The 62,749-nt window shown below is 46.2% G+C and overlaps 1 protein-coding gene and 1 pseudogene across 1 annotated transcript in view; both read left to right on the plus strand.

Annotated features, from left to right (window-relative positions):
* NKX2-3 (NK2 homeobox 3) overlaps positions 1–10,095 on the plus strand; it is an 11,810-nt gene extending 1,715 nt beyond the window's left edge. Inside the window, exons 1-2 of the mRNA XM_022569101.3 lie at positions 1–7,030; positions 8,535–10,095. The exon at positions 1–7,030 is cut by the window's left edge and continues 1,715 nt beyond it. Of these exons, the coding sequence (XP_022424809.1) occupies positions 6,670–7,030; positions 8,535–9,274 (1,101 nt within the window). The 5' untranslated portion in view covers positions 1–6,669 and the 3' untranslated portion in view covers positions 9,275–10,095. The remainder of the gene's footprint in view (positions 7,031–8,534) is intronic.
* Positions 10,096–36,233: 26,138 nt separating this feature from the next.
* On the plus strand, positions 36,234–59,687 carry LOC149747298 (small ribosomal subunit protein uS8 pseudogene; annotated as a pseudogene).
* The last annotated feature ends 3,062 nt before the right edge of the window (positions 59,688–62,749 follow it).

The raw sequence follows: 62,749 nt of genomic DNA on the forward strand, positions 1-62,749 counted from the left end.
TGCTGGGTATTGGAGGGCTGGGAGATGGGAAAGGTCCTACAGGCTGGAGGGTACAGAGGAGTGTCCCTATCACACACCCAAGGGTGCTTGGGCATTTTTATGAGCAGCTGCCGAGACAGAGTAAGCACAGGGGTGGAATGGAGGAGAGGGGTCTGGGGCTCAGGAGTGGGGACCTCTGGTGCACGGGGTGTGTGTGTGTGTGTGTGTGAGATTCCCTCCATACCAAACACCTGCAGGGTCCAGGGACAAAAAGCAGGAAAATACAAGAGTTGAAAGGAGGGGAAAAGGGAATGAAATAAGATGGGGGAAGGGAGGAGGCAGTGAAGAAATAAGGAAGAGTGAAACAGGTGGGGGAGGAGTGGAGACCGAGTAGCAAAGGAGGCTGGGGAGAGGAGGAGGGGGTAAGGGAGAAAGGCGGTGGGGGAAGGGTGGTCAGGAAAAGAGGGAAGTGAGGAAGGGAAGGAGCGGGGGAGTAAGAGATGAGCCCAGTGGAAGAGAAAGGGGCCGAAAGGGGAAACAGACTGGCTGCGAGGGGGAGGAGGAAGGCCACTGAAGTTCTGGGGTCCGGGTCTCGGTGGCTCTGCCAGGCCCCTGCGTGCCGCGAGCCGCGAGAAGTAAGGCGGTCCTTCTCTCGGGTTGGCGGGAGTGCAGAGAGGTCGAGCAGAGTTCGAGAACCTACTGGCAGGTTCAAGGACAGAGGCCCAGCAGGCGTCTCCCCGGGGCTCTTCGCTAGGGACCCCCCGGGCTCTTGGTCTGCAGTGGGAGAGAGACGTGCCGTGGAGAAGCTCTGGACTCCCGGCCCCAACCAGCGCGGACGAAGTGCACGGGCTTGGAGACGCGGCGCCCTTGGCTGATGGGCAGAGCGAGGCCTGGCAACCTGACAGTCCCCGCAGCCTCGAGGCCGCCGAATTCTTGACCTCCGACCTGACTCACCTGCGTCTCTGCAGGGCAAGGCTGCCAAGTCCGGAGGCCTCGAGTTGCGGGACGGGACCTGGCGTGTCACGCTTTCTGTCCCTGCGGCTGTGCGCCCTGGTGCGCCGCAGCCGCCTGGGTCCTCGGTCCTTTCCAGATCGGGTCCCCGGGTGTTCCGAGCCCACGCTTTCCCACTCCCAATATCCCCGCAGGGTCAGGCAAGATGGGACTATCCCAGGGCAGTGGTAACTGTTAGGTGCCCCCGGAGCTTCAGGGAACCAAGGGCAAGTGGGCAGCTAGGCCCGCAGATACGGTTGCCCACTGACGGAGCGAAGGTCCCGCTGCACCTTGGGAATCGCTCTCCCGGTGCTGACCGAAGACCGGGAACTCCAGGCTGGACACAGCAAGGGCGGGGATAAGGCGTTACTTAAGGCAACAAGACTTCGGCAAACGTTTCTTTCCAAGTGAGAAAGGTTTTTTGTTGTTGTTGTTTTCAAACGGTTTGAAGTTATTCGCTCCAACTTGACCCCCAGGGAGGTTTGGGGAAAGAGTTCTGCGTCCGAGAAGGCCGAGGTCCCCTCGGTTTGCGGTTGAGAGGAGACAGAGTTGAGAAGATCGCGCTAGGAAGAGTCACGAAAAATCTCTGCTTCTTGGACATAATAACCACATCCCTCCCTGAAACCCTTTGTGCTCAGAGCAGGCAGGCGCGCTGGTTTAAGTAAATTAATTCGCCAAAAACTGCAGCCGTCCTTCTAAAGTCAGATTATATTTTAAAAGGTCTAAAGACATTGACATTTCGATACAGGAAGTTAAACTCACACTTAAAAAAAAAAAAGAGTTAAGGAATGCATCCAGAATTCCAATTTAACCCCCAAGTTAAAACTGCTCACTGCACTCCCAAATAACACACGCAAATAGTAAAAATAAATGTCTGTGTATAGACATCTTTTATTTACGTGTTTTTGTTTGAAAAAATATTGACTTTCACTCGACAAAGTTAGCTTTTCCGACTTCTGTGTTTTATTGGCAAAACAACTTTTCGGTGACGAAAGCTGTATTTACACCGTTAACTTAAAATTTTTGGACTGGGGCAGATACACATAGATAGATGTGAAAGGTCCTCTCCCTGAGAAATCGAAACTCACTTCCTCAGCAAGGGCCTGTAATTTACAAAGAACTACAGGGATTGCTGAATTTGGACCAATTTTCTCCCAGGGAAGGGAAGTGGTGGGTTATTTAGAAAACTCAATTCCAAACACAATCTGAGAAAATATGGCATTTATACAAACACATGCAAAACAAGCTAAAATGCTCAAAAATGCCATTTTAAAATCTCTCTTACCAAATTACTGAAACGAGGGAAAAAAATCCTCTTGAGGAATTACATCAGTTTAATGCTTTCTGGGACTGACGTACCTAGCTGACATTTCTTGAAAAGTAGAAAATGTATTCACCCTTCTCACAAAGCACTAGCCTCTAGATTGCTCAAAAATTTGGATAGCTTTCTAATATCTCTCAACGAAAAACCAAACCAAAACACATACACACCACTGCCAGCAACTACAACAAAATAACAAAAATCTATTTAGTGCTCCTGCAAAAGAGGAAGTTTTTTTCTTTCAACTCTTTTTTTTTTGTAAGATGGCATTGACAATGAAATTTCTAGGAGAGCAGTAAAAAAAAAAAAAAGAAGAAGAAAGAAAGAAAAAGAAGGAAAGAAAATTTCAACGAAAAAAAAATCGCCTGAAAAGTTATCACATAATTTTAGCTAGCTGCGTTCATCACATGATGGTTTTTCATGCCTTAATAGAAAATCACTCCTGACTGTGGTACTACATGTAGATTAGAAGGCCACGATAACCTTCAGGTTTTGGGTTTTTTTTATAGCCATGGCTACATAATTAAATGGCTATTCAAACAGGTGAAGGATATCAGAATAAGGTGTGGCATATACAACTAAAATGATCAATTATCTGACTATATAAGTATATTAAGCAAGTTTTGGGTAGAGAATAATAACTTCTTGGAACACTTTACAGCTTTCAAAGAACCATCACATTTTTCTTGGATAATATGTTTGTTGTAGTGATTAGTATGTGGGTTTTCTCCCAAAAGGTATAATTTTATTTATCGCCTTTTTACGCATCTATATAGCACCTCCCCTCAGAGAATTTGCCGTCATTTTACTATGATCTGTAATCACATACGGGAGGAGGAAGACTTGTATAAATGTATAACGTGACAAAACGGAACGTAGGCAGATACACTCGATTAAAATAAGATCAAACGCTTCCATGGATGCAACAATATTTACTCTATCTGTCAGTAATTAGCTAAACTGTCTGGAACAAAAACCAATTATTAGCTACGGGATTTCAAAGATCCTCTTTTCCCACAAGAGAATGCAAATGTCCCAGAACGAGATTGTAACTGGATAGGCGCTGGAACCAGATTCTACATTCTGATAAGCGACTCCTGAGAACCGACCGCTGCTGTAACATAACTATCGCTCTGGCGGCGTTTTCGTTCCGGACAGTGGCGCGCAGCTGGCGGCGCACACGCTCGCGATCGTCGGGGCTGCGGGCGCAGGAAAGGCAGGCTGCCGAGATGTGATTGGCCCGGCGGGTATCCCTGCAGGGAAGCTCCGCTGCTGGGGAACCAGACCGACCAAAGGGGGCCTGAACAATCAGGAGAGGAACCGAGCCCCTGCTCAGGGCTTAAGGCCAAGATCTAAGCCTCCCGCCCGCTAGATCAGCCCTGCGCAGAGCTGGGGTTGGGAAGAGAAAAGGAGGACAGGGCACACCAACCGCCTGCTAGGCCCCTTCGCCTGTGTCCCCCACACTCTGCTCCTCACGAGCCTCCAGCCCCTCGGGCCTGAACTGCGTCCCGGGGCGGCCTGCCGAGGAGCAATCTGGTTAGGGACCTCTGGAGAGAACTATTCAGGCCTGGGCCAAGGATATCTGGCGGGGTAGTCGTGGCAGCAGGTTTGGAGGAGAGCGAACTGCGTGGGCCTGCGGCTGGGGAGGAGACAGCCTTCTGCGTGCTAAGGGAGAAGGAGACTCGGTGGACTCTGGGCGGCAGCAGCGGGTGTGTGGGCGTGTCTCCGCGTTCCCGGCACCCCGGGCCACGGGTTCTAAGATAGGGATTCTTGAGGATGAGCTTAGGGAAGGCCTAGGAACGAAACGCCGTGTAGAAGCAAGAGAATGTAGCAAGGAGAAATGCAGGTTTCGGCTGGAAACTGGGGAGAGAGATTTTCCGTAGCTTTTGTCTTTCTCTCTTTTTTTTTTTCCTGAATCTTGAAATCACTCAAGAAAATCGCCCACAGAGGCAAAAAAAATAATTTTTAAAAATTAGGAGACCAGCAGGGAGTAGAAATATTCTCAACGACAGTCTAGCCCTCGGGATGGGGATGGAAGAGTGGGATTGGAAGCAGCTTCCTTCTTTTATGCTCGCCTGCTACCGCGACGCACACACTGAAGGACTCCTACCCGGCAGTGCCCCGCACTCACCCCCATCTCTCTCTGGATCTTTGCGCTCAAGCGCTCGCGATCCGCAGCAAAAGCAGGCGCATTCTTCTCTCTGCAGCTGCCTGGCCTGGTCTGAAGATGCCGGCTCTGCCTGGGGCCTCAATAGTCTCAGAATTCAAAGCGGAAAGGCACCGGGCGCCCTTGTGGCTGAGGGATGGTCCTCCCGGCGCAAAGGCCGTCTCACAGAGGGTCTCCCCAACAGCCTGCGGGCTGCCGCCACCTAAGTACCCCCGGGCGCACGCGGCCCACGCAGAATCCCAGCTCTCCAGGCGACCCCGGGGGCTGACTCCCCGCACCATTTCCGCTCCCTCCGGAACAGCCCCGCCTCTCCCCCCTCCCGACTGGCTGTTCATTCTCTTCTCAGCTTTGGGCACCCACCGCTCCCGCTGTTGCGGGGTTCCTCCCACGACAGCTCTCCGCTCTCTCCCCCACTCCCATCCCGTGTCTGCTGCCGCCGGAGGTGTTGTCCACAGTCCCTGAACCTTCCACCTACCCCTTCTAGCTGAGGCTAGTGCACTCCGAGCGCCACTATCTTGACCACCAAAAAATGCTTGGGGTGTCTAGGGCCAGATGAGGGGCACCACGGTTGGGCCGAATCGGTCCCTATTATTTCAAGGCCAGCACTGCGCAAAAGTTTTTCTGCAGGTCTCACAGCAGCGCCTGCTGCTCCTCACTGGGCTAGATGTGGTGGCGAGCGAATGCCTATTTTGCGGGAAGATGATCTCCACCAGAGCGGTTTCCAGAATCACAGAGGACCCCATAGATTCGCCCACAAAAAAGAGCCTTAGGAGGGCGCCAGAAGGCGTGTGGGTTGGAGAAATTAGAAAGATGCCTCCGAGGGTCAAGGCCTAGACCAAGGCGCCTGATTTCAATAGGCGGAAAAGACGGCCTCCATGGCTGGGTCACCTCCCTTGTGAAGACAGACTCTGCTCTCAAGACGCTATGAAACCACCCAGCGTGTGAGGCACTCCAGCCATGTCATCACCAATGCAGTCAACAAATACTGCTTGACCGCTGATGCAGGATAGCAGTGATGACGTGTATTGAGCACTAACATGCGCCCCGCATGAAAATCCTGGCATGTTTTGCCTCATTTATCCCTGGCAACAACCCTGAAGAAGGTATTACTGTCTTTTTGTAGACAAAGAAACTGAGGCTTAGAAACGCCCAAGGCCATACACTGACTAGGCCAGGATTCAAACCAAGAGCTGTCAGTCCACAAAATTCAGTAATGGCTCCATCATCCTGTCTCTCACATACCTGCTTAGTGCGGCCGCTGGAAAAGCTACAAGAGCCAATGCTACCGGTGCCCTGCCCTCAGGGGCTTATAGTTTACCCAGGGAGACCAGGCAGACAGTATAGCTATAGTACTAGGTGGGAAGTGATAAGTGACACGAATGTCCTTTACTAGCACGAGCTGCAAGTTCAGATGCGAGAGAGATGACTTCCGGCTAGGCGACGAGGGAGCGCTTCCTTGGAGGAGGTGGCATTTGAGCAGAGCCTCGGAGAACAGGCTTGTCGTGGAGACAAGGGCGGAGAAGACATTCCGAGTGGAGGGAACAGCTTGAGCAAAGTCAACAAGGCGAGAACGCACACGTCGCCCATCCATAGATATATAAAACATTGCATCTCCTTGGGGATCCAGTGCCGGGTATTTACATGCCAGGAAGTTTTCCTGTCCCCGCAGCATCTGGAAAAACCACACTCCTGGGCTGTCCTTCCTGGTAGCTGGTTCTCAGACAGGAAACCTCCCAGAACTGGCTTTGCCCGGGAAGATGCGGCCAGTCTGGGTGGGAATCGGTAGTGCGCGTACCCCAGGCAGTGCAGCCTCGCCCACAGCGACTAGGACTTTGCGACTTTATATTAGTCCTTGTCTATTTCTGGTAGCTCCACGGCACCCACACTCACTGGCTGAGGAGGGGCGTGGTCCACAGGAGCTGGAACCAATAGAGAGTGAGGTCGAAGCGAGAGCCCCGCCCCAGACGTGACGTAAGACCCCCGGACTCAGGCTTCGCAGCCCCGGCCCCAGTCCCTTCAGTGGCTTTAACAAAACCCAGACCCCCACGTCCCGGCCAATGGAGGCGATTTAGACTGGAGCGGGACCGCGTCTGTCAAAAGCCCGACTCGGCAGCCGCGGCGGAGTCCAGAAGGAGAGCTGGAGCCGCCGCGCTGCCTCCCCGCCCCCGCCGGGATTTATTGAGTATTTGGACTGGACAATTAAGTAGCCCTGATGATGTTACCAAGCCCGGTCACCTCCACCCCTTTCTCAGTCAAAGACATTTTGAATCTGGAGCAGCAGCAGCAACAGCATTTCCACGGCGCGCACTTGCAGGCGGACTTGGAGCACCACTTCCACTCGGCGCCCTGCATGCTGGCCGCCGCTGAGGGGACGCAATTTTCTGACGGAGGGGAGGAGGACGAGGAAGAAGAGGGAGAGAAACTGTCCTATTTGAACTCACTAGCTACAGCCGATGGCCACGGGGATTCGGGGCTCTGCCCCCAGAGCTATGTCCACACGGTCCTGCGAGACTCGTGCAGCGGGCCTAAGGAACATGAAGAGGAGCCCGAGGTCCTGAGGGACCGGAGCCAAAGTGAGTAGAGGGGGAAAGGAAACGCACCCGCACATCTGGAGCAATGGCGGGATGCCCGCAAACAGCCCACAAATCTCGCCAGCACGGCTGCCCGCCCCGTTAGCCCCTGGCTGGGGTCATGCCCTGGCCCTGGTCAACGACAGCTCCGCAAAGCGCAGGTGCCTGCAAGGGAACCAGGGCGGAGGGAGAAAGACAAGGTGACTCCGTCAACTACTCCCCCCAGAGGGGGGAGGCGATGCAGCCCCGGAGGGAAGGGAAAATAGTTACTGCTGCCCTGATGGTGATAAGCAACATGGGCTCAGCTGCTGGGTGCTGACAACTCATAGTATTTTTGCTCTTCCCAAGAGCTAGAGGGGCACGAGCCTGAACTCTTCCCACTTTCTCTCTAGCGTGAGACGAGTTTTCTGAGGCCAGGGCAGCCGCTCCCTCTTCTTGGAAAAGACAGTCGAAGCAGCTTGTGTGCCTAGTGTCCACAGGGCGCAGGAACTTCGGTAGAGTTCAGCTGGGTGGTTTCCTCACTTCTCCGCCTGGAACTCAGCGTCCTCGCACCCACGGCACCCGGCAGAGAGGGAGGGGATGCTGGGAGAGTGCGTGGGAACACAGTCCATTCCGCACTCACACCCCTGAGGCACCAGACTTTTTTGAAAATTCTTAACGTTTTGCTTTGTGTCCCAGGCTGTGGGGCTTCGGGCTGAGTGAAAAACGCGCCGAACTTAGATCCTGGCTACTCAAGTAGGATGCGAGGTGAATTGGGTAGGGAAATAGGACAACTGAATAAAGCCTCCAAGGAAGTGTTTGTTTCTGAGGAGAGAGAGCCAAAGAATCTCCTTCCCTAAGAGGAGGTTTGATGTGGTGGAAGCCAAGGCCTGTGCTCTGACAGCTCCCCTGGGCCTAAAATCGACATGAAACTGTCTCAATCAATCAAATTTCTTTTTCTCTCTAAGGTAATACAGATGTCGTCAGGCAGACATTTAGCTGTGGGCCTGTAGGCTTTTAAAAGTAAAAAACTGTCCCTGGGCAATACATGAGCGTTACACTCAGACATTTACGAGCAGGAAGATTTTCGCAGAACGCACGCATACCGGCTCCCAAATACCAACATGTCTTCACACCTTCAGCTATTCATGACGGAGTGGAAGGCAAACGAGTTTGCAAATACTATAGTTATTACGGAGTTGCAAACTTTCATCCTGAAAATAATCGTCAGCACGCCGAGCCGCACATTTAATACAGGGTAATCTCTCGCAGATGCTCAAGTTCTAACTAAACGCGCACTAACTACCCCTCCCCACGGAACGTGCCTCCACCCGCCAAGGGCGTTGTGAGTGGCCTTGGGCTATCGCAGGGTCCCACGGCGTCAGGAGCCACAAACTTTCCCAAAAGTCCAAGCAGTTATTACCGCACACTCCGCGCTGCCGCCCAAAGGGGCCACAGTGCTCCGGGACCGGAGCCGCGGTGAGATCGGGAACAATTAAAGGACGCTGTTGTTTTGCTTCTTCCGCAGAAAGCTGCCAGCTTAAGAAGTCTCTGGAGGCGGCCGGAGACTGCAAGGCAGCGGAGGAGAGCGAGAGGCCGAAGCCACGCAGCCGCCGGAAGCCGCGGGTCCTCTTCTCGCAAGCCCAGGTCTTCGAGCTGGAACGCAGGTTCAAGCAGCAGCGGTACCTGTCGGCCCCCGAGCGCGAGCACCTCGCCAGCAGCCTGAAGCTCACGTCCACGCAGGTGAAGATCTGGTTCCAGAATCGCAGGTACAAGTGTAAGAGACAGCGGCAGGACAAGTCTCTGGAGCTGGGCGCGCACGCGCCCCCGCCGCCGCCGCGCCGCGTGGCAGTGCCGGTGCTAGTGCGGGACGGCAAGCCGTGCGTCACGCCCAGCGCGCCAGCTTACGGCGCGCCCTACGGCGTGGGCGCGGGCGCCTACTCCTACAACAGCTTCCCCGCCTATGGCTATGGGAACTCGGCAGCCGCCGCCGCAGCCGCGGCTGCTGCAGCCGCCGCCGCTGCGGCCTACAGCGGCAGCTACGGCTGTGCGTACCCGGCAAGCGGTGGAGGCGGCGGCGGGGCCTCCGCGGCGGCCTCGGCCATGCAGCCCGCCTGCAGTGCGGCCGGAGGCGGCCCCTTTGTGAACGTGAGCAACCTGGGCGGCTTCGGCGGCGGCGGCGGCGGCGGCGCGCAGCCATTACACCAGGGTGCGGCGGCCGGGGCCGCGTGCGCGCAGGGCACCTTGCAGGGCATCCGGGCCTGGTAGGGACCGGGCGGGTCATGCGGCAGCCGCCCCACCGCAGCCTGGCGCCGCGGGACTGAAGCGCGAGAAAGGCTGGATCCAAGGAAGAGCCAGGTCCCCTCGTTAAATAAAAATAAATAAATAAATATATATATATATACACACGTCTCGCTCCCCAGAGCCCCGGAGCGCAGCTCACGCGAGGCCTGGGGAAGGGGTCTCAGGGGCGAAGAGGATGCCCGGGAGTGGTCACGAAGACTGTCTCTGAGGCAGAAACGCCGGCTGGGTGCTGGGAGGACGATGGCCCCGAGCTTGGCCCCAAAAGGAGTGCGAGAGGCTGAGACTCGGGCTGCCGCTCGGTTCTCCCAGAGCAAGAAGGGCTTCTCTCCCTCGGGCTTCTCTCTCTCAGCCTTCCCGCGGACGCCGCGAAGCGCTGGCGGAAAACTCAAGGACAAAAAAAGCATGAAGGAGAGAAAAATGGGCGTCGTGGCTTGAGAAATCCCCAGGCCCTACCGACCCTCTGCCCCCTTTGCGGGGCCGGCGTACCACAGCACAGTCCATTTTCCTTTTCCCAACCGCCTGCCTTCCGCACCAGATACCTCGGCCTGGATCTCCAGATTGTCAGGGGGGTGAGAACTCTGCGAAAAAAACCAGTGGAGCGAGATCAAAAGCTGGTGGGCTGAACAAATCCGGGAACTGGTGGCCCACCGGAGGTGTTACCGGCTTTCCTTTCTGTTTCGTATTCTGTGTTCAGCACATATTATATATATATATATATATATATATATATATATATATATATATAAAACTATATCCACACGCCATGTACACACCCGCTGCCATACACTACAGGAGTCAATAAACAAGGTGCAATATTTTCAAACCGTTGGCCGGCTACAGACTTTGTTTAGCCCACAAGGGCGGGAGGGGAAGGAAAAGATAGGAAAAACAGTTCACCCTGGATGGTTGTAGGCCTGGTCTCCCCTGCCTCAGACCCTAGGCTGCAAGTCCGGTCTCCAAGGCTTTGTTCATTAATTTCTCTTTACTGTTATAGGGAGGACAGGTCGGAGACTCAGGACCTTTTGAGGGCTGGGCTTTGTAATCCCCCCACGTTTCACCCAGATGCTTGCGCTAGTATCTTGGCCTGCGTTAGATCAAGGCCTAGACTCTGCCCCGCCTCGAGGGTCGCCAGGGTAAAGGGAAACCTCGCCCCCAGGCCCAGGCGTAGGCCGCGCGAAGGCGGCTGCATCTGCGGCCGCCGCCCAGGCTTCCAGCGCGCCCGGGGGCGCTGTGCCCCGCCGCGGCCGAGTTCTCCCCCTCGGTCGCCCTCCCTTCTCCCCCGGCGGCCGCGGCTTTATGCGGCTCCTTGTCACTTGCGCAGAATGCCTGTGCGAGGCCTGTGCTGCCACACGGCCGATTGTGAGCGTGCCAAGGAGGGTGAATGGGGAGGCCTCTGCGCGCCGCGCCATTGTGGGGCCGGGCCTTGCTGAAAGGCGGCTCCGGGCCGAGAAGGTGCGGAAAGAATGGCTTTTTATTGGAGTCCCGAACAAAAGGTGTGGTAGGAAGGCGAAGTCCCCTGCGCGAACAAAAACCCCAGCGCGTCGGGATTGACGTCCCTCCCGAGCTCCCCATTGCTTCCCAGAGCGGGGGCTTTGTGCAGCAGTCTGCTCAACAGAGGAACGGAGAAATGCGCGGGGATTTTGTTCCCCACTTTTTGTGCGCTGGGGGAGGGGGCGGCAAGGGGGGGACGGGGGCTGGGCGGGCAGCAGGGAGGGGCGCGCTGATTAGGCCGGGCCGGCCGGGGCGCGGAGAAGTTCAGCGGGAGCCGGCGGCCTGAATGCAGGGTCATTATTGCTACAAGTTTAGCAATTTCGCCCTTACAGGAGGGGGCGGGGGCTGCTAGGTTGCTGCGGTACCCGGGCTGGGGAGCTGCAGAGCCCCGGAGGAGGAAGAAAAAAGAGGAGGGGAGAGAGGGAGGCAGGCAGGCAAGCGAATCCACCAAAACCCACTGACCGCCCAGGATGAGGCTTGGACGCGTCCAAAAGGGTCTAGCAGGAGGCTGGAAAGGGGACGCCTGGGGGGCGGAGACCCGCCCTCCCCTTGCCTCTCTAGAGGCAGAAAGACCCCGGAGCCAGGCGTGAGTTAGCACCAGACTGTGGGTCCCTCAGCTCCTCGCCGCCAGTTCCCTCCTCTCGCAAGCCGAACTGGAGTTGGAACACCGCCTCCCACCACCGCTTTCACCACCGTGACGTCCCAAGCCCCCTTCCTAGCGAGCCCTCCTTCTGGAGCTATTATCTTTCCTTGAGTTTCTTAAGCTAAGGGCATGGAGGGAATTCTTGCTTCCTAATACGTTTCTGCAGCCTCGGACTCATTCATTCATTCATTCATCCATTTATTCAAAAGTATTCACTGATATTGATACTACTACTATATGTTCACTTCACTGTTCTGGCCGCTGGGGACGGTGAAAAAAACAGTGTCCGTAGGCTTAGGAAGTTTATTTGAAGGAGTGTATGTGGCGGGGAGATAGCTAACAAACGTAAAAATTAGTAGTCGATAAATTCTGAAAAAGAAAGAGAACCAAGTACTGGAGGGAGGGTTCTTTTCCAGTAGGTGGTCAGAGAAAGCCACATTGAGGAGATTAGATTTAAGCTGATGCCTGAATGACAAAAAGGAAGCCAGTCCAAGCAGCGCTTTGCTGTTGCAGGCTCCATGTCTCTGCACATGTCCTCTCCTCTGTCTGGGATGCTGTAATACCCCCAATTTTCTAGTGAACTCCTACTCCTCCTTCAAGGCCAGGGTTTTTTCCTGAACCACCCAAGTGGGGGTAATCACTCCCTAATATGTGCCACCAGAGTCTTAGGTACTTTCCAAAATCACAACGTAGTGTCATGCAAAGATTTATTTGTCTCTCTTTCTCCACGTGAGGGCCTAGTGAGATCGTAGGGGGCCAGGTTGGCATCTTTTCCCTCTAGGACAGATAACACAGTAGGAGATGATGGGGCCAGCCTCCTTACAGCGTTCCCCAATGCGGATGGCCCCTGTGGTGGGGAACTTCGCGTTGGGTGTTGGCTGCAAGGGAGATGAACAGCTAGACTCTTGGCCCACCTGGGCGGAGCCAGAACACCTAAAACCGTCTGTGGAAGCCGTGCAGCCTATCTCCATCCCACTGGAAGGTCCGGCCTTGGGTACCCCGTGATGCCGCCGGGGAAACGGCTTCCCCAAGGGATTGTTGCCCCTTGCCCTACAGCTCAAAACCTAGGAAAGGAGGCTGAGAACTTGGTGATAACCTTGACAGGACACAAAGTTTAGGGTTAGGGAAGACGCAAGGATAGGGCAGGGTGGGGCGGGGATGGGGTGGAAAACTGGGAGGTATACGGTTAATCTGGGACCTGCACCTGGGACCCAATTCGACTTCCCCTACATTCTCCAAGTGAGGAGTATTGTCGGTGATCAAGATGCTGCCCTACGGGGAGCGCTCACTTCCAAGACCAGCGCGTGCGCGCTAGGAACCCAAGGCTCCTGGGAGCAGACGCCTTAGCTCTGCAGGGGGTTTCCTAAGTAAGCCACCCCTTTTTCTCCCTCCTGATCTGTATCCTGCTGGGCTGTGGCCTCGAAGTGCTCCCCAGCGCCGGATCCCCACCTTCCTTGCCTGGCTTCCTCCTGGCCCGAATTAATCTTGCTTCACTTTGCATCCATCCCCTCCTGTTCTGGAAAAGACGCGTGTGATTCTCATAGAGGAAACAGCTGGTTCTGTGGATTGGTTCCTGCGCAGTTTGCGTGTCTTGAGATACTTAAAGCCAGTCAGGACCAGCCCCCTCCCTGCTCCCTACCCTTTTCCAGATCCTGCAATCTCTGGGTATAAATAGCTCTCATCTCTTCACTGAAGGATTTCCCTACAGCTCAGTTGCTGGGGTTCCAGTGCCTTGGCTATCAGAAGGTGAAAACCCTCAACTAACAGCTACCTCTTCCGTGAGCTCTCTCTCTAGGGGAAAAGACACCCTCCCAGGCCCAAACCACTGCTTCACTGATTGTCCTGTGAGCCAGGAGGAATTGTAAAATCCAGACAAGCCTTCTAATGACCCGTGAGACATTGAGTGGGTGAAGTAAATCGTCCCTCTGGGTTCTGGTTTCTGAGCTCTAATGCAGAGAAAAGGGATAATCCCTCCTCACCCAGTGACTGGTGTCCCATTGTGCTCAAGAAGTGGGTAGGCACTACTTGTGGGGCAGGTGGAATAAGTGCTAGAAGGCCAGCATTTTTTTTTCTTTCTGCAGAGCCTAATCTTGAGGGGTTAAGAGGATGGACTCTGGAATCAGGCTGCCTCTATTCCAATCTCAGCGCCACCACAAACAGCAGTAAAGACCTTGAGTAAGGAGCACTCTGAACCTCAGTTTTCTTCTGTATAAAGTGGGTATGCTTAAAAGCGCCTCTCTTGTAGGTTTTTTTTTTCTTACGGTAGAACACACAAATGTTAACAAGTCAATTAATGCTTATGTGTGTAAATGCTCATGAACCAATCACCTTGGCTTTGAAAATTAAACGAGATGATCCATGTAAAAACAGCTTAGTGCAGTGTCTGGTACGCATCAGGCATTGCATCCATGTTATAGGGCAGGCCGGCGCTAGGCGCTGTGTATAACTCAGAAGCCCAGGACTGACCTTGGGGCACTTCCAGGTGCGCGGGGAGAGCGGGGCGGGCCCGAGGATTCGGAACCCCAACACTGTAGGCTCACGACACCACAGAGGCGGGTCGGAGCCATGGCTGGTAAGCCAAGGGCAGGGGGCACCCGGCGGGGCCTGCAAGGCTGACAAACTTATCAGAGGCTTGGACCTTGGCAGGGTCTGGGGAATTCGACCGAAGGGGGAGGTGAAAAGAGGTTCCACGAGGAGCCGCGAGTCCCCTCTAACCCATGCTGCAGGGAGGAAAGGGTCGGGAAGGAAACCTAGCTCCTCTGGGCAAGGCTCCTTGGCGTCCAGCGTCCGGCGGTTCCCGGGCGTCGCCGGGGTGGGGCCGAGTGGGCGGGCTCTTGGCTGGAGAGCTTCGCGTGCAGGAGGTGGGTTGGTTCAAGGCCTCCTCCTCCGCTTTATGGTTCAGGGCTCAGGGGGGATGTCCCGGGCGCCTTCTCCCGACTCGTGGGCCCCGAGCCAGGGAAGAACGGCGGATTCTCGGTGACTAGAGTTCAGTGCTCTGCCGCCGCCTGCTCCACGTGAACGGAGGGCGCCTCGGAACCGCGGGGGGCGGCGCAGGTGCTTCGGCGCCGGGCGCCGCGTGCCGCGTCTCACACAGGCCTGGGGCGGTCAGAGACCGCTGGGCAGGGAGACACCGGCGAGCCCCGGCAGAGCCTGGCCAGCTCTCAGGGTGAGAGCCCAAACTGGAAGAGCCAGCCGTCCTGACAGTCGCAACCTGGACGCGGAGCCAGGCCAGCGCGCGGCGCGGAGGTAGGACGCTACGCGGAGGGTTTGGTGAATCCATAAGGCCTCCATGCCAAGTCCAGGGAGGCCTGGGGCGGGAGAGGGCACTGATCTCAAAAGGACGCTTGCTTTTTTGGAAAGACGGTCCCGCAAAAAGCCTAGACTTTAGGTAACGTCAATAGCAGCAAAGTTTTCTAAAGGGGAGTTTAGAAAATGTATTGAAGTATGAAATACATACAGGAAAGACGTAAGTGTACATACAGTTCGCCGAATCTTCATAAACCAAACGCTCCCTGCGAACAACACCCAGATGAAAAACCAAAACAGTATCCATCCCCCACCCCAAGTCCCCTCATGCTCCCTTGTGTCTCCACCGCCACCGCCAAGAGTAACCACTATCCTGGCTAGGATAGGTTGGTTTTTGCCTGGTTTGGAACATTATGTAAGTGGAATCACGTAGCGCATAGGCTATGTGCCTGGCTTTTTTCATTTGTGAGATTTATCTATATTCTGCCTGTCGTTGTAGATTGTTCATTTGCATTATTTTACAGTATTCTCTTGTGTGAATGTGCCACAATTGATTCATCCATTCTGCTGTTAATGGGCGTTTGGGTAGTTTCTAGATTTGGGCTGTTGTGACTAATGTTGTTACAAACATTCTAGAACAGTATCCAGTAGAACTTCCTGCAGTAATGGAAGTGTTCTACATCTGTGGTGTCCAGTATGGTAGCCACCAGTCACATGTGGCTGCTGAGCACCTGAACCATGGCTGGTGTGACTGAGGAACTGGACTTCTAGTTGTCTAAAATTATAATTAATTTAAATGTAAAGAGTCATATGTGTTGGACAGCACAGTCCTAGTATGTCTTTTGGAGACTGTAATGCACATTTGTATTCTGTACATACCTAGGAGTGCAATTGCCATGTCTTAGGGGATGAAAGTCAGCTTTAGTAGATTCTGCCAAGCAGTTTTCTAAAGTTGGTTGTACCAGTTTACACTTCTGTCAGGAGCAGCACCACATGCTCCCCAATACTTAGTATTTTAATTCCATTTTAGCCATTCTGGTGAATATGTAGTGAAAAGAGGCTTTTGTTCCCTTTTAAGACTATGAAAATTGACATTTCACCATAGCAAAGATGATGATAATGATGATGGTTGGAGGATTTCTTGGGGACTGAGAGATGTTATAGGGGTTGGAAGCTTACCCTTTATGCCACCCCACTTCTGCAGTTGGGCCTCCCACCCAATCAACCTTTTGCCCTAGGAACTGGACCAGGATTAGCAGACCGCTAGGGAAGAGGCTGTATATTTGTATAACAACATCTCCCGCATCTGTTGTTACTTTTTGTCTTCTTAAAATCAGCGCCCCTCTTCCTTTACTGTTATAATTGGAATATCCCACCAGAGGTCATGGTGAGACTGCCTGGCAGGCTGCAGCCATAGCAGAGAAGCCAGGTTTTGTGCTGGCTGCAGTTTTAGTTTGCAGCTTGGCTCGGCCTTGTATAAAAAGGCAATAACAATCCTGAGTGTGCTACCTCACTGGCTTGCTGAGAAGCAAAGTCAGCCCTGGGGAAGCAGCAGGGTGACTCCTTACTGTGTCAGCTGTGTGTGTGTGTGTGTGTGTGTGTGTGTGTGTGTGTGTGTGTGTGTGTGTTGCTTTGTAGAGGTGCTCTCTAATCCACAGAATAATCTTGTGAGTTTACACATGTGAAAACTGAGGCTCAGAGATGTTAAGTCATTCCCCTCAAGGCCACACAGTTAGTAAACAGTGGCAGCAACCCCAGGAGGACTTTCCACCCAATGCCACTGAGAACATTTCTGACATTTTCTACCTCCCTTCCCTGGGTAAACAGAGCCCTGGCTGGTGCAGATCTTGAAATTCTGGATCAGATTAGATGTCCCCTGCTAAGTGTCCCTTTGGACGGACTCAAACCAATCATTGAAGATGTGTGTTTTATGTTGTAATACTAGTGAAACTCACTTTGTGTGACATACGAGTTCTTGGAAAGTTGTGTGCAAAAGAGCTTTTTGCTTGTGGCGAGGGAGAAAAAAGTACATTTTAAGTTCATCTCTGGAATTTGTTGCTTAAAGATATCCCAAAGTGAATTATTTTGTAAAGTGAAGGATTCTTTTGAAATATGAATAATAACCTAGCATTGTTGGGTTTTCAAATAAAAAACAAGCGTAAAGAGCAGCTCAAAATTGTATACAGGATTCGTCAATATTTCACACATATTTCTTCTTTCATTGAGAAGGGTTCTAATGAAAGTTTCACCTGGACCATCTTGACAGTGAGCTCTCTGAGAGGTCCACAGATTACTTCTCTATCCAGATGTTAAGTTACTAGAAACCCAGTGCCCCCAGTGGCTACTGGTTGATTCAGGCTTAACTTGGGTGTGTTTCACAGTCCCTGATCACTTGGTGAGCCTCTCACGGATGGGGCTGAAGAGTCAAATGGGTTATTAGATTAAAAGACCTTTAAAGTCCCATCGAGTCTTGAGATTCTGTAAACTAAATGTTACATGCCTATAGATTTATAGATTTCAGCTGTGCTGGTGGGAAGGGCCTTAGAAATCACCGAAGTCCAGCTCTTTTCTGTCGCTGAATCCTGCCTGGAGTATCCTGGGCAAGAAACTGTCCCACAGCTCCTGGACACCACCCATGGGAGAGCCACTCACCTCTCCACTCCCTAAGTGTGAGAAAGTTCTGCCTTGTGTTCATGTGGAATCTGCCCCCTGCATCTTCCATCTGCTTATCCTCTTGTCCCCACAGATGTCTACTCCTTCTGTATGTCAGTTCTTCAAATATTTGAAGCCAGCCATCGAAGCCTATGTAGACCTTCTCTCCTCAGGTGAAATAGCCCCAGTTTCTTTGACTGTCCTGAACCTCCTGGTCATTATGCAGTGGGTGTTCTCTAGCTCACCCATTTCTTCTGTGCCTGGGCTCTTCTGGTGTATTCCCCATAGGAGGCCCCCCTTCCTAAGCCTTTAAACATTTCCATCTTCCCATCCTCTTCTGAGAAGGCTGAGGCCCACTGGCAGGCTCTCCCTCATGGGTCCCGCTGTGCTCAGTTTATGTTTTTATTCCTTAGTCTTCAGAGGAATAAGTATCCATTCTGTCTACAACTAACACTTCCCCTTAAAGTCTAGATATACTTTCTTCCCTACTTCTAGAAACAACGCTTCTTATTTTGAGTTCTGAGGTCCCCCCACTCTACAATTTAATATTCTCTACCTTCCTTCCTTTCACCCTCAAACGTGTAGCAATCTCTCCATATTGTCTTCTCTTAACACTGGTGTCCCTTCCTCAAATATCTTTCCTTTCCCCTTTGGGGTCAGATTTCTGAATTTTTGTCTTGACAGCTACTTCCCTTTCCCTCAGCCTGAATGCCGCTTACCTCCCAAGTGCTGGATACTGATGCCCAGTTGGAAGTTACCTTTGTGGTCAGTTGGTTCAACACTTTCCCTGATGCCCCGATTCCCTCCTGAGATGTTAAAGTCCTGCCCCTCCCCCTAATTATCTGAGACTCATTCTTTGAGATCAAACGGCTTCTCCTCCAGCTTGTGCTTTGTTACCTCTCTTCAGTGTTTGGCAGAATGACTTTTTTCTGGAAAGTCTGGAAAGCTTTTGACACTCTCTACTATCCTGATCATTTTCTCTCTCAAAGAGTAGTTACTCCTCTTCCTTCTCCAGCCCCGCTTATTGGAACCCTCCAAGTCTCAGTGACTTTTCTACACTCTTGCTGTCCTAAAGCTTGTCATTGCATACACACAGCATCAACTATCACTTTTGTATTAAGGGTCCCTGAATCTACAGCTTTTGCTTGGTCTTCCTCTAAAGTCATATTTTCAAATGCCCAGGGGATAATTCTTCATGTACCTGTACCATTGTCACCTCAAGTTCATCACCACTCCCCCAATCTACACACACCTCAACTTCTGCCCAGGGCATCACCTCTCCTTGTTCTCTTCCCTTTGGTTGGAACCAATCAGTCAACACATGCTTTCCCTGAGAGTCTCTCTTCTCTTAGAGCAGAAGAAATGGGAGAACAAACAATGTCTGAACGCCTAAACATTTCAGGCCCTGGGCTCTGCATATCCTGACCTGTTTAGTACTTGAACCATCCTGAAAAGTAAGTGCCATTATCTACATTTTTAAATTTTTATTTATTTAATTTAATTTTGTTTTTGGCTGTGTTGGGTCTTCGTTACTGTGCGCGGGCTTTCTCTGATTGCGGTGAGCAGGGGCTACTCTTTGTTGTGGTGTGTGGACTTCTCATTGCAGTGGCTTTTCTTATTGCAGAGCACGGGCTCTAGGTGCGCGGGCTTCAGCAGTTGTGGCACGCGGGCTCAGTAGTTGTGGCTTGCAGGCTCTAGAGCACAGGCTCAGTAGTTGTGGCGCAGGGGCTTAGTTGCTCCACGGCATGTGGGATCTTCCCGGACCAGGGCTCGAACCCGTGTCCCCTGCATTGGCAGGCAGATTCTTAACCACTGTGCCACTGGGGAAGCCCCTACCTACACTTTTAAGGGCTAAGAAACGAGATTTTGGGACTTCCCTGGCAGTCCAGTGGTTAAGACTCTGCTCTTCCATTGCAGGGGGCACAGATTTGATCTCTGGTCGGGGAACTAAGATCCCGCATGCCTCACAGCACGGCCAAAAAAAAAAGTAAAAGAAAAAGAAAGAAGATTTTGAGGATATAGACACCTTGCTCAAGGACCCTCAGCTCTTAAGTGAAAGAATCTGGAGCTCAGATCAAGGTCTGGCTGATTCTAAAACCTAAGGACTTTACTATAATGGCCTTCTTGTTTTTGTTTTTTTTTTTAGTTTAATTTTATTTATTTATTTTTGGCTGCATTGGGTCTTCATTGCTGTTCGCGGGCTCTCTCTAGTTGTGGCGAGCGGGTGCATGGGCTCCTCTTTGCAGGGCACGGGTTTCTCTTTGCGGTGGCTTCTCTTGTTGTGGAACACTGTCTCTAGGTGCGTGGGCTTTAGTAGATGTGGCACGCGGGCTCAATTGCTCCGCGGTATGTGGGATCTTCCTGGACCAGGGATCAAACCTGTGCATTGGCAGGTGGATTCTTAACCACTGCGCCACCAGGGAAGTCCCTATAATGGCCTTCTAACTCGTCACCTGGCTTGGGTGTATCACTGATAAGCCCCATCCTCATACCAGCACCAGATTCATTTTCCCCAGATGCCTCTTAATCAAAGGTACATTTTCTTAACTGTACTCTGGCTCCTTGCTGTACGTAGGATCAAAAGTACCCTCAAGACCACCAGTGAACCCTCATTACCATGCCTAATCAACCACATTTCTCATTATTTTTTAGTGATCTGTACAATCTCCTTACTGTTCCTCTCCCCCAACCCCGCTGTCTACCACGCCCTTTCCTGGAGGAATATTTCAGCTCTTCCCAGTCAAGCCCCTCCTAACTTGTAAGTTTGATGCCTCCCAATTATGAAGTCTTTTCCAGCTACCGCAGCTCACAGCCGTCACATATCACATTCTCTTAATGTAGATGAAATGGCCTCACCTGCAAAATTTAGCTCTTGATCCAAGTAATGGTTTTATTTACTGTCTCGTTATTTCCATCTTCCATTTAAAAATAAGCTCCTTGGGGCTTCCCTGGTGGCACAGTGGTTGAGAATCTGCCTGCCAATGCAGGGGACACGGGCTCGAGCCCTGGTCTGGGAAGATGCCACATGCCGCAGAACAGCTAAGCCCATGCGCCACAACTACTGAGCCTGCGCGTCTGGAGCTTGTGCTCCACAACAAGAGAGGCCACGACAGTGAGAGGCCCGCGCACCGTGATGAAGAGTGGCCCCCGCTCGCCGCAACTAGAGAAAGCCCTCGTACAGAAACGAAGACCCAACACAGCCAAAAATTAATTAATTAATTAATTAAAAAGTTTAAAAATAAGCTCCTTGAGTTAAGGATCATGTCTTATGCTTCTTTTGTATTATCTAGAGATAGATACAAAAGAAATAATTTAGGAGAAAACACTTAGAAAAGTATAAAGTGCAGTATAAACAAAGTATATTATTCTTAAAATTACTAGTGTTATAAACATTGGCAAAATGTATTGGGACCAGGTTCAACAAACAGCAGAAACTGAGGAATTCAATGAATAAGTCAGACCCAGAGTTCCTCCCCCTCTCCTCCCATTTAATCCTTAACAATGCCTTCCTGCTCTCTCAGACTGAACATATGAAAGGAGAGGCACCTACATTGCCCACTAGATGATGGACTTTTTCAGGGCAAGGAATACTTGTCTCATCTGTCCAGTTTTTTTTTCAGCACCTGAGTACAGTATCCGGAATATGCTGGGTGTTTGATATGTGTTTGACGAAAGAATGAACAACTGGAGATATGACTTGGACCAGATGTTGGTGTTGTCCTACATTTCTGCTTCTTTGGGATTCTTTTCCTGCTTCCCCACATGGAATGAGAGAATGTCAGAGCTGGAAGGGATCAGCCCAGCCTCGCATTTTAAAGATGGAAAAACAATCCCAGAGAGGAGACCATCTGTCCCCAGGTCACCCCTCGTGGCCTTCTGACATCCTGTCCAATCCAGCGTTTCCCCCACTATAATTCAGTCTCCCTCTTTTCAGTGTTCTGTCGCTGAACCTATATCCAGCCCTTCTTCCTCTCTTGCAAGTGCCCTTTCCCACATCCCTTCATCCAGCTCTGTACTCTGCATGCCCCCAACTTGTGTTTAATATTGTACATAGTGCTCTTATGAATGTGTACAAAAAATTCCTCTGAGGTTGTGAGCATACACACTTTTAAAACGTGTGACTGTTTGGGAGGAACACAACCTTCACCAGGAAGTTACAATTCAGAATCTCTTCAGGGCCTCTCTCCAGAAGAATTTCAGAATTTCTCTGAGTCCAGAAACATAGTAGGATTTTAATAGTAATAAACCACAGTCCAATTGCTTGAAGTGCCGGTGATGTACTAGATATTCTAGAAGGCGCATGGCAACTCTGCAACTCCGCAGCCTCAAGGCTAGTAGCTCCATTTTACAGATGAGTAAACTGAGGTGCAGAGAGGGAAAACAACTTGCTCAGGGTCACACGGTATCAGAGCAGGAGATTGATCTGACCTATTTGCCTTCTCTAGGAAAGTCTTTGAGACACACCGACCGACTGTCAGCTGCTTCACTTGGATGCCCACTTCCTCCTCAATGGCCGCCCTTGGTGAGGCCTCTCGTGTAGGAACTGCTGCCACACCTTGGCTCTGTCACTGTTCCCATCTGTTTAGCATCTCTGGAGAGCTCAGAGGCCGTGCCCTGCCTGCACCCCCTAGTGGCCACAGGGGGATGTACAAGTCCTTCTGGCGCTGTCTCAGTACCTCAGTCAGCACCCTCTGGTGTTGGCCAGGGACGCAAGGTCATATAGACTCAGGCTTTCAGAGGTGCACTTATCTCCCAGGGCGGAGGGTAGGCTGTTCCTTGAGGAAGGACCTGGATTCTCCAAGTCCCCCCACTCCTGATAGTCCTTTAAGGGAGACACCCCCCCACCCATGCCTGATAGTGACCCAAATCAGTTAAGAGAGGGACTTGACAACAGCCTCAAGTTCCTCTTTAGCAAGTTAGCAAGAGCATCTGACTCAGAGTCCACATAACTTGGTCTTGGCTTCCACAGTCCTTTTTTCATTGACATACCTATGCTTACTGTTGTGCCAAGTTCCCAAATTTGCTTATCTTACATGCCCTTGCTAGGTCTCAGTCTCTCTAACCAACAGTGTCCTCATCTGAAAACAGGGAACACCTCCCTCACCTACCTATGGGGATGGGATGAGATCAAGCCAGAGAGCAAATGTAACGTGGTTGTGAGGTTTGAGATTGTCCACCTTCCTCTTCCACTGCCATCTTGGGGGCACTGGAGCCTATGTGCAGATCAAGCCTCCAGAGCTGCCCACAGTCTTGCAGCCTCCTTCAAATAAATAAGCAGTCTTGCTCTGATTGAGCTCTGGGTCACATAGGCCCACTGGTGCCTTTGGGTAAACTAGGAAGGCACTGCTTTCTCCAGGTGGACGTGGCTTTGCCAGCTGCTTGGCTTAGTGGATGGATATGCGTGTCTCTTGGACAAGGCACGTGTTGAGTGAACAGCCCCCACAGCCAAACACGGAGGCTTTGGTGCCATATGCGTCTGTTAATCCCTCTCCTTACTCCCTGAATAACATGACACTGAATGAATATGCGGGCCACATTTACAGGACACCAAAACAATCACTGTTTGGGGAAAATTCAGCAATAAATAGGTGATTCTGCCTGTCACCTGGGGGAGGAAAAGCCCAGCTTTCTGTCTGGGTTTGCTTGATTTCCTAGGCCCTGGGATAAACATAGCTCTTGTCACTGGCCCTACAGCCTAAAGAATTCCTCCCTTAAATGACCCAAGTTCCTACAGTGGATTTAATCCTTAAGTCACTAAAAGTGCAGATGAAGACTTGGGTTGTGGACAGTGATGAATTACAGACTTACACTTTAGGGCAAGTGAGAACAAATAACCCTGTGATGAAAGACAACACCCCTGGGGAGGAGCAGGGCCCATGAAGGGCATTTAGATTCCGTTTTCATCTTTTTCCCTGGATGCTCTTTGCTCTCTCCATCCACTTCTCTTTCCGCTCCTCTCTTGTCCCCTCTCTGTCTTTCCTCCCTCTATCCTCTTCTGCTTCTTTCCCTCTCTGCCTCTTCCTTTTTATTTATTTATTTATTTATTTATTTATTTATTTATTTGCGGTACGCGGGCCTCTCACTGTTGTGGCCTCTCCCGTTGCGGAGCACAGGCTCCAGACATGCAGGTTCCAGACGCGCAGGCTCCAGATGTGCAGGCTCAGCGGTCATGGCTCACGGGCCCAGCCGCTCCACGGCATGTAGGATCTTCCCGGACCGGGGCACGAACCCGTGTCCCCTGCATCGGCAGGTGGACTCTCAACCACTGCGTCACCAGGGAAGCCCCTGCCTCTTCCTTTTTAAACCTCTACTTAGCATTCTATCTTCCTCTCTGTCTCCTCCCTTCCTTCTTTCTCCCTCACTTTTCCTTTTCTCTACTGACTTATGGAATTAAAGAATATTTGATAGCTTGATGTATTCTATTATTCATATTGAAAAATAAGGCAAGTCTCTCATGAAAATAGCAATTATATTAAATTGCTTTTTTATTTGTATATAAACCATAGTACTTTTTCCTGTACCTCAGTGATCTTTGATAGAGAAAAGCCCCCATCCCCCAACACAAACACAATTCATGCAGTGCAAGGCAGGGGAGGGAAGCCAGCAAGGAGGCACTCGTGTGATTAGCGTTAAGGGGAAATCCTCAGGACACCGGCAGCAAGGAAGGGTTAGGATTGCAGAATGTTGAAGGTGGACCCTCTACTCCAAGCTCCTTGCTTTGTTTCCAGGCTCCTCATCCATCCATCCCACATTCCTTGAGTTTTCTGGAGAAGGCAAATAGATCATATCAATGCCCCCAGACAGGAAATGGAAGTCCAGAGAAATTACATGATTTCTGCAAAGTCACGCAGCCGGTTCATGGGAAAACCTTGAGGAGAACCTATTTGTCAAGCACAACAAATATATAATACCAGATACATCACGTGAGGACATCATAGGAGCTAGAAGAATTGGAACAGCTTGATAAGACCCAGTTACCACTTAAGTGGAATCATGACCTCCAGGGAGAAGCTAGATCATTTAACCAACACTCATTTACCAGGTGGACAAAATGGGATTCGGCCCTAGAGTCTATGGATTACATGTCAAATTCACATTCACACACAATGGGTCACTCTAATGGAGGGGTCAGGGATACAGGCCATGCACACAGAAGATGATCTTGTTTCCTTTCAGCACTCAGTACACACCCAGCGCCTCCCTCGCTGACATGTTAGACAACAGCTCCAAGCAGCTGCTCCCGTTACTGTCTGCCCCTCTGTGTCCTCTAAGTACCTTCTGCAACCTGCCATGTGCCTCCTCTTCCCAGGGAGGCTGTGATCTGCAATTAGCAGGCAGTCTTGATGACTGGCTTTGAGTTTATTAAGTCCTGAATTCCCAAGTACACTTTGTTCTTTTTCTTCCTCCCTCCCTTCCTTCCTCCCTTCCTTCCTTCCTTCCTTCCTTCCTTCTTTCCTTCCTTCCTTCTTTTCTTTCTCTTCCCTCCTTCCTTCTTTCCTTCCTTCCTTCCTTCTTTCTCTTTTTCTTTCTTTCATGGCACCAGTCACTTTATGTTCAGCAAAAGAAAATATTTATGGAGTACTTTCCTAGCCAAGCACTGTGCTGGGCACTAGGAATACAGATACAATAAACCAGGCTCCCTTCCCTTCCATTGGTTACAGTGTCATGGGAGATGGGGTGGCACATTCATGAAAAACATCTTCCTCCCTCTGAGATGGGAAGGGATAGCCTGTGAGTTGCACAGGGTGCTATTGGCCCAATGGGGGCGGGGTGGGTGGCTGATCAGGACAGACTTTTCTGGGAGGGGGGTGACATCTGAGCCAAGTTTTGAGGCATGAATAGAAGTTGGCCAGGCCAAGTGAAGAAAGCTAGTTCTGTCAAAAGAAAGGTGGAAAGTTGGTGGGAGAGCGGGTTGAGAGAGAGCTTGGGGCAGGTTGTGCTCACTTGTGTCGCTACAGTTTTTCCACACTGAAACCATCTCTCTGGGGGAGAAACAGGTAGAAAGGCATAAGTTTTATTTTGACTGTAGGAACAATTTTCTTTGGCTTTAAAACTTATGTTGGAATAATGGGTGAAACTGTGCAGAGGAGAGGGGTATATGGGAACTCTCTTCTATCTGCTCAATTTCTCTGTAAACCTAAAAACGTTCTAAAAATAAATTATTAATTAAAAATTTTATGTTAGATTATTTAACTAAATTAATTTTTGGAGGGGGGGGTCAGCTAATGTTATCCTTGTCATCGTTGAGAACATGGAACTCCTTGGAGGTCATGATAAGGAGTCTGGCTTCTCCGCCCATTCCTCTTTCCCCCTAGTGCCTCCCCGTCTCGGTAAAGGGCACTGCCATCACCTGTTCAGGCCAGCCTGATTTGATCATCCTTGATCCATCCATCTCTAGTTCTATAGATTGCACTCTAACCTGTCTCTAGAATTCATCCAGTCTGTTCCATCTCCTTTTCTTTCCCTCTGGAACAGTCCACCATCATCTTCTCCCAGGCTGTCCTCTTCAGTGACCTCTTAAGTGGACAGCCCACTTATATTAGTCTGCTTAAGCAGTAACAACGAAGTGTCACAGAAATTAATTTTCTTACATTTCTGGAGACTGGAAGTCCAAAATCGTGGTGTCAGCGGGTTGCTTTCTTCTGAAGCCTCTCTCCTTGGCCTGTGGGTAGCTTGTCTTCTCCCTGTGTCTTCACGTGGCCTTCCCAATGTGTGTGTGTATTTGTGTCCTAATCTCTTCTTTAAGGACACCAGTCATATTGGATTAGGGCCTGTCCTAATGACCTCGCATGAACTTAATTACCTCTTTAAAGACTTTATCTCGAAATACTTTCAAAACCTGAGGTACTGGGACTAGGACTTCCACATGTGAATTCAGTGTATAACACCACTTCCCCTGTGTGGCCCTCTGAGCCATTTTTCATGCACCCACCAAGGTGATCTTCTGAAAATGGAAGTCAGACCAAGTTACTTCCCTGCTTCAAAGCCTTCAGTGGCTTCCCGGTGTATTTAGAATGAAATCCAAACTCTTCCCCGTGGCTTACAAAGAATGGTCTGACCCCTACAAACTGCCTCCCCCAAACTCTCCCTGCCTCTTCCCCGGCTCATCACCATGCAGCTACACAGCCTTCCTTACGTTTTTTTTTTTTGCGGTACGCGGGCTTCTCACTGTTGTGGCCTCTCCCGTTGCGGAGCACAGGCTCCAGACGCGCAGGCTCAGCGGCCATGGCTCACGGGCCCAGCCGCTCCGCGGCATGTGGGATCCTCCCGGACCGGGGCACGAACCTGTGTCCCCTGCATCGGCAGGCGGACTCTCAACCACTGCGCCACCAGGGAAGCACTTCCTTACGTTTTTAAGATACATGAAACTCTTCTATGCTCTGCCCACTCTTCACCTGGCCACCTCCTACTCATCCTTCAGTTCTCAGAGACGCCTTCCCTGAAGGCCTGGTCTCAAGTAGGCGCCCACTGTGATTCTCAATCCTAGCCTCCAGTTCCTTTACTTTGTATCTTTTATCACAATTTGATATCACATGTTTTTTTGTTTACTTGTTTGTCTTTCTGAGGACAAAGACCTTTTCTGTTTTGTTCCTGCTGGTGTCCTTGCTCTTAGCATAATGCCTGGTACAGGGAGGCTGCTCAGCAAATATTTACTGAATGACTGACAGAATGAACTGGAAGCTTGCACTTTATTCTCCAGGCATGGGAAGCTGCTGAAGGATTTCTAGCAAGGGAGTGATGTGGTCAGATGCACGTTTGAGAGAGATCACTCTGGCTACAGTGGGGAAGGGGTGAGTTAAGGGTCCGATCCTGGAATCAGGGAAACTAGTGGGAAGACTACTGTAATAGCCCAAGTGAGAAATGATGAAATATTGAACTAGGGTCATGGAAATGAGATAGCATTTATGGAATGTGACCGTTTATCGGATGTAAGGAGAGCGGGGACTCCGAGATTCTTGGACCAGGTGACAAGGTGAATGGGAGTATCTTTCATGGAGACTGGAAGAGAAGAGAAGGAACAGTTTGGTTGAGAGTCTTGGGGGATAAATTGGAATACTTCTCTCCCCACTAGAAGGCTCCCCTTAAAGACAGGGAGTGTGTTGAAGTTCCCATTTAAAAAATACATTGCACATAGTAAGCCCTCAGTAATCCCAGTTGGGGACGGTGCATGTGGGCCCTTAGTCACATGCACACCGTCAGTTATAGAAACCTTCACATCTGTCCACAGCCTGAACACCCTGGGGATGTTGGTTCTCTGAATTCCCATGTCACTCACCCTCAGCCCTGCTCAGCCTGTTCCATTCCTGATGACCCCCCACTCTTTGCTTGTTTTCGGCCCTGGCAGAAACAAAGCAAGCCCAAAATATACCATCCAACTGGCAGGTGATGAGTGATTAGCTGCCTGGCTCTAAAAGGCTGGAATGAGGCGGCCTTTCAGTACTAAGTGCAGTAACCCTAGCTCTCAGCTTGTTGTAATTCTAGATGGAGGTGGTCTGGGACTGGGTGTGGGCAGGGCAGCATGAACAGACCCTTGAGGTCCGGCGGGAAGTGGGAAGAGAGCTCATCTCTCTGCAGTCAATTGAAAGTATGAAATTAACGCTCAGATGGAGGGAAATGAGATGCACTGGATTACGTGAGAGGATGAGTGATTCTTCTCGCTAAGGGAAGGCTCTTTGCAGGGGATGGGATGGCAGGTTTGGTGCCCACACTTAATCTCTTTCTTGCTCCTCACCTAAGATAAGATACGACATTTATACAAGGAGATTCTCATTGCTTTTTTTCTTCACTCTATTTCTGCCAAATATCCTACAGCTCCGTGGCTTTGGGCAAGTAACTTAACCTCTCTGAATTTTAGTTTCCTCATCAGTAAAGTGGGAGTTGTAGCCCACACCTCAAACAGCTGTTGTGAGAATCTAAATGAGCTAAAGGATTTAAGGAATTATAGAGGCATTCCATAATTGAGGTGGTTAGTCCCTACCAAAAGCAAGTCAGAAGCACCAGGGCACTGGAGAATGCAGTCAGTGCTCAGATGCCTGTGGCTTACAGTGTGATACTAGTGTTCATTTAATCTGTGCTCTAGGAAAGGCCCGGTGCCTTAATCCAGAATATACAGCACAGGAGTGATCAGTTGGCATTTAATTAAATGTTCACAGCTACTAGGAAGGTTTCAGTCTTTATCTCCCACTAGCATCAGAGTATTATAATTAGAATAATAAGGGTCTTAGATAGCATAATAAGGGTATTAGATTCACTGGGGGTGGGGGGATGTGGCTTGTTAATAAACCCCATTAGAAGTGAGTCCTCATCATTAAAATCAGTGGTCTGGAAGATATGTATATTGGCTAAGACAGTTTACAGTCCCTCCCAACCCTTGCATGATCAGAAAAAAGAGTCTGCTGAGCCCCCCCACACCATTCACCTTTCTGGAGGGTACCTGCTGCTAGATTCTAACATGGCCCTGGGTCCAGCCATAACATCAAAGGATTCGATTTGCCTGAAGCCTTAAGGTTAACCCACTCCCGCTTCTCGATTTTGGAGACCCACCTGGAGCAAACCTTTTGCGCAAGGCCTGGTTAGAGCACTTCAAAGGACAGAGCCGTGATCAGTTTTCAGAATAGGTCCTTTTGTGTCTACTTGCTGATAAAAGTGTGTCTAATAAATGTCCAAATGTGGCAGAATTTGATCTGAAACTTGTGTGAAGTGAAGTGGTTGGGGGAGCAGCTAGCCCTCCACAACCCGTAATGTTTGGGAGCTACCTACAGCTGCCGAAAACAGCCTAACAGTTTGTGCGTAATGAAATTCGTGTAGGTCAGTTCGCAGCAGCTCCTGTTAATGTATGTTAGGGCCAAGCACTTTACTTACCTTATTTCATTTAATCCTCAGAACAAATCTGTGAGGTAGGCCCTATTATTATTCCAATGTTTTTAACCAGGGAAAAGGAGGCCCAGAGATCTTAATGCACTACCCAAGGTCACACAGCTACTAATTAGTGGATCAAGTTTTGAATCTAGAGCCCTTGTGCTTAATCAGTGCACACTACTTCCTGATAGCATTTGAGGGTTTGAGATTGAAAACTGTTTCCCTCAAACAGGGTCAGGCTATAGTCTGGCTTTGCTCACAGCTATGCCTTCCTCATCTGAGCCCACCTGCTGAGAAACGGCCACCTTCAAATTGAGCGGGAGCTGCCCTACTCGGACTGTGTCACGGGTTCTGATGCCTCTGTCACAGATTCTGGCAATGGCCCAATGGCCACCTCTTGACCCTCACAGTTTCTTTTTTCCTCTTTTCCTCCCTCATTCTTCATATAGACTCTTAGGACCTCAGAGTTGGAACATCCAGTCCTGGCCAGAATATATAAATATACAAGATCTCAGAGGTGGTTCTCCAGCCTTGCTGGAATGCAGCCCAGACTGGGCACTGATGCTGTATTCGAATGGCTCTAATCCCTCGGGAGCTTGTCTTTTTATTGACCAGACTGTGCCTCCTTGTCACTTCATCCACTGGTCCTAATCCTGCCCACTGGAGTCACTCAGAAGCCCAATCCCTGTGTCACATGACAGCCCTTCAAGTACCTTAGGGTGGATTCATGTGTCACTAAAAGCGCTACCTTAAAGGACCAATGGATATCACATGCCTTGAGATATAATGTGGGATTTCTCCAGTTCCTGCAGGTCTCCCTGCTGGAAGCTTTGGAACCTGAAGGACTCTGGCTTCATAGGAATCTCTCCTGTCCTCTGGGCAGAGGTGCTTCCTGACCAGCTTTCCAGAATCAAAGAGGAAGCTGCTAAAGCCCTCTCTCCTTTTACTATTATTTTTATTAAGTTATAACTTATACAATTATTTACACAGATCTTTTTTTAAAATTTATTGACATACAATTTATCTACCATAAAATTCACTATTTTAAAGTGTACAATTCACTGATTTTTAGTGTATTCCCAAAGTTATGCAACCATTACTACTACCTATTTCCAGAACATTTTCATCACCTCCAAAAGAAACCCCATGCCCATTAGCAGTCCCTCCCATTCCCCTGCCCCCATCCTCGGTAACCACCACTCTGCTTTCCGACTTTTAGGATTTGCCTACTGTGGACATTTCATCTAAATGGAATCACACAATATGTGCTCTTTTGTGACTTCTTTCACTTCGCATAGTGTTTTCAAGGTTCATCCATGTTGTACCATGTATCAGAATTTCCTTCCTTTTTATGGCCAAATGATATTGCATTGTATGGATATACCACATTTTGTTTACCTGGTCATCAGTTGAGGGACATTTGGGTTGTTTCCACTTTGGGGCTGCTATAAATAATGATGCTGTGAACATTTGTGAACAAGCTTTTGTGTGAACATGTTTTCAGTTCTCTAGGAGTGGGACTGACCTTGCACAGCTCTTAAGTGTATGTCCGTTTTAATGCATCTCATGTGGAGCTCTTTACACACACAAAGGTTTCAGCCCGAGCTTGGTACCTGAGTGAGCAGACAGGAACCTATCTCACTAACAACATGTGGTGGGATCCAAGCCAGCTGGAAAGCCCAGCCAGAGTCCCACTAGCAATTCTTTTTCCTCTCTCCCATGCCCTGAGAGGCTCAATGGTTTCTTCAATTCAAAGATGCTGTCTATTTGATAACAATTCAGAGGGCTGGGGTAGGGGAAGTGGTGGTGGGAAAGTTTCTTTTGACACTGATTGTAAGATACCTCTTGATTTTAGAAAGTTAAATTGCGAGTGTCAGGTTTAATCCTTCGACAACCCCACCTCCATCTTCTCTATGAAGAAAGTAAGGCTTGAGATTGGAACCAAGATGGTGGAGTAGAAGGACATGCTGTCACTCCCTCTTGCGAGAACACCAGAATCACAACTAGCTGCTGGACAATCATCGACAGGAAGACACTGGAAGGAACTCACCAAAAAAGATACCCCACGTCCAAAGACAAAGGAGAAGCCACAGTGAGACGGTAGGAGGGGCACAATCACAGTAAAATCAAATCCCATAACTGCTGCGTGGGTGACTCACAGACTGAAGAACACTTACACCACAGAAGTCCACCCACTGGAGTGAAGGTTCTGAGCCCCACAACAGGCTTCCCAACCTGGGGGTCCGGCAACAGGAAGAGGAATTCCTAGAGAATAAGACTTTGAAGGCTACTGGGATTTGACTGCAGGACTTCGACAGAACTGGGGGAAACAGAGACTCCATTTTAGGAGGGCACACACAAAGTGGTGTGCGCATCGGGACCCAGGGGAAGGAGCAGTGACCCCAGGGGAGACTGAACCAGACCTACCTACCAGTGTTGGAGGGTCTCCTGTGAAGGCGGGGGTTGGCTGTGGCCCACCGTGGGGACAAGGACACTGGCAGCAGGAGTTCTGGGAGGTACTCCTTGGCGTGAGCCCTCCCAGAGTCTGCCATTAGCTCCACCAAAGAGCCCAGGTAGGCTCCAGTGTTGGGTTGCCTCAGGCCAAACAACCAACAGGGAGGGAACCCAGCCCCACCCATCAGCAGTCAAGTGGATTAAAGTTTTACTGAGCTCTGCCCACCAGAGCAACAGTCAGCTCTACCCACCACCAGTCCCTCACTTCAGGAAACTTGCACAAGCCTCTTAGATAGCCTCATCCACCAGAGGGCAGACAGCAGAAGCAAGAAGAACTACAGTCCTGCAGCCTGTGGAACAAAAACCACATTCACAGAAAGAGAGACAAGATGAAAAGGCAGAGGGCTATGTACCAGATGAAGGAACAAGGTAAAACCCCAGAAAAACAACTAAATGAAGGGAGATAGACAACCTTCCAGAAAAACAATTCAGAATAATGATAGTGAAGATGATCCAGGACCTTGGAAAAAGAATGGAGGCAAAGATGAAGAAGATGCGAGAAATGTTTAACAAAGACCTAGAAGAATTAAAGAACAAAGAAACAGAGATGAACAATACAATAACTGAAATGAAAGCTATACTAGAAGGAATCAATAGCAGAATAACTGAGACAGAAGAACGGGTAAGTGACCTGGAAGACAGAATGGTGGAATTCACTGCTGCAGAACAGAATAAAGAAAAAAGAATAAAAGGAACTGAAGACAGCCTAAGAGACTTCTGGGACAACACTAAACTCAACAACATTCACGTTATAGGGGTCCCAGAAGGAGAAGAGAGAGAGAAAGGACCCAAGAAAATATTTGAAGAGATTATAGTCAAAAACTTCCCTAACATGGGAAAAGAAATAGCCACCCAAGTCCAGGAAGCGCAGAGAGTCCCATACAGGATAAACCCAAGGAGAAACACACCGAGACACATAGTAATTAAATTGGCAAAAATTAACACAAAGAAAAATTATTGAAAGCAGCAAGGGAAAAACGACAAATAACATACAAGGGAACTCCCATAAGGTTTACAGCTGATTTCTCAGCAGAAACTCTACAAACCAGAAGGGAGTGGCATGATATACTTAAAGTGATGAAAGGGAAGAACCTACAAGCAAGATTACTCTACCCGGCAAGGATCTCATTCAGATTTGATGGAGAAATCAAAAGCTTTACAGACAAGCAAAAGCTAAGAGAATTCAGCACCACCAAACCAGCTCTACAACAAATGCCAAAGGAACTTCTCTAAGTGGGAAACACAAGAGAAGAAAAGGAACTACAAAAACAAACCCAAAACAATTAAGAAAATGGTCATAGGAACACACATATTGATAATTACCCTAAAGGTGAATGGATTAAATGCTCCAGCCAAAAGACACAGCCTTGCTGAATGTATACAAAAACAAGACCCATATATATGTTGTCTACAAGAGACCCACTTCACACCTAGGGACACATACAGACTGAAAGTGAGGGGATGGAAAAAGATATTCCATGCAAATGGAAATCAAAAGAAAGCTGGAGTAGCAATACTCATATCAGATAAAATAGACTTTAAAGAATGTTACAAGAGACAAGGAAGGACACTGCATAATCATCAGGGGATCAATCCAAGAAGAAGATATAACAATTATAAATATATATGCACCCAACATAGGAGCACCTCAATACATAAGGCAACTGCTAACAGTCTAAAAGAGGAAATCGACAGCAACACAATAATAGTGGGGGACTTTAACACCTCACTTACACCAATGGACAGATCATCCAAAATGAAAATAAATAAGGAAACAGAAGCTTTAAATGACACAATAGACCAGATAGATTGAATTGATATTTATAGGACATTCCATCCAGAAACAGCAGATTACACTTTCTTCTCAAGTGCACACAGAACATTCTCCAGGATAGATCACATCTTGGGTCACAAATCAAGCCTCGGTAAATTTAAGAAAATTGAAATCATATCAAGTATCTTTTCTGACCACAATGCTATGAGATTAGAAATGAATTACAGGGGAAAAAACGTAAAAAACAAACACATGGAGGCTAAACAATATGTTACTAAATAACCAAGAGATCACTGAAGAAATCAAAGAGGAAATCAAAAAATACCTAGAGACAAATGACAATGAAAACATGATGATCCAAAACCTATGGGATGCAGCGAAAGTAGTTCTAAGAGGGAAGTTTATAGCTATACAAGCCTACCTCAAGAAACAAGGAAAATCTCTAATAAACAATCTAGCCCTACACCTAAAAGAACTAGAGAAAGAAGAACAAACAAAACCCAAAGTTAGCAGAAGGAAAGAAACCATAAAGATCAGAGCAGAAATAAATGAAATAGAAACAAGGAAAACAATAGCAAAGATCAATAAAACTAAAAGCTGGTTCTTTGAGAAGATAAAATTGATAAACCATTAGCCAGACTCATCAAGAAAAAGAGGGAGAGGACTCAGATCAATAAAATTAGAAATGAAAAAGGAGAAGTTACAACAGACACCGCAGAAATGCAAAGCATCCTAAGAGATTACTACAAGCAACTGTATGCCAATAAAATGGACAACTTGGAAGAAATGGACAAATTCTTAGAAAGGTATCACCTCCCAAGACTGAACCAGGAAGAAATAGATAATACGAACAGACCAATCACAAGTAATGAAATTGAAACTGTGATTTAAAATCTTCCAACAAACAAAACTCCAGGACCAGATGGCTTCACAGGTAAATTCTATCAAACATTTAGAGAAGAGCTAACACCCATCCTACTCAAAATCTTCCAAAAAATTGCAGAGGAGGAATACTCCCATACTCATTCTACAAGGCCACCATCACCCTGAAACCAAAACCAGACAAAGATACTCCAAGAAAAGAAAATTACAGACCAATGTCACTGGTGAATATAGATGCAAAAATCCTCAACAAAATACTAGCAAACAGAATCCAACAACACTTTAAAAGAATCATACACCATGACCAAGTAGGATTTATCCCAGGGATGCAAGGATTCTTCAATATACGCAAATGAATCAGTGTGATACACCATATTAACAAATTGAAGAAGAAAAAGTATATGATCTTCTCAATAGATGCAGAAAAAGCTTTTGACAAAATTCAACACCCATTTATGATAAAAACTCTCCAGAAAGTGGGCATAGAGGGAACCTACCTCAACATAATAAAGGCCATATATGACAAACCCACAACAAACATCATTCTCAATGGTGAAACACTGAAAGCATTTCATCTAAGATCAGGAACAAGACAAGGATGTCCACTCTCGCCACTATTATTCAACATAATTTTGGAAGTCCTAGCTACAACAATCAGAGAAGAAAAAGAAATAAAAGGAGTACAAATTGGAAAAGAAGAAGTAAAACTGTCACTGTTTGCAGATGACATGATACTGTACATAGAGAATCCTAAAGATGCCACCAGAAAACTACTAGAACTAATCAATGAATTTGGTAAAGTTGCAGGATACAAAATTAATGCACAGAAATCTCTTGCATTCCTATACACTAACAACAAAAGATCAGAAAGAGAAATTAAGGAAACAATCCCATTCACCATTGCAACAGAAAGAATAAAATACCTAGGAATAAACCTACCTAGGGAGACAAAAGACCTGTATGCAGAAAACTATAAGACACTGATGAAAGAAATTAAAGATGATACCAACAGATGGAGAGATATACCATGTTCTTGGATTGGAAGAATCAATATTGTGAAAATGACTATACTACCCAAAACAATCTACAGATTCATTGCAATACCTATTAAATTACCAATGGCATTTTTTACAGAACTAGAACAAGAAATCTTAAAATTTTTATGGAGACACAAAAGACCCCGAATAGCCAAAGCAGTCTTGAGGGAAAAAAATGGAGCTGGAGGAATCAGACTCTCTGACTTCTGACTATACTACAGAGCTACAGTAATCAAGACAGTATGGTACTGGCACAAAAACAGAAACATAGATCAATGGAACAAGATAGAAAGCCCAGAGGTAAACCCATGCACCTATGGTCAACTAATCTATGACAAAGGGTATCACCTCACACCAGTTAGAATGGGCATCATCAGAAAATCTACAAACAACAAATGCTGGAGAGGGTGTGAAGAAAATGCTGGAGGGTGTAAATTGATACAGCCACTATGGAGAACAGTATGGAGGTTCCTTGAAAAACTAAAAATAGAATTACCATATGACCCTACAATCCCACTATTGGGCATATACCCAGAGAAAACTATAATTCAAAAAGACACATGCACCCCAATGTTCATTGCAGCACTATTTACAATAGCCACGGAAGCAACCTAAATGCCCATCGACAGATGAATGGATAAAGAAGATGTGGTACATATATACAATGGAATATTACTCAGCCATAAAAAGGAACAAAATTAGGTCATTTGTTGAGACATGGATGGATCTAGAGACTGTCATACAGAGTGAAGTAAGTCAGAAAGAGAAAAACAAATATCGTATATTAACGCATATATGTGGAAGCTATAAAAATGGTACAGATGAACCGGTTTGCAGGGCAGAAATAGAGACACAGATGTAGAGAACAAACGTATGGACACTAAGGGGGGAAAGCGGTGGGGGGTGGGGGTGGTGTGATGAATTGAGAGATTGGGATTGACATGTATACACTGATGTGTGTAAAATTGATGACTAATAAGAACCTGCTGTATAAAAAAAAATCAGCAATGAAAAAAAAAGTTAAATTGCTTGGGGAGGGGAAAGAGATTACTGCATTTTTAGACTTGGGGAGATTACAGTCTTACATTTAAAGGTTACCCTCAGAGGCCAACCCAGTATTTTTATAGAGGAGGAAAAGGGGGGATGGCTCCATAGGTTAGACAACAGCATAGGCCAACCCTTACTGCTGAGGCTGCAGCAAGAAGGGTCGTAGACACAGAAGTAGCAGGCAAGGCTGGGGCGGTGGTCCATCTACTGAGCATCTCTGATGTGGCTTCTAGGGGCAGCCCGTGGAGAGAAAGGTTACTCTGTGCTACATCAGACACTAAGCAATAGGGATCTGCTCCTTAATTCTCCACACCATGATGTCACAGGAAAGGCTGAGGAGCTCCAAGTGGCAGAGCCCAGAGAACTCTGGACTCCAAGCCCAACCCTGTTCCTTCCATAATGCCACGTATTACTTCACCTCCCTGGGCCTTGGTTTCCCGATCTGTGCAGTCAGGAGAGTGATCCCTTCCCTGTCTGAGTCACTCTGTCATTATCAGGACCAAACAAAATGAGTTAATAAGGAGGTGAGCGCTCTTTAAAATGAAGGACACATGTGGGTCATGATTTATTGTGGGCCTGGATTCATTTAAGCCCACTGATCTACACAGATATTAATAAGTACCTGGTTATAGTTTAACCTCAACTACCTCTTAAAGTAACTACCACTACATTTTTATCACCTACTGTATACTTTGTCTAAGTCACTGTCTAATTTCAGAAGAAGATCCTTAGGCTTCCCTCCTAGTACTCATGTCTCCTACCCCCTGCCCAATACTCACGTCTTCCTGAAACTTGGGTCTTTACAGTGGTCTCCTTCTCAGGACTGTTTCAACTCATTTATGTTTTGGCTGAGATCTCAAGGTCAGTACCCCATGCAACATGCACCACAGTCTGCTACGGATCAACAGAGTAAACAAATCTGGTTTACTTCTAAAGCTTTTTCCAACAGTGCGCAGCAGACACTTTCTAAGACAGGGCGAATTCTTTCAGCCTTCAGTAAAGATTTAAGAACTTGAGGTAACTTCTTCAAAGCATTCACTTAATGTTGTCTTTCCACCACCATATACCAAGCTCACAAGTGAGACACGTATCACCCCTTTGATATTCTAACGACTTTGTAATTATACAACTGGCAAGAAAGGAAACTTGAAAAGTTAAAGGCACAACCCAAATGTCCCTTGGTGGATGAACGGATAAATAAAATGTGGGATATACATACAATGGAGTACTATTCAGCCTTAAAAAGGAAGGAAATTCTGACACATGTTGTAATATGCATGAACCTTAGTGACATTGTGCTAAGTGAAATAAGCCAATCACAAAAAAACAAATTCTGTATGATCTCACTTATATGAGGTACCCAGTGTAGTCAAATTCATAGAGAAAGAAAATGGAACAGAGATTACCAAGGCCTGGGGGGAGGGGAGAATAGGGAGTTATTGTTAAATGGGTACAGAGTTACAGTTTGGGATGATGAAAACGTCATAGAGATGGATAGTGGTGATGACTACACAACAGCGTGAATGTACTTAATGCCACTGAATTATACACTGAAAATGGTTACAAAGGTAAATTGTATGATGGATATTTGGCTGTTTGGCTTCCTTCTAGTGTTTGACTATTACGAATAAAGCCACTAAAAAAAGTTAAAGGCAGCCTTTAGAATGTTGTGATATAGTAAGGGGCAATGTAGGTCATAAAAGACTATTGTGCTCTTTCCACCATCTTTCCGTGCCACCGTAATGGTGCACATGAACATCCTGGCCAAGGTTCTCAAGATCATCAACATTGCTGAGAAGAGAGGCAAACACCAGGTTCTTACCAGGCAGTGCTCCAAAGCCATCATCTGGTTTCTAACTGATGATACAGCATCCATTAATGACCACAGAGTTGGGTAAATTGTTGTGAACCTCACAAGCAGCTTAAACAGTTGTAAAGTGATCAGCCCCAGATTTGGTGTGCAATTTGGTGATCTAGAATAATAACAGACTACCCGATCCCATCCCATCCGTTGTACTAGTGATCTTGGCTGGCATCACGGACCAAATGGAAGCAAGATGAAAACACACAGGAGGGAAAATCCTGGGATTCTTTTTCTCGGGATGTAACACATACATACAATAAAATGCCTCAGTGAATAACAACAACAAATACTATTATTTCTTTCTTAATAAAATAATGATATATACTATTATATATGCACATAGTAAAAAGTCTTAGATAATATTCACCAAAATGCAAATAGTGAATAACTCTGCATGGTGGGATTATGAATAATTTTTAAAAATAAATTTATTTATTTTTGGCTGCATTGGGTCTTTGTTGCTGTGTGGGCTTTCTGTAGTTGCGGCAATCGGGGGCTACCCTTCGTTGCAGTGCGCGGACTTCTCATTGCAGTGGCTTCTCGTTGCGGAGCATGGGCCCTAGGCGTGTGCTTCAGCAGTGTGACATGTGGGCTCAGTAGTTGTGGCTCACGGGCTGTAGAGTATGGGCTCAGTAGTTGTGGCACACAGGCTTAGCTGCTCCGCAGCGTGTGGGATCTTCCCAGACCAGGGCTGGAACCTGTGTCCCCTGTATTGGCAGGCGGATTCTTAACCACTGTGCCACCAGGGAAGCCCAACAAATAATTCTATAATTTTTATGTTTTAACTGTTACAAAACAAAAATTCAACTGAATAAATTTGAAGAGCTAATTGGATTTATTCAATGATTCATAAATCGAGCAGCATCTCATCTAGTAAATAGAAGGGCGCTCCAAGGAGTTGTACAAAATGGAAGGTTTTTATAGGCAGAAGGAGGGTGGGGCAAGGAAGTTATTAGCAAAAGAAAAGAAAGAATTGTTTCAGGCCAGGTCGTCTTCTTTTTTGGGGGGAACCAAATGGCAGGGGTCTTATACAGATTATCTCACTAGTGCTGATCAGATTGTCTATTTGAAAGTCGCTTTCTGGGGAGAGGTTGAAACTGCAGCAAAATCTTGGTTTGCTGACATGGGGACAAATGACTCCATTTGGGGCTTTTATTTCTTTTTAACAGTACAAAAAATACATAAAGTTATTTTCTAGTGTATATGTCTGCTTCCCCTAGTCATGGCAGAGAACTTAAGTAAGGAGGCATGGCTTTTCATTCCAGTGATCTGTTTCCTTTCCATTATGTTCTTAGGTGCTTACATGTTGTGAGGAGCTGTGGTTCAAAGGTGGAGCCTGTGGCCTTGGAAAAGTCACTGAATCCTCTGAGCCTCTGTTCCTTCACCCATTAGATGAGAATAGTAGTAATAATAACAACAACAATAAAACCTACCTTTTGGTGTTGTGCGGAGGTGTGTGGTACGATAAGAAAGCACTCAAATGAAATTGATGTCACTCTTTATTACAGAAAGTACTGCTAGCATCCAGATTACCACAGGAAGTAGGGTTGAGGAGAATATTTTCAAAATTCTCTCCATTCCAGCCAACTGTAATCAATTAAGTTGAGGCTGCCACTGATCTCCACCACCATCCGTTCCTCACTCCACCTCCCAATCTTTGATCTTTAATGACTTGAATGTGCTAAAGAACAACCACTAGGGGGCACGATTTCATCACTTGAGAACCTGAGTCCCATTGCCCTAATTTCTTACCAGTGCATTTTACCTTCCAAAAATTCTGTGAATATGAACCTAAGTATTAAGGAAGCTTTCCAGTGGAGGGAAACCCAAGGTCACAGGCTCACGGCTCCACCCTTTTATGGGTCTCCTCCCCCCACCTCCTTTCCTCCTCTCTGTTGTAACTGGCACCAGTTCCCCTCCCCTTTGGCGGCTAGGGCCTTGTTTTGCTTACTCAGCCAGAGGTTGCCAGAAAGGAACTATCTTCCCCTTGTAGGCTGTGAGGCTAAACATTATTTGTCCTGCTCAAGGCTGCTATGGGACAATATTTGGTTTGAAGGAATTTTTTCTTTGCTTTGATTCAGCTCAAGGTGGCTACCAAGGTCAGCAGCTGTCTCCCTGTTTCTCTTCAACCTACCAACTTCTTAGCAGGTAGTTTAAGACCATTCGTTTAAAAATTTTTTTCATTTGAGGGGTGGTCAAACTAGCCCCATTAATCTACTATGGACAATGACACTTGTTGCCAAATCCCTGCTTTGCTTCTCAGACTTAGAAGGCTCACTGCCCCTTCTCTTTCTGCTGCTAAGATTTCTTTATTTTTAAAAAATTTATTTATTTATTGTTGACTGTGTTGGGGCTTTGTTGCTGCTCAAGGGGTTTCTCTAATTGCAGTGAGCGGGGGCTGCTCTTCGTTGTGGTGCGAAGGCTTCTCATTGTGTGGCTTCTCTTGTTGCAGAGCACAGGCTCTAGGCACGCGGGCTTCAGTAGTTGCAGCACGCAGGCTCAGTAGTTGTGGCACACGGGCTTAGTTGCTCCGCGGCATATGGGATCTTCCTGGACCAGGGCTCAAACTCGTGTCCCGTGCATTGGCAGTCAGATTCTCAACCACTGAGCCACCAGGGAAGCCCCTGCTAAGATTTCTAAAGACAGCAATTCTCAAACTTTGGTGTGAATAAGAATCATGTGGATGGACTTCCTTGGTGGCGCAGTGATTAAGAATCTGCCTGCCAATGCAGGGGACACAGGTTCGAGCCCTGGTCTGGGAAGATCCCACATGCTGTGGAGCAACTAAGCCCATGCGCCACAACTACTGAACCTGTGCTCTAGAGCTCACGAGCCACAACTACTGCGCAGCTACGAAGACCCAACACAGCCAAATAATTAATTAATTAAAAAAAAGAATCATGGAGGAGCATGTTAAAAGTGCAGATTTCACCACTTCACACCCATTAGGACAATTATTAAAAAAAAAAAAAGAAAAGAAGTGTTGGAGAGAATGCAGAGAAATCGGAACCCTGTATGTTGCTGGTAGGAATGTAAAATGGTGTAGCTGCTGTGGAAAACTGTATGATGGTTCCTCAAAAAATTAAACATAAAATTACCATATGATCCAGCAAGTTCACTTCTGGGTATATACCCAAAAGCATTGAAAGAAGGAACTTCAACAAGTATTTGTATGTCTGTGTTCATAGCAGCATTATTCACAATAGCCATGAGAAGCAATGCCATTCCCTAACATTGGGGAGGGGGTTGTGATGCATCTCACAGAGTTCTAGCAGTTTTATTTTGTTATTCAGATATGTTTAAAAAATCCTCCTGGAAGAATTTATACTATGCTCTGTTAAAAGGACTAGAATTTGTGGCAGAAGGTGAAGGGGAACTTTCACTTTTCATTCTGTTTACTTCTGGGTTGTTTGTTTATTTTACATTGGGAGGCCCTGTATTACTTTTGCACTTAGAAAAAAAGAGTTCTTTAGTTAGTGGTGGAGGTATTAATTGTGGCTGCCCCTCCCATTTAAAGCAACACTGGCAGTACAAACACAGATACCCACTCAAAATAATATCCTTACATAATAATATGGTTGATGATACCTTAGTAATTAGCAATTTACAAAGCATATCCACGTCCATTATCTCATTTAATCCATGGCGAGGAAGCATATCCACGTCCATTATCTCATTTAATCCATGGCGAGGCTTTGTGAAATAGGTAGTATTTTACCCATTTTACAGCCGAGAAACTAAATGCACAGTAAGTAGACATAATTGTTGTCTAAACTGCATCTTTCTCCCTCCTTATCCTCTGGGTGTTGTCTTTGGTTCACTTTGCTGGAGTGTTTCTGGCACTTATTCTAGTCCTATAATAAAATATATTTATAATCCATTCATTTGAGGATAAGCATCCTTGGCTGAAACTGCCCAGATTGAAAGAACTGTTCAGACAGGCGATGCCACCCTGACCAGGTAGGAGCTAGTTCTGCTGTGTTTGTTTGCCTCCTGAGGTTATCATAACAAAATTCCTAAAAGCAAAATATCTCATGCATATATGTTTTAAAAGAAGCATCATTTTGTTTAGTCTGTGTGACAGGCAGAAACTGCATGAGATTTTTATTGTGCAGACCTTCCTTTCACAGAAAACTGCAATGTCAGGTAGTTTTTGAAGAGCTGTAAATGGCTTTTCCAGTTTGGGCAAAGTGAACCTCATCATTTGAGGGTAGATATTCCTGCTGGCAAATGTGTGGCTTTTAGTGATCAGGCAAATACAGATGATTTGGGTCGTTTGCCCTGCAGTTGCAAAGATTTATTTGGCTATTTATTGTTTAATGGTTGTCATTACTGGCCACAAGCAAATGAAAATGTCTTTGACTTCCACAAGTATCTCCTTTTAAATCAGGACTTAACCTCAGATAACATTTGTAAACCAAGAGTTTCTCCAGGATTGGCTAGATAATTTACACAGCCCTAGTGCAAGATGAAAGTGAAGGGACCCTTGTTCAAAAATTATTAAGAATTTCAAGGTGGTGACATCGGAGCATTAAACCGAGTGCAGGGCCCTTTGCAAGTATACAGGTTGTACGTCCATTAAGCCAGCCCTGGATCTCTTTTACATTTAAAAAATTTATCTTGGGCTTCCCTGGTGGTGCAGTGGTTGAGAGTCCGCCTGCCAATGCAGGGGACATGGGTTCGTGCCCCGGTCCGGGAAGATCCCACATGCCGCGGAGCGGCTGGGCCCATGAGCCATGGCCGCTGAGCCTGCGCATCCGGAGCCTGTGCTCCGCAACGGGAGAGGCCACAACAGTGAGAGGCCCGCGTACCACAAAAAAAAAAAAAAAAAAAATTATCTATCTATATTTATTTATAGGTACAACATTAACATATCACAAATTTTAAAAGACATAAAAGTAAGTTTATCGGGCGGGGAAGTCTCCCTTCCCTATATGGACCACTGTTAACCAGATTCTTGTGTTATCTTCCCAGAGATTTCCATTCATTTACAAACATACATATACATAATATATTATCTACCCTCCTTCAGGACCCGCATATGCAAATAGTAACATACTTTACACACTGTTTTGCACTTTGTCTTCTTAACAATATATCTTAGAGATCATTCCTTATCACTGCAGGCAGTCTCCTCATTCTTTTCCATGGCTGCATAATATTCCACTGTATAGATGTAGCAGTTGTTTAACCAGTTCCCTTTGATGAATATATAGGTTGCTTCCAATGACCAAAAGTGTTGTAACAAAAACCCTTGCGCATCATTTTCCTATGTGTGTGAGTGTTACTGTGGAATTGTCAAATCAAAGGTAATAGACCTTGCCAGTTGCCCGCTAACGAGATTGTACCAATTTACATTCTCACCAATACAGTTACCAGGTTTTTGGATCTTTGCCAATGCAATAGGTGAGTGCTTCCTTATAGTCTTAATTTTCATTTCTCTTATCAGTGAAGCCCAATATCTTTTCAGATGGTTAGGGGTCAGTCTCTTCTGTGACCTGTCTATCCTCATTATTTCTTTATTGTATTGTGTTATATTATTATATTGCTCATCAATCTTTTTCTAATGATTTGTACAAATGCTTTATCCATTAAGGAAGATTGTTCTTGGTTTGTGATACTTTGAAAATATTTCCTCCAGTTGGTTTTACCTCTTTAACTTTGTTTTGCCATGCAAAGTATTTTTAAGATGTAGTGAAATTTATCAATTTTCTCTTATGGCTTCTTTTTAAAAAATTTTTTTCAGAGTATAGTTGATTTACAATGTTGTGTTAGTTTCAGGTGTACAGTAAAGTGAATCAGTTATACATATACATATAGCCACTCTTTTTTAGATTCTTTTCCCATATAGGTCATTACAGAGTATTAAGTAGAGTTCCCTGTGCTATACAGTAGGTCCTTATTAGTTATCTCTTATGGCTTCTGAATTTTGTATCATACTCAGAAAGATCTTCTCCACTCCCAAGCTTCCTTCTAATATTTCTTTGATTTCATTCCCTCACTAAAACCTTCTTTCCATTTGGAATTTATTTTAGTATAAAGTGTGAAATAGGGACCCAACTGTATTTTTTTTCCAGATGGCTACCTAATTGTCCCAGCAACGTTTATTGAATAAGTCACCTTTCCCCCTGCTGATTTGAAGTCCTATCTTTATCAAATAGTATAAAGTTCCTATATATATTTGTGCCTGTTCCTGAACATTCTGTTGTATTTACAAGAATGGTTAAGCATTATGTGTCAAAAAGAAGAAGGAGGAGGAGGGGGATAATAAGAATTATTTTTTTTAAACCTCTTTCTAGTTTGAATAATGGTCATAGAGAGATGATGATGGTTAAGAAATATAATGGATTGGGTGAATTTGAGAGTCAGACAGACCTGGGTTTCAATCCCAGCTCCACACTTACCTAGCTGTGTGACATTGGGTGAGTTACTTGCCTTATCTGATCCTTAATTTCTTTATTTGTAAAACAGAAATAAATACAGTACCTCTCTCATTGAGTCGGTTGAGAAGTAAATGAATGTAAAGTGCTTAGAATAGTGCCTGACACATAGTAAATTATTATTATTATTATTATTATTTACCCCTGGAGTGACCTGGTTTTATCAAAGTCCCAAGTCCTGGGAAATTGCTTGGTCCTGAGAAAACTGGGACATTTGGTCACCCTTAACCCTATTGTCATGTGTAATGTGCGGTTTTTCCTTCTATCAAAACCATACTACTCAGTACCTACAATGAATGCTTAGCTCAATTTTTACAGAAATATCACAAAATGCAATTTTTTTCATAAGCATAAAATCCATGCTCTTATCTCATTCCAATTGAGTGCCCCTCCCTGGGGCTGATAGACATTCTTTGGCCATCAGAACCTAATCTAGGATTTCCTCTGGTTTCCACCTGAACCAAGATCAAAGAGACCCCCGACTCCTGCCACCAAGAAGGGGTAGGTGTTGGGATAGCAGTGGGGGTGGAGGTCAAAATAGGGGTAGACGAAAACACAAGGCAGAGTGACTCCAGGACATGGAAGACTGGGAATACTTCACTTCTAGAATAAAGCAACACAGAGCAGTCTCTCAGGGACTGATTTGCTAGAATGGAGAAGAGCAGTTGTCTTCCTCACTCACTAATCATTCTAACTTTAGCCCTGTAACAGACTAGTGGGGCGGTAGTGCAGCATGTATGTCTTAAATCCTACCACCAGAGCTGCACCTACTCTGGGGAGGTGTGTGGGAGGCTCTGAATCCACAAGGACAAACGTGCCGGGTCCTGGCTGGTTGAAGGAGACAAGAGAGAGGATTATTTGTGTTGGAAAAATCAAGTCTTGAGCTTAATCAGACTTAATTTAATGGTGCAAGGAAGAGAGGCCTGAAGGTCAGAAAACAAAGTGCTCATTCCATCTCTTTCATAAACTAACTCTAACCCCAAGCCATCCATTTCTCCCAGGCCCCCCCCCCCCCCCCCCGCACAACTTCAGGGATCGTGTGTCATTCATAGAAACACGTGAATATGCCCCCTTTGGGGTTGGTGATACTGAAAGTGAGCAGGACCCTGAAGCACCTTCCCAGGTGCAAAAGCCCCTGTGTGTCCCCTGTTTCTTGTTTGTACGAAAAAAGGCTTTAGTCTCCTAGGCCTTCCCTGAGTTCCAAAGAGCAGACTCAAGCAGTTACGAATCAGGGAAGTGAGAGAATGCAGAAACAAAGGAAAAGCAGCCAAGCAAGGAAAGTAATGATAGCTACAACAATAGTTCAGCGATAAGACGGAGTCTTAGTTCCTCCTTAAGGGATGTATGTAACAATCTGATGCATATCTCTGAGCTGTTCTGAAGAAACTAAGACCTTGCTAACCACAAGCATGTAGACCCCAGACTGGTTGGAACCAGAAGGCTGATGATTAAGATTCCTGACACATCACCCTGTTACATCACCACCAACCAATCAGAAGAAAGTCCACAAACTGCAACCCTCAGCCGCCAAAATGTTGCCTTTAAAAACCCTTCTCTGAAAACCATCAGGGAGTTCAGGTCTTTTGAGCATGAGCTGCCCTGTTCTCCTGGCTCGGCCCTGCAGTAAATGCTGCACTTTCCTTCACCACAACCTGGTGTCAGTAGATGGGTTTTTCTGCTCAGTGGGCAAGTGGACCCAAGTTTGGTTCAGCTGAAAAAACACTCTATTATAATACTAGTATGTCCTGGGTTTCTTGGACTCCTTCCCTAGAGAGTAAAGTGGTAATGAGAAACTAACCCTGATGAGGTAAATAGCTGTTGTTTCAGCTTCACCTGAATTCATTCCTCCTTCTTTGGTAACTGTCCCTAATTTTGCTTTGGGGAGTTACCTCTCCAAAATGGATAAAATCTGGCCAGTCAAGACACGCCACTCTCCCCTGGCCAAAGAATTCTGCCAATCAGATGCTTCCTTCTTTGAATTTGAATTTTGAGCCAAAGATTCAAGAAAGATTCAAGAAGACTGAAAACAGAGTAGATCCATTGCCAAACGATATACCCTAAAGCAAAGGTTGGCAAACTGTGGCCACCAACCAAATCAGGGTCTCTGGCTATTTTTGTAAATGAAGTTTTACTGGGACACAGACATAGTCATTTGTCTATGTATTGTCTATGGCTGCTTTCATGCTGCAATGACAAAATTGAGTAGTTATGATAGAGACTGCCCCACAAAGCCTAAAATATTTACTATCTGGACCCTTAAAGAAAAAGTTTGCTAATCTCTTCACAAAAGGGATTGCCCAGTAATTCTTGCTACTTAGATCCCACGAGCTATTCTAGTTCCTGTCCATTCCAAAGCTGGGTTCTTCAGGTTTTCCTTGGATTCTGGGGTTTTTTTTGTTTTTTTTTTTTGAGAAATTCCTTCTTTGCTTAAGTTAGAGTGAATTGGTTTCTGTTGCTTACAACCAATGAAACCTGACTTTTTGGTATTTACATATACTTTGAACTTTTAAAATCACTTAGAGAAATAAATTGATGGGAGAGGATCCACATCTCTGTGGAGCAGCAAAGGTATGGCAATGAAAATGATTCCTGTTGTGGTCTATCTTTGACCTTATGAAGGATTAAAAAAATTGTGGCCAATAATCAATGTCAAAGCTTACAGTGACACCTGGTATGACCAACTGTCCTAGTTTACCAGGATGGAGGATTCGTCCAAGGCTGAGGGGTTTGCAAACTGTAGCATTTTTAGTTTTAAAACAGGAAGTCCCAGACAAACTGGGACAATTTGATCACACATCTAGGATATTGTGTGATTAAAGTTGAATTCTGTTGTTTTTAAAAATCAAAATAAGAGTAGTATTTAAAAAAATAGAGTATTTCAAAAATTCCCATGTCTTTAATTTGTTTTTAGCCACAATATTTTAAGCATTTAAAGTTTTCAAATAAAAGAGATCATGAGATTTTCACGTTCAGTTAAAGGGGACACAACTTCACTATGTTTTAGGAATTCTCTGTTATAACGGAAATAGTAATAATTGAATCTTGGCATCATGGAGCGAATATTGCATTAGGAATCCAGAGTTCCATGTCTGCATCCTGCCTCTGGGATAACAGCATTTCGTATGTGAACATTACTTCTGAGAAGCATAAGGTACCACACAAAGCAATATGTTATAATTATTGGTGGAAGAAAAGGAGAGCACAATCATTGCAGATAATTTCTGAAACTTGGGCCAAGAACCAGAGCCTGGTTGGTGCCGGTGATGTCAGAAATGAATCCAGTGCCGATGCTTGTGTGAAGGAAGGAGACTGATCCTCTGGATTTGCAGGGTCCTGGAAAATACCTTCAGTGATGAAAAACATCTATTTGGATTAGGCAGCCTTCAATAAGTAGGCAGATTATCCAGCTTCCTTCATTCAGAACTGACTGGACTTGTTTGGCGACTTCGTAACTATTACGAAGGAAGAAGGAGAGATGTGCATGTTAAATCTAGTGCAGATATGAAGCACGCTGAGTTGGAAGGTGGTGAGACGAGCTTCTTTCTGTGTATGTGCAGAGGATGACCACGGAGTGCAAGTGGTTGGGGGCTGGGCAGTTGGTTAGAGATGGGTTTCTCCCATCTCTAGAAAATTAATTCTGAATGATCTCAGAGTCATGGGAGCTGGAGAGCCTGGTGGTTTGGATAAAATATGTAGAAAAAAATGAATAGGGAAGAGATATGGAAATAATTTTCTCCCTTCATCTTTCCTAGGCTAGTAAGTATAGAAATTCTGCAGAGCAGGCATCAGTTGACCTAGAACCCATTTCCCTTATAGAATTCAGGGGGTCTATGAATTTGGGTTGGGGAAAAATGACATCTTTATTTTTGCTAACATAAAATGAGATGTAGCATTTCCTTCAATTACAAACATGCTGAACAACCACAGCCATATTAGTGAACCTGAGACTTGTCACCAATAGAAATCACAGATGTTTTCATATCACTTATTGTGTTGTAGATATCATGAAATATTTGTGTTCATCACGACTTTGGAATTAATGATAGAAATTAGACTCACTGCTAGACTTTGTTCCTTAATGCACAAAGAGGTACATATATTACTACAATTTTACATATTTTTGTTTTGATAATTGTACTTCAATGTAATTGTTTTCTTTTGTAATCTTATATACCTTATTTTATACATTTGGTTTTAAAAATTTATTTATTTATTTATTTATTTGGCTGTGCTGGGTCTTAGTTGAGGCACGCCGGACCTTCGTTGCTGCGTGCAGGGCTCTTAGTCGCAGCGTGCGAGCTCTTAGTTGCCACATGTGGGATCTAGTTCCCTGACCAGGGATCGAAGCCGGGCCCCCTCCGTTGGGAGCGTGGAGTCTTAACCACTGGACCATCAGGAAAGTCCCTTATTTTATACATTTGAAAGTATTATTCTGGGAAGGGGTCCAGGGGTCTTACCAGACTGCTAAGCGCTCTGTCCCTGGAGCTCTGCTCTGGACACTACCCTGTGGAATAGCCCACCACCTTCCACCACCCCCATGCTCTCCACACCTTTATATAAGCCTTTACGGGGGCTCCATAGAAACGTGGGCAAACGTTTCAGATAATGTGATAAAGGAGTATTTCAGCATGGTCATAACTATTTAAAAATATTTGTTCTAGTTCTTGTATGTGGACAAGAACTGGAAAATAATTAACAAAAATGAAACTGTTTAGGACTTCCCTGGTGGCACAGTGGTTAAGAATCCGCCTGCCAATGCAGGGGACAGGGGGTCGAGCCCTGGTCCGGGAAGATCCCACATGCCGCGGAGCAACTAAGCCCATGCGCCACGACTACTGAGCCTCCGCTCTAGAGCCCGCGAGCCACAACTACTGAGCCTGCGCCCTAGAGCCCGCGAGCCACAACTACTGAGCCTGCGTGCTCCTAGAGCCCGTGCTCCACAACAAGAGAAACCACTGCAATGAGAAGCCCGCGCACCGCAACGAAGAGTAGCCCCCGCTCGCCGCAACTAGAGAAAGCCCACGCGCAGCAGCAAAGACCAAACACAGCCAAAATAAATAAATTTATAAAAAAAGAAACTTTATTTTTAAAGTGTTGCTACATTATGTTTTCAATATTAGTTTTAAAAAAGCATTTCTAATCTCTTTTTCACTTAAGCAATATACCTTCATTGTTGAAAAGTTTAAAAATATTGAGGAGTTAAAAAGGATAAATGTTCACTCTTCCTTAACCAGTTAAAAAAAAGCATGCTGCATTTTATGTAGATTTTTAAATATAATGTAGAGCTTTATATTCTGACATGGAAATATTTCTATCATATGTTAAATGGAAAAGCAAGAACTGTACATAAAAGAGAATTTCTTTTTTTTTTTTCTTTTTTTAAGGATGTGTAGATACATATGATGATGCCTAGGAGGCCATACATCAAACAAGCGTTGGTGTTAACAGTTTGATTATGTGTTAATATTAGTCAATACCGATTTTGTTAAAGGAAAGGAAATCCTTCAAGGAAAAACATAGTGCTGATGCTAGGATTAGCAGCTTCAGGGTGTCCTGGGCATATCCTGTGGCAGCCTATAGAGGTGGCTCCAAGCATCAGATGTCTGGTGCCTGGGAGGGGCCCGCTAGGCAGCCCCATGGAGCCCTCGGGGCCTGGGCTTCAGCTTTGCAGGCCCGAAGGTGCTATTTGGGCTTCTACACCCAGAAATTATTTGTCTCTGGGGAAATGATTAAATTCACAAGAGGTAAATGGATAAACCAGAATTCACATATTCTGAATTAGGATGATAACACGTGCCTTTCAGGGTGCAGGTGAAATGAAACTAGAGGATGTACTCAAAGCTCTTAGCTGAGGGCACGTGGGAAACCCTCAGTAAACGGGAGCCATTGTTATTATGAAGCTTCCCAAGAAGATTTACCTATAGGGGAGGTTAAGCTGGTCAGTAACAAAGAGGGCTTCCCCTGTGCCAAGAACACTGCTAAGGGCTTTGAGTACATCCTCTCATTTCATCTTCATACACCCTGCAAGACAGGTATTATTATTCCCATTTTACAAATGAGGGATTGGGGCATAAAGTGGTTAAGAAACTAAACTGTGATAAAGCCAAGATTTGAATCCCACTCTGCTGTCTTAGCCAGCATTACCTTTGAGGATAGCTTGGTGAGCATGAGCTTGGAGCATGTGTGTTACCTAGATGGTCTTAATGGCAGTATCATGCAGCTGTGAGTGCCAGGTATCTCCATGCCTACTAGCCAGATGTGGCTTTGGGTGGGTCACTTAACAGCTCTGTGCCTCAGTTTCCTCATCTTTAGAATGGGGATACTATTAGTGCCTACCTCCTAAGGTTGTCATAGAATTAAATGCTTTTAAATGGTGACTGGCACTTAGTAAGTATCCACTTAATGTTAACCATTGATTTGACTGTGCTTGTGGTTGTTACCTGCCTCCAGAACTGATCTCCAAGTTGTGGATCTGGACACCCTGTCCCCCGTATCGTACTGAAGATATAAACTGACTCTCTGAGCAAACCTTCCTGGGTGCCTTATATAGATTATGCCAGTTCTGAGCACATTCTTTCTTTAACCCGCGCTCCGTAAGATATAAACAGTTTAAGTGTCCTCAGTTATACCCACAATTAAGTTGGTTCTCTCTGAAGTCACTCCCCCACCCTCAGATTATTTTGATTTTGGGTGTTCACAAATTCTCTTGGAACTTTTTTAAATTTATTTTTTAAAAGCAGTTTTAGGTTCAGAGCAAAACTAAGAGGAAAGTACAGAGAATCCCTATATATTCCCTGCCCCCGCACTTGCACAGCCTACCCCATTATCAATAACCCCCACAGGAGGGGTACTTTTGTTACTAGTGATATATACATTGATATATCATAATCACCCAGAGTCCATAGTTTACATTATGGTTCACACTTGGGGGTATACATTCTATGGACTTGGACAAATGTATGATGGCATGTATCCATCATTATAGTATCATATAGTATCATTTTCACTGCCCTAAAAATCCTCTGTGCTCTGCCTTTTCATACCTCCCCCCTTCTTGGAACATCTTAAAGATGGCAACTCTTATTCCTAAAAACTGGATCCAATCCTTTTTCATTCTCAGTGTGTGACTGTCAGCCCATTAAATTGAGCACACATCCTTTTGCCATCTCAGGGTCCTGGTTCATCCATTCCCCAGGGGGGCTCTGAGGCCCCATGAAAAATAAAGGTGTGAATTGTGCATACATGGGGTTGGACCCATCAATATGGGTGTGTAATTTTTGGCAGTAACCACTCAGAGCTTAGTCCTTCCGGGCTCCAGGCAGGGGCTGGGACTGGTGAAACTGAGGAAACGCTGTGCCTGGATAGCTAGAACCAGGCTCTTTGGCTTCCACAAGGGCCTGTCCTTGGATACCGGACTCCGAGGAGCACAGCTGTCCTGGCCAGGACTGAGATATTCAGCTGAGTGTGGTCTCCTACAGGCTTGTTGGAGCTTGAATGGGCTGGGGAATTGTCCTTTCCCTCAGCTGGACCTCACTGCAGGCCCTGGAGGGCTTGAGGCTGTGCCGTTTTCATTCCTGACCATTATTCCAAGACAATAGATTTCTTGTCAGCAACAGAAATTCTTTATTATTGAAAGACATGCTGCTGACAAGAATGTTTCCATGAAAGCCTTCCCTTCCACCTCTGACCTCCCAAACAAAGGACACAGTCCACGCCCTCTCACTACATCCTCAGGGTATACCCAGGCCTTCCCCCACCCCCCACCCCGCCCCGTCACCATTTTGGCCATATCCAAGTCCCACTCGTACTGTTATTTCCTTAACATTTTGCTTTAAATGTGCTCCCTTTTTTCTTAAGTAAATTAATTTTTCCAGGAACTTTATATCAGAAATATCTGTGAGACTTAGAGAACAAACTTATGGTTACCAGAGGGGAAGGGAGAGGAGGAGGGATAGTTAAGGAGTTTGGGATTGACATGTACACACTGCTATATTTAAAATGGATAACCAACAAGGACCTACTGTATAGCCCAGGGAACTCTGCTCAATATTCTGTAACAACCTAATTGGGAAAAGAATAGATACATGTGTATGTATAACTGAATCACTTTGTTGTACACCTGAAACTAACACAACATTGTTAATCCATTGTACTCCAATATAAAATGAAAAGTAAAAAAATTTTTTTAAAGAAATATCTGTGAAATTGCAGATTTAATGAGCTGTGTTTTTCTTAATATACATTAAAATAAATACATAAGTATTAAACATTTAAAAATTTTCCTGTGGATCACCTAAAACCAACCCTCCCAACTCTGCCCCAGGAAACCCTGGCAAGGTCTTTGAACTCTTCAGGAGACCCTCCCAGGTCACCTGTGTTGTCACTGTCGACTTCCCTCCCTAAGACCCCTCAATCTGTGCCCTCATGGGCAGGTGCGGCAGGAAGGAATGGGTCTGTTCCACTTGGAGGCCCCACCCTGGGAGTGGTGAGTTCCATGGCGAGGTGCCCTCGTCCACTCAAACTTGGATTTCCTTCCTGTCTGGTAGAGAGAGACCCATTCTTTTTGTGATCAGTGATGAAAACAACGTGAGGATTCTAATCGGCTCTCCTCTCTGGGGGGTGATGAAGCCAGACAAGGCCCTGGGGAAGGGGGCATCAAAGGCAGGTGGAAGTTGGTGGCAGCTATGGAAAGAGGATGGCAGCTAGGGAGGACTGACGGACCGAAGACATTTGCCTCTTTTCACAAAGACTTTGAGGGAGAGGATGAATGTGGAAACACGAGGGCTCTGGGTCCTGGCTCCATCAGTTGCCAGCTATATAACCTTGGGCAAATCCCTGTATCTTCCTGCACCTCAGTTGTTCGCAGTAGAATGGGGTTGATGATATTTAGTTACACTCCTCTTTTCCGCTGTCTAGGCTGTGGCAGGAATTGAATGGAAAGTAAAGTATTGCTGCTCTGAAAAGTCTTAGGGCGAGGTCCTCAACTCTGGTTGCACTTTGGAATAACCTGGGGGAGCTTTAAAACACAAGCGTAAAAACCAATTCTCTAAGACCCAAGGCAAGAGATTCTGGCATCTGTGTTTTCCAGTGTGCTTCTGGTAATTCTAATGTGCAGCCAAGATTGAGAACCACTTCCCTCGGGTTGTGCTGTCCAAATAGCTGTGCCATTTAAACTTAAATTAATTAGAATTAAGTAAAATTAAGTAAAAATTTTAATTAAGTGAAATTCCTCAGTGACACTAGCCACATTTCAAATATTCAATAACCACATGTGGCCAGTAGCTGCCATAGTGGATAGTGCAGATATAGAACATTTCCATCATCACAGAGAATTCTACTGCCTCTTAAAGCATGGCCTGTGGACCAGCAGCTTCAGCATTACTGGGAGCTTGTTAGAAATACACAGTATCCGGCCCACGCCCAACCTATAGAATCAGAATCTGGATTTTAACAAAACTGAACAAAATCTCTAGGGTTTTCATGGAAGTTTGTGAAGCACTGCTCTGAAGCATACATTCTACTCATTCATTTATTCAACCAATATTTATTAAATGCCTGGCATGTGCCAGATACATTCAGGTGTGATTAGGGAAAAACATAACAATGTCTATCATTCTAGCCGGAGGAAACAGACATTAAGCAAGGAAACAAATAAGCAAACTCATTTCAGAGAGAGGTAACAGGGGAATATGCTAGAAAGGCACTATGGGGGGGAGGGCGGCTACTTTATATTGAAGGGGAGGGTCAGAGAGTGTCACTCTAAGGAGGGGACCCTTGAGTGGAACTTGAATGACATGGAGCTGGCCAAGGGAGGATGTGGCGGTAGTATGTTCTGGACAGAGATAAAACCCAAAAATGCCTTGGTAGTAGGCTGCCAGATTTAGCATATAAAAATACACAATGCCCACTTAAATTTCAGTTAAACCGTGAATAATTTTTAGTATGGGTACATCCCAAATAGTCCCTGGGACATGCTTATACTAAATAAACAAATGTGTGGTTTTGCTGAAATTGGAATTTAACTTGCATCCTGTATTTTATGGAGGCTCTACCCAAAAGAAAGCCAAGAGGGCGGCAGAGTCGGAGGGACACGAGGAGGTGCTGTGTCACTGGGGTAGTCAGGGCGCAGGGTGCCATGAGGAGGGGTAGGACAGAGAGCAGGGCCCAAGTCTTGGGCTGCACAAAGACAGGTTTTAAAAAACAAAATGGTCAGTAAAGGACTGCACTAAACACTGTCGTTTCTTCCCCTCGGTGACGTCATTGGTTTTACCTTCCTGCAACCCTGCAGTTTCTGGGAACGGCTTCTTGGAAGATGAACAATTGTCTGGGCTGTTACACTTGGGTGGTGCCTGGGGAGACCTCGGACCATGGTTGACCTGCCTGAGCATAGCGTGCAGTATATATTGTTTGGTCTGAGCTTTTAAGTGCTCTTTCCCTGTTTGTTTGTTTAATTCCTGTGCTTTTGTATGTGATCTCCTATAAATCTCCCTCTCCTTAAGGACTATGTTTGACAACTTCATTTCCCCCCAACTGGAGACATTTCCCCTGCTAAGGGTCAAAAAGACTAATTACCCTAAACTAAGTATTGGAGACACTCTCAGGCTCACACATGACCCAGCAGCGCATGATCTCGGCCATATTAATAGAAGAATGTGGCGAGAACAGAGCTGTGCACAGAAGCAGTGACATCCTCCAAGCCCGACTGTATTCCTTTCTGAAAATAAACTCCTGACCCCGTTAGCCACAAATGGGTGCAACCTCTTTGTAGAAGAGGCCATGCGAGATATCCTGTTCAGAGAGAAGCCTAGGCCCTGGGAAGATCATGATGTGCCAAAGGACCCCAAATTGATGATGGAACTTGGACCAGAACTCACAGCTCCTAACTCCCTGTTTGGTGCTCCTTCTACCCAAGTTAGGCTTGATGTCAGAGGATGGAGGGTGGGAGTGGGAGAATTGTGGGGGGAGATGAGAAGGGCAGCAAGACATCAGCTGAGTCTCATAAAGTTCCTTAACACTTACAAAGCACTTCCCTACATTATTTCATTTGAGGTAGGTATAATTTCCATTTTGCAAATGAGGAACCTGGAGCTCAGAGAGATTAAGTGACTTGTTCAAGGTCACACAGCTGTTATATGGCAGAACCAGGATTCAGACCCAGATCTTCAGGCTCCTTGGTCTGATTCCACCATAACCTGGAAAAAATAGATAAGGAGTGAGCAACATGCTGGCCACCAGTGTTATCAGAGGTGAAGGGCAGGCAGTTGGGAGGGCAAAGTGGCCTGAGAAGTCAGGAAGGAGACTGCTTTCCTGGAGCCAGGTTGGGCACTTTCCATGCGAAAGCTCCTTCCATCATCACATCAAATTCATGAAAAGGTATCATCACCTGCACTTTACAGATGAGAAACTGAGGTTCAGAGAGTTTAGTTAAGTGGCCATCCAGCTGGTTAGTGACAGAGTTGGGGCTTGAATCCACACCTATCCGACTTGAGAGCCTCAGCAGATCCCCCCTGGGGTTTTCTGGGTCAGTGGATGAAACGACATGAGGGAGGCACGGAGAACATGCAAGGAAAAAGGACCAAGAAGGCTTTACGGGTACAATGAAGGACCCTGAGGGTGAGGGTGCTCCCCACGGCTCTCCCCTCTGCTCTGTAGGCAGGTATTGTCCCAGAAGCATTAGCCAAATCCCCTCATCTTTTTATGGTCTGTAGGTTTGCTTGGGGGCTAAACTGGGGCTCTACCTGTATTGCTCTGCCCTTAAAACTGCAGTATTCTGGCCCCCTCGCTTCTCTGGCCACCTCTCACAGGGCCTGCTTCCCTCTGAGCTGCCCCCCTCCCCCAGGACCACCAGCATTAGGCAGGAAACAGAGCTGGATTGCCTTGTTATCATGTGGGAACTTGTCCCATCTTCTCTTGACTCCCTCCCCCACCCCCGGCCTCCTAATTTTGTTTCCAAAATAATTTGAGGTTTTTTCGTAACTGAGGGTCCCTGATTGAATACTAGTGGGGAAATTCCTACCAAGTCTCCCCTATCTTTTCTAGTCAACCATCTCATTTTTTCTGAGGCTGCATCACTGACAAGGTTATCATTTTCCCCAGCACTTAATTCAGTGCCTGACTCATAGTAGGTTCACAGTAAGTCTTTCTGCCCTGAACTGACAGCACAAGGGAAAAAGAGGTGGGATTATTCTGAGGGGCCGTCATTGCTAATGTTTCCCTTGTTTAGACATCTTTTGTTGCTAATGAATCTCTCAAGCCTGGTGTCTGGGACATTCCTCCGAAGCCTCCTCATTAGAGGAGTCGCTGGATGACCCTCTTGTCCTCTGGGGGAATGTTGGGAGTCGGCACATCTGTTCCAGGGCGTCTGGGTTCCCATGTGGCCAGTGCAGCCCACCAGCCAGCTGCCACGTTGCTTCTTCTCCTCGCCTTCAGCCGGGGTCTACAATCGCTGAAAAACGGATGGAAATTTAAGTCCAACGGGACATAAAAGTACAGTGAGGAAATGTAAGCTATATTTACTCCTGGCAATAAAAGACCAACATCTGGGGCGTGTGGATGGAGGGTAGATGGGGATTATTTGTACTGTTTTTGCAAAATTTGTTCATCTGAAAATATCTCAGAATAAAATGTTAGTTAGATAGGTAAACAAAATGTTTTGCAACCAGGTTAAGTGCGATAGAACATGGAGCCAATAGAGGCAGGGAGTGGAGTAGTTAAGATGAGGGCTTTGGGGTCAGGGAGAGGTGGGTTGGTATCTTGCTTTCCCACTTAAGAACTCTCATTCCTTGAACAGGAATACTTAACAGGTTACTTAACCTCTTCAAGTTCCAGTTCCTTCATCTGGAAAATGGGAATTGTTAATGTCGACCTCCCTGGAGATTAAATGAGATAACACATGTACAGCATTTAGGATGATACCTGAGACTTGGTAGGAAGAGGGCAAAAAGAGACAGAAAGGACAAAGTCCTCCCCTTATCCAGTCTCAGAGAGATTTCTCAGTCACTGCCATTTAAGGTCCTAGATCCCACACCAGAGACCCACTGTGCGGTTGAAACCAGCCCCTGGCTTCAACCCGAAGTTGCCCATGTGCTGAAATAGGCCAGGGCTGCCTCCCATAGAATGTTTCCTGACATTCCCAGCTGGTCACCTTAAAGGGCCAGCAGGAAGGTGCTTATAGATCCTTCTTAGCTTCTGACCTCAGGGCCACAGTCTTTCATTCGTTCATTTAACAAAACTTCATTGGGTAAGGGTGGAGGGAACCATGGACTAGATAGTGTACTTGGTGTAGTGATATAGCATGGAACAAAACTGACCTGGTCCTTGCCTTCTAGCTGCTTACATCCTAGGAACTAGCCTTTCCCTATGATTTTCTCTGGCTCCCCTCTCTTGGCAATGCCCAGCCTTGGTCATTCGTTTGGAATGCAACCCGTCCTTTACTGCGGCCTGCAGGCAACTCAGGCTTACGGGTCACAGAAGGCAGGGACGTTGACAAAAGCTGGCAGCTACTGGGCCTGACCATTCCTTGACTGCAGTCCTAGCGTGTAATTCGGCCTTGGGAGCTTGGGAGGAACCAAGGGTAGCCGGTGGTGTAAAGCTAAAACTGCCTATCTGTGAGTATTTAAACTCCAATTGGCCTCCCCAACTCCATTCCATGTTCACAGTATTTTTTAAACTAGTCTCTGCCCTATACGCTCTCTTCCTTCTCTGTCTGCAGTCCCTATCAGTCTGAAAAACTTTTTCCAAACAGCTTTCCTTCTATGATCAAATATGCCCTCTGACCCCTACCATCCTACCTCACCCTCACCCTGCCTCTTGGCCTGGGGCTGTGATACCTATCCAACTCCATCAAGAGCTCATGCTTCCTAGCATCTTAGATACCGAGCAGTCACAAAATTAGCATTAGCAAACCTGGCCACCCTCCCTATGTGGCAATTTTCCCACTCATTTGTTTTATAGGAAAACTGGAGTGATAATTCAAAACACAATACAAATTGAAGGAGGAAGAATTTCACCTTTCTTACCCTCTTTCACATTCACAACTATCTCAGTAGACCTCTCACTTGTGAAAACTGTTTACCTTGAATGTTCTCAAAAATTAATTTCTATTTTTTCCCTTTAGAACATTATCTCAGTATTATTTATTGAGAACTGTGTGTGTTTTACAACCTGTAGAGAAAGTCTTATATATTCTTCACAAATAAGACCTACAGTATACAAAAAAATGTAACTAAACATATACTGAAGGAGGGGCTCCAGTCAGTTCTGTATGGTGAGATGCAGCTTCAGAGACTATAAGACTCAATCTCTGAAAGGTGAAGTGTGTGTGTGTGTGTGTGTGTGTGTGTGTGTGTGTGTGTGTTTCATCAAGAAAAAAAAATCAATTATTTTGTGATTTTTATATCATGAAATATGTTTCCACAAAGCCTAAAAACTTTTTTTCAAAAAGAGTCCAGGCTCTGGACTCAGAGACAGTCCAGGTCTTACTCTCCTTTCCATTATGTAATTGCTTATAGAATTGGTATAAAAATTAGAAGAGATAATTGATATAAATTGATTACCACAGTGCCTCAATAGGTGGTAGCACAGGCTGCTAGCTGTGTGCCCCCACATCTGTTCTTCTCTTTGTTTTAATAATATAACCCTGATTTTTATCTGGGCATATAGACTCCCTTACCTAGGTACAGCCATGTGACTAGGCCAATGGGTTCTGAGCAGAAGCATTGCCTGTGATTTCTAGGAACTCTCCCTAAACAGAGACACTCTTTGTCATCCTTATGCCTGTTATTGGTCTGGACTCTAGATGTGATGGCTGGTGCCCCAACTGCCATATTGGAGCATGAGGAGGAGGGCCACGCCCTGGGGATGGCATTGCAGAGAGCCAAAGAGTCCTTGATGAGCAGGGAGCTGCCATTCCAGCACTGGACTTCCTAAGGATTTCTTTTCATAAAATATAAATTAATTTTTCTCATATTTAAAGCATTATTTTTCAAAGTGAAGCTAAACCTAACTATACTATAATTATTATTGTCATCATTATTTTATTAGTCCTAGCCCGCAATCAGTCTCTCTCACAGATCCTCTCTTTAGGCCATTAAAAACAGCCTAAATGTTATCAATAGTGCAAAGAATTTTGCCTTCATTCTGATCTCTGTTGCCAACCCAATCATGTCTTTAATGAAGGGGTGCCTGGGTCCTCCCGGCCCCTGATGGCATGCATGGCATCACCACTGCTTTCCCTCCTTTGATTCCCTCTCTTTCTGCATTCCTGATTCTAGGTTTTCCCCACTTTCCATGGCTCTTCTTGCAGAATTCTCAACGGACTCACTGAGACTGAATCACCCTGAAAGAGGAGAAGGATTTGGACTAGGTAGAAAGGACAGGGAAGCATTCCAGGTGGGAGAAAACATAAGCAAAAGGGGAAAGCAGGTGGAGCATAATTTAGGGATTAGAAGGGGAGTGGCTGAAGGTTTCTGCTGAGGGTGGTAGGAGATCAGATTGAATCGGGAAGGCCGGTGGGACCTATGGAGGGTCTTCAAGGCCCAGTAGAGGAGTTTGGACTTGATCCTGGAGGAAACAGAGAGTTACTACAAGTTACTGAGCAGGACAGTGACACAAGGCAAGTGATGTTTCCAAAGGAATTAATCTGGCTGCAGTGTGCAAAACAGATTGAAGGCAGGAAGAGCCTGGAGACAGGGGGGCCAGTATAAATCTTCCACCCGTTAATCAGTTGGTCAGACATTGTCAACAGACTTTGAAAGGCCATATGAAACAGCAAAATTAAAGTGTAATGATTTCAGTTAAGCAGAATAAGAAGTCTTAAACAAAGTCTTTCCCCAGAACTTCCCACACAGAGAAAGTAGCCAGCTTCCAAATAGCAAAAACGGGTTCAATCCTTCTGGAAAACAATTAGGCGCTATGGATCAAGAGCCTTAAGAATGTTCACATGCTTTGACCCAGTAATTCTACTTCTGGGAATGCTAGGGAAATAATCCAAACTAGAGAAAGGGGAGAAAAATGCCTGGAGATCTTAAACACAGAACACTTGATAATAGCAAATCATTAGAAACAATCTAAATGTTCAGCAATAGGGGGATGGTTTAGCCAACTATGTATGGCAAACATACATACGTAATACAATACAATTGTATGTTTCTAGGAATTTATAATTTCTTCTAGGTTGTCCATTTTATTGGTGTAAAGTTGTAAAATTGTATGTAATACAATTGTATTAGCAAACAATTGTATGGCTCTCAGGCTTCCCTGGTGGCGCAGTGGTTGAGAGTCCGCCTGATGATGCAGGGGATACAGGTTCGTGCCCCGGTCTGGGAAGATCCCACATGCCACAGAGTGGCTGGGCCCGTGAGCCATGGCCGCTGAGCCTGCGCGTCTGGAGCCTGTGCTCCGCAACGGGAGAGGCCACAACAGTGAGAGGCCCGCGTACCAAAAAACAAAACAAAACAAAACAAACAACGATGGCTCTCAATTAAATGTTACCCAGGCATGAACTCCAAAGGATAAGAGGACCAGGTAGATGACACAGAAAATGCCCATGACATTAATTTGAGGAAAGCAGGATACAAAATATGAGTGTGTATCACACAACAGTTACCCCCAGTATAGAAAAAAATCAGACTGAAAAGTAATATTCTAATCACGCCCATTTGTTTCATTAAAGTGGAGGGACTGTAGATTTTGTTTCTTTTCTCTTCAAAAAAATTTTTCCCCCAGTATGCTTTTGTTATAGCTATACCTTTAATTATAGGGAATGTCAGGAGAAGTCTTGCTTTTCTATTCATTCTGAATTGTTTGGCTTTTATAAGACTGTGTTAAATATGTATGACTTGTATTTTTTTAATAAGTGGTTTTTCAAAAAATATATATTAGTAAATGTGGGGAAACCATAAGAAGGGCTCATGTCATCACAGGCAAATACTTATATTCATCTTCTCTATGATGTGGTTTTTAAAAACTTAATAGGCTTTAGAGTGTGTGGGGGGCCTGAGTTTAAATCCTCCTTTAGCTGGATGACCATGGCTAGGTTATGTGTGAAGTAGGGAATAGCGCCTTCCTTGCAAAATTATTGGAGAAATCAGTGAGAAAATGTACAGAAATCTCTGAGCACAATGCTCTGCATTTAGGAGACACAGAGCAACGGTGGCTGTGAATCTCGGAAGCTGTTATTTTCTCCCTTCTGTGGTCTTCTGCCTCTCGCAGGCAGGCAGCTGAGAGTTTAAGGGGTGACCTCTGAGGAGGGAGACAGGAACCCTGAGCAGTTCCCCCAGCCACCTCCTGCCTTTGTGCTGCAGCCACCCTGGCTCTTCCCCACTCTGAGCCCACTGGGCAATCTCTTCTCCTTTCTCTGCCTTTGCAATGCTTTTGCCTCTGCCGGGACCGCACTTTTATGATGGTGTGTAATGAACCGCTTATAGAAGACAAAGTTTATTTTCAAAAGGAAGTTTTTTTCTCCATATACTCAGCCAGCATGTATTTAAGAATGGTTTTATGTTTTTCAACATTTAGGTTGGAACATAAAGTGGCCTTTGTTTGCTTAAATCATTCTGTTATAGCTCCCTTGACCCCTGGTTTTATGCAAGTCCCAGTTTACAACCCTGTTCAAAGCTGCACAGGTCCCTTTGAACGGTCACTGGGATTAGGAGAGAGACCGAGGGGGAGGAAGAAAAGGATGGCTTGGAGACCACCTAGGGCAAAGCAAATTGATGCCAAAAATGATTTTGGGGCATGCTGAATGACACCACTAATTTTCCCAACATCCTGCTTAATAAAACTTTCACACCGAGCCATATTTTCCAAGTTTCTCAAGGACTACTTAAGTGGGAACCCATTCAAAACCTTATTAAAGTCCAAGGAGATGATGTTTATTGGCTCTGCATGGACTGCTAAGCCTCCTGGTCTGTCAGGGGAGGCCTTGCTACGACTGCGGTGTCCCCAGCACACTGGGCACTGAGGCTGTGGGAGGAGAAAGAGCCTCCTTC

The sequence above is a fragment of the Delphinapterus leucas genome, chromosome 16, assembly GCF_059928025.1.
Source record: "Delphinapterus leucas isolate spDelLeu-1000000601 "Yukka" chromosome 16, BTC_Dleu_Yukka2, whole genome shotgun sequence".
Classification (NCBI taxonomy): Eukaryota; Metazoa; Chordata; class Mammalia; order Artiodactyla; family Monodontidae; genus Delphinapterus; species Delphinapterus leucas.